The sequence below is a fragment of the Coffea eugenioides genome, chromosome 3 (genome assembly GCF_003713205.1).
Source record: "Coffea eugenioides isolate CCC68of chromosome 3, Ceug_1.0, whole genome shotgun sequence".
In the NCBI taxonomy this organism is placed as follows: domain Eukaryota; kingdom Viridiplantae; phylum Streptophyta; class Magnoliopsida; order Gentianales; family Rubiaceae; genus Coffea; species Coffea eugenioides.
In genome coordinates, this window is record NC_040037.1 from 17,062,238 (window position 1) to 17,128,983 (window position 66,746).

The 66,746-nt window shown below is 35.3% G+C and overlaps 4 protein-coding genes across 6 annotated transcripts; 1 reads left to right on the forward strand and 3 right to left on the reverse strand.

Annotated features, from left to right (window-relative positions):
- Nucleotides 1-20,292: 20,292 nt before the first annotated feature.
- Nucleotides 20,293-23,357, reverse strand: LOC113764550 (MDIS1-interacting receptor like kinase 2-like). Of its 2 annotated transcripts, none has more exons than XM_027308476.1 (3): nucleotides 20,998-23,357; nucleotides 20,592-20,892; nucleotides 20,293-20,496 (listed from the first exon to the last, which is right to left on the reverse strand). In XM_027308476.1, the coding sequence occupies exons 1-2, from the start codon at nucleotides 23,279-23,281 to the stop codon at nucleotides 20,600-20,602; spliced, it is 2,577 nt and encodes an 858-aa protein (XP_027164277.1). In that variant the 5' UTR covers nucleotides 23,282-23,357; the 3' UTR covers nucleotides 20,293-20,496; nucleotides 20,592-20,599. The 2 variants fall into 2 exon arrangements, with proteins under 2 accessions (XP_027164277.1, XP_027164276.1); XM_027308475.1 differs by having other exon boundaries at nucleotides 20,619-20,892; nucleotides 20,998-23,356.
- Nucleotides 23,358-24,872: 1,515 nt separating this feature from the next.
- Nucleotides 24,873-28,315, forward strand: LOC113766208 (receptor-like protein 2). The gene is made up of 3 exons (XM_027310419.1): nucleotides 24,873-24,901; nucleotides 26,465-27,053; nucleotides 27,689-28,315. Exons 1-3 carry the CDS (start codon nucleotides 24,873-24,875, stop codon nucleotides 28,313-28,315), a joined length of 1,245 nt encoding a protein of 414 aa, XP_027166220.1.
- A 675-nt stretch (nucleotides 28,316-28,990) lies between these two features.
- On the reverse strand, nucleotides 28,991-36,399 carry LOC113767110 (cellulose synthase-like protein G3). 2 transcript variants are annotated; one of them, XM_027311287.1, is made up of 7 exons: nucleotides 35,800-36,399; nucleotides 34,981-35,007; nucleotides 33,705-33,851; nucleotides 32,292-32,417; nucleotides 31,261-31,710; nucleotides 30,249-30,596; nucleotides 28,991-29,624 (listed from the first exon to the last, which is right to left on the reverse strand). In XM_027311287.1, the coding sequence occupies exons 1-7, from the start codon at nucleotides 36,355-36,357 to the stop codon at nucleotides 29,076-29,078; spliced, it is 2,205 nt and encodes a 734-aa protein (XP_027167088.1). In that variant the 5' UTR covers nucleotides 36,358-36,399; the 3' UTR covers nucleotides 28,991-29,075. The 2 variants fall into 2 exon arrangements, with proteins under 2 accessions (XP_027167088.1, XP_027167087.1); XM_027311286.1 differs by lacking the exons at nucleotides 34,981-35,007; nucleotides 35,800-36,399 and adding an exon at nucleotides 35,766-35,793.
- Nucleotides 36,400-40,422: 4,023 nt separating this feature from the next.
- Nucleotides 40,423-49,766, reverse strand: LOC113765040 (cellulose synthase-like protein G3). The gene is made up of 7 exons (XM_027309091.1): nucleotides 49,069-49,766; nucleotides 44,517-44,663; nucleotides 43,298-43,423; nucleotides 42,573-42,940; nucleotides 42,360-42,435; nucleotides 41,546-41,890; nucleotides 40,423-41,252 (listed from the first exon to the last, which is right to left on the reverse strand). The coding sequence occupies exons 1-7, from the start codon at nucleotides 49,657-49,659 to the stop codon at nucleotides 40,704-40,706; spliced, it is 2,202 nt and encodes a 733-aa protein (XP_027164892.1). The 5' UTR covers nucleotides 49,660-49,766; the 3' UTR covers nucleotides 40,423-40,703.
- Between the last annotated feature and the right edge of the window lie 16,980 nt (nucleotides 49,767-66,746).

Here is a 66,746-nt window from a genome sequence, read left to right on the forward strand (position 1 = left end):
CGTGAAATTGTTTTTGGGTTCAGCTTTGTGGGGAAAAAAGCTGTCTTTTCCAACAAAGCACCACCAAATAAATGGCTTTCCCCAGTTACAACAGCAGTGTAACGATCTTAGTATAAAAAAAAAACCAAGTAGTTTTTCGCCTGCACAAACCTATTTTGGAATTACATTATAAGAACTTGGTGTTTTCCAACACAGCAGGAATGAGGGTATGCCTTTCCCCCAATTACCTCACAACTGTACGCTTTGTTTTGGAACAGATCAACAAAATATTTCCCCCTGCATTAATGTTTACCGTTTTCCCCCATAAACCACCCGGTTTTTATGGCTTTCCTCCATTTGTGAAAGTTAAAAAATGGCTTTCCTCAATTTTATGGCTTTCCAAAAACCCCCAAAACCCTCAATTAAAAACGTTAATGGGAAAATAAGTACTGTCTTCAAATAAGGGAGGAAAGGATTAAATAGCTGGTGTTGTAAAGCAGTTCGGAATTTTTTTTTTGTTTTGCCAGTCATTTAAAAACTGTTTGGGAATGTGCGAACTGCGTTGTTGTAATGGCGGTAAGCCATAAACAGCTGGTCTTTTACGGGACAAATTGACTTTTCTGAAAGTCCGAACCACATGGTTTACGAAATTATCCGAAAAACAATTTTGCTTTATCCCTTTGTTTTATAACAATTGGAATTATAACGGGTAAATGACTTAAATAACAACGTTTTTCGGGAAAACGGTAATTCAGTTCTTGTAATGGAGAAAAGGCATAAAAATCTGGTGTTTTATTGGCAAATATGACTTTTGTGAAAGTCACCGCGATTCGGTTTATGCAATGATCCCAAACACAATTTGGCTTTATGCCTTTGTTTATAACAATTGTTATATCACGGGTAAATGGCTTAAAAGAAAAACGTTTTTGGGAAAACCGCAACTATGTTGTTGAAATGGAGGCAAAACCATAAAAAGCTGCTGTTTTATGCGAAAATATGAGTTTTGCGGAAGTGACCGCGATTTGGTTTATGAAATTTTCCCAAAAAGAAATTGGCTTTATCCCTTTGTTTTATAACAATTGTTGTATGACGGGTAAATGCATATTCATTAAAAACTGTAATGGGAAAACGCCAACTCTGATCTTGTCATGGAGGAAACCCATAAAGAGCTGGTGTTTGACGGGAAAATATGACTTTTGTCACAGTCACCGCGATTTGGTTTATGAAAAACTCCAACAAATAACTTCTTGTTATCCCTTTGTTTTATAACAATTGTTATATCACGGGTACATGTGAAATTTAATTTAATTTTATTCCCAAAATTTTATATAACCAAGCATCAGCAACTGCAATGCCGTCGTTTCGGAGGTGTGAACCAAGCTAGCTTTTGGAATGAAAAGTTTGATTCCAAAAGCAGAGTCTGTGATTCGATTTCGATTTACGTTTAGAAACAATGAAACTATGACCCCGTCAATTATATTTTGTATCAACAAACATGTATCACTATTCGAGTTACGGATAGTACGAATTGCATTACCTACGTTAACATACATTACACAGCTAAGTGTAATTAATAAAAATATTATAAATGCTGTGTATGTGGGTAAATTTGATATTGCAGTGCAATGTATATATACAAAAGTTATAAAACAAATGAAAAAAAAAATTTTGTAGTTGTACAATGAAAAGGCGCCACTAGTGTAGCGAACCGTTTGACCAAACGGTTCGTGACACTAGTCAATGGCTATACAAACCCACGCGACGCAGTAGTCCAGGAGTCAGGGAGCCAAATCGCACACTATTGAATGGGCATGCAATACGACGACAGGCAGTAATTGAGCAGTCAGGGAGGCAAATCGCAACCAACCCTTAAGTGTCAGCGTCACCTTCATCAGATAGTTTCTCGCCTCCTAAAGTCACGGTACTGCATATGCAAATCGTTTGCCGATCGCCACCAGGTACCCGCTCATGCTCCTAAGTTATTCATTTGTGGCATGGTTTGCTTGTTTGTCGACGTTTTACATATAACTCGTCTTCACAACTGTGGTCTGTTTGCCTATCGCTCAACGGTTTCGTTAGATTTTTTTATTTGCCCATGCCACACTTACATTCATGTGTTGTTCGAAAGCGTTTCGGATGAATGGTTTACCATTTGCGTTTTGTATTTGGTGTTGACCCCAAATCATCATTTTCGCATTCGCGCAGGTTCAGTTTCCTCCGCCGACTGGGTCCCCACAACTGCGGTGCAACAGTGTGTACGGTGGGAGAAAAACAATATGGTTTTTGTCAAAATTTGCCCTGCAGTTCAACTATTGCAGTTGTGCTTTCCCCACTCCCCCGCATCATGCAATGCGTTTGACTATTATATTTTTTCTGTCTTAATTTTGGTTAACTTATGCGCATAACAGAAACATAATTGTTTCATATGGTAATCCAAAGTATTGAGGTTCTTCCGGTTTGGAAACCATTGTACTAAATAGTGAAGGCTAGAAAATGAGTACGACGCTGTATAACTTGCACAATATTTCCTAACTTTACGTCATGCAAGCCAAGAAACTAGCCTGTTATACACATGCATGCGCAAATTTTGATATTACACCTCACCGGTCATCATTTGGTTTGATAAGAAAGCAGCGGGTGGTAAATGTTCACAAGCGGTGAATGACATTTGGGGGATTGTCTGCAGGCAGCAAAAGGAGGCAACCACACATGGCCAACGCCCAGAATTTGCAGACGACAACCTCCTTCTCCTCCCTTCCCAGAGAGCTGGTATCCGAGGTTCTTGCACGCGTCGCAGCTTCTTCATCAACTGATCTTTTCCGGGCAAAGCTATGGTACATTCAGCTATTCATCATACAAACTTGCGGCATTTAGTATTTTGTACATGTCATTATGTTTTGCGTTTGTTCTTTCCTGATTTTTATGTTTTAGTTGCAAGAGGTTTGCGGATGTTGCGGAAGACAACCGTGTTTACCAACGTGTGTCGCTGGCAAAGTTTGACATCGTTCCATGGCGTAAAAATCCTAAAGTTTCAATGTTCGTGAAGAAGTGTAGACGATGCAAAAATCCTGACGCATTGTATCGAAAAGGGGTGGTAAGCATCTGGTTTCCTGCACATTTTGAACGCCCTGCTTTTTCTATTCACGCTACCAATGCAGAATTTAGTGTGGGACTTAAGAATTGGAGGTCACCATTAGGACAACTTTAGTGTGTTTGCAGCGTAATAACTAGAAACAAAATAGTTGGTTGACTGATTGTCAGCAGAGAAAAGAAATAGTGTATGCAAACACACTGAAGGCGGAAACGGAGCAGACGGTGTACATTCGGTAAATTGGGTATATGAATTCGGTCATTTCAAAATCCAATTGGAGGTATCCGAAATCATTGAATTCTGAATTTGAATTCGAAAATGATAATGTATTCGGGTTACCCGAATTCATTTAATTTGAAAAATTTTGGTGAATCCTTAAATTGCAGTTTCCAGCGTAATTAAATTAATAAGTAGTATAGTTATACTAAATATCTCCAATTGTATTATACCTATAATTATTAATTATTATGTATTTGTACTCATGTGTTTTATAATATGTATTATAAAATGTTATGTATTTTTCTAAATTTGTGTATTATTATACTCATGTAACAATTAACAAATATGAAAATAATATATTGTACATTATTATATATTATTATTATCATAAGTACATCATAATACCCATATACTAACTATTATTAATACCATTTATGTATATAATATAAGAATATATTAGTAATATATAGTAATAGTAAACCAATTGTTTAAAAACGAATTTGAAATCAGTTATTAACAAATTCTTAATTTCATTACATATTTCATACCATATAAAAATTCGGTAAATTCGGTAAATACCGTTTTGGTACGAAATGACCACAAACCCGGTTTTAAATTACCAAATTTAAATTTTTTTCTGCTATGAATTCGGTATGAACCAAATTTTGGTCACCCGTAAACGTCGTACCGAAGGAAAATACAAAGAACCAACCGTGCACGAACACTACCACTGCCCTTTTGTTGCTAAAAACCCTTAGTCGTATGCCATAATTGGTAACCGTGGGAATTCAGGTTCGGTTGTGCTGAACAGTTTTCTTAACCATATGTGCTGTATAATGTTCCCCATGCAGTTATTAATTGTCATTGTCTGCTACATATTTTAATCAGTTTGACGTAACAGTGTACTTTCAACCTTGAACTCCATAGGTTAATTATTTTAGAGGTAAGAATGTGGAATCAGCATTGCAACGCGTCGAAGAAGCTGTAAAAGCAGGCCATGACGAAGCTGCCTATGCGTTGGCAGTTATTTTCGTCTTTGGTGGGGAGGAATTGAAGCAGAAGGGTATGGCTATGCTTAGCGGCATGAAGAAATCAGCAGCTCAGAGACGGAGAGTTAAAGAATGGCGCGACAATTTGCGAAGGATTCTGAAGATGATTTGGGTTCAAAATTCTTTGGTTCTAGGCAAAAGGCCCATTTGTTGTGGCAGCCAACATAAGAGGAAAAGAGGTTGGGGTCCGGATGAACTTGACGCAGTGGAGAGTACATATGAAGGCTGCGCTTGCGATGAAGAAATTGGACCAATTTGTGATGCCTTACCTCAAATTGCTGTGTAAGTGTGAATGTGTGGACATGCAATGTAGACACATTTGTTTAGCGAACAACATGTTAGTATCTTTGCAATAATTAATTAACCGTTTCGTTTTAGTGTTCGTATATAAATGCTGACAATGTAATTAGGTACTTTAGCCCGTATGTAACGTGTTGGAATATAAATGCTGACTTATGCGTAAACGACGAGCTTTTCATTGCCTTCGTCCATCATAACCTTTTGTGCCTCTGAACCTTTTAGACTTTCGTCTAAAATATCTCCATTTCTTCGTCAACGATTTTCTTGGAAATTTCTTGTATGTTTTGGTAAAGCTTTTAAACTTCTTCAATCTTCTGAATCCTTTCTTTCTTCTGGATGGAGTACAAGCGTGACATTTGCCTTTCATTATCAATTCTGGCTGTTTGCAAGCTTGGTCTAGACAAACATCTCCTTTACATATTCTCGAATAACCTTTCGTTTATGACAAAGGTCATCAAGAGATAGGAATACTGCTTGTTTCATTTGACGTATAGTGACACTCAATATTCATCCATATTTATTGTGCATATACATTTCTGCACCATCTGCAAGTGGCTTTGCAAGAGACCCTTCTGCGTAAATGGAAATTTACTTTTGCGATTTACAAATAATTTACCCGTCGTTCATTTATAGGTCACCAGTTCTGTATGGTTTGCCTCCATTACAGGCACATAGTACCCTATGTGCCTGCGAAACAGATGTATTGATAGGATAAAATGCAAATAAAGCCGGTGGGCATAAAAAGCCAGCTATTTATGCCTTTTGTCCATTAAGCAGTACATTTGCCTCCAATGTAAAGCTAATTACCGGATCAATTGTAGTTGAATCCGTTGCTGAATAAAGGAGCCGCAGGTTAGGGCTTGTCATTATACAGTCACGAGTAGCCGATTGTGCCTTAAATAATCATTTTATTCATCGGATAACATCAAAATTAACCCGTTATGAACAAAATAACCCCTCTTTTCAGAGCTTTCGTCTGTGACAACAACATACGACCATGTCTCCTTCAATATTAATTTCTGGAATGTAAAACTTATTGTGCTAAACCGGTTTTGCAATAAAAATAAACGACGTCTGTGGGTGTGCTACGTCATCACAACAGTGTACCGGAAATTCCGTACCGAAGTAAGTCAATTACCGTACAGAAATTGGAACTAAAAATTCAACTTGTTATTTTCCACAATTGAGAACGAAAGGGTGGCCATTTTTTAGCGAAGTACATATGCGCATATGAACGACGTTCGAAAAAAAGGGAGTTTTACGAATAAATCACCAGCTCTATACATCCTTCATCCTGCACAATAGGTTTCAGGGTGCGTTGTTTTGAAAAAAACAACACAGCGGTGGAAGCAGAACAAAAATCGGTGTTTTCCAATAAAGCACCGGCAAATTTATAGCTTTGTTTCCACTGCCAAAAAATTGTGCAGATTTTTTTGACAAATGCATATTCACTTCTCCGAAATAATGTTTATCAAAAAATTCTTTTCTCCAATAAAACACCAGCTGCTTATGACTAGCCTGCATTATAAGAAACCGGCGAACTGAATATCGAGGCCACAAAGCACCATAATTTGTTTCAAAATCGGACAAAGCACCATTTTTGGTTGGACAGAAAAATGGAAGCAGCACCGCATTTAAGGCATTCCCCCACACTTGCAACAGTTTTTCATATTGACTGGCCATTACAACTAAACACTGCCAATTACCAGCTTTGCTGCACGAACTCGACCATTTACCATAACATACCTTACCTGATTTTTATGCCACTCATGCAACATATTGCACAAACCACCCGCTCCTTAGCGGTGATTTACTTGTGCATATTTAGCTGCCGCTACCTGTATAAACCACCCACTTACCTTTCATGAATATCGGATACGCACGCCGAACAGTTAAAAAAATGTCACACATAAGAAGATATACAATGACACATAAGGTGACATTTACATAGTAATGCAATTCCAATTCAAAATATAGAAATGTTTTGCCAACATTATAATCACCAATACTACGGCGAACACATTCAAGCCTGCCGCTTAAGGTCAGGCATTTGCGCTGAAACCAGACGCAGAACTACCACTTTTACACATTGCCTCCAAATACATTGACCACACAGTGGCTGTAAGATATAAGCACCACAAAACTACTAGACCCCCTACATACATTCCCAGGTAAACCAAAATGCGGCCATTCATATTGGTAGGTCGGGAAGTGCAACGCGAAGAAGATGATCGAACCCCGGGACGCCGCGCAGCACCACCTCCCTCATTGCTGCGTTGCATTCTGACAGAAACATGTTGACGGCTATCTTCAACCGCTCCTGGCTGGACATGAACTGCGTTGACAACAATACTGCGTTACCGCTTACAAAAGGCAGCCTATGAGACATTTGTATAAGGCGCAGTTATTGTTGGGTCAAACCTGAAGATCCAATCCCGGGCGAAGCTCATAAATGTGCTCCATGAACTTCATCACGTATAGTCCGCAGTCAAACTTGAAACAGAGTAAGGAATGGGTTAGGGATGATGTTGGACTGAGAAAGGATATGAAGTATAAGGATGGAGCCGTAACGTGTTGGTTTGCCGAGGGCACCACGATGCACTTTCAAGGGGAAACTGGCATATGTTGTGCTTGTACCGTGGTCCAAAACCAAACAACAGAGCCTCATGAATTCTGTGCACCTACATGGAGTCAAACCAACAAAAAGGGATTACCATCTTATCTGCTGCCTTATAAACAAACATGTATACAGATTACATTAGTTGGACAAACAGTGGACTTATGTTGTCAGACAAAAGTAGGCCCGTATAAGTTTCCATGACACTGAAGAGGTACACGTAAATGTGAAACAATACTACTTTGTGATGGGTGAGTGGATGACTGCTGACAAACTAACCACTACTCTTGTAATCGCCTCACGCCCAGCAGTTTGTTGTTCATCCGGCAAACTGTCGTATATAAACAGTTTCGAGGCGGTCATGTCTATGATGCACAGGAACCAATGCTCACAACGATGGTTCATTGGGACACAAATCTGCAAGGCACCAACGCAACAAACAAAACATGTCCTGATTACAGCATGCACACAAATTGCATGCGGAAAAGTCTCAAGTCTGCTGTAACTCAACAACCATCCAACAAACACAACAAATGGCATACGCATACCTTGCTGCAGGCATACATAGGTCCGCCAAACGACGCGTCCGTCAGGTAGTCGGTGTACACTGTCTCGGCAGCCACATTGGTCGACAAAACCAGGTGCTATTCAGCGCAACAAATTCTAAGTAAATGATACGCACACATGCATAATACGCACACTTGAAGGCTCACTTCGTCCAACCGTACGTGGACAACAATTGAGTGCGCAAATGAATGTGTTGGGGAAGGATTACTTGGGTGTGACGGAAGTTGAAGACGAACTTGAACTTCGTGGTAAAGTAAACCGAAAACTTTTTAATGCATGTATTCAAGACCTGCGGTCCGTATAACCAAACTTATGGTAACACAGCCCAAAGACCCGCATATGCGTACCTGGACAACCGCAGGGAGAAACCATGTTGCTGCCGTGGCAAATGGGTTGAGTCGCCGAAATCGACAAGTTAGCCAAGCAGCATAACAGTTGATGACCTGAAGCACAGCAGTAGTGATATAATTTAGATCTTTAGTAAAATGCAGACGTAGTGGGTGCAATTTATTCGAAGCACCGAAGTGCTTGTAATGACCGTGATACCTCCGAACTTATCCAAATTTCGGGAGAAAGACTCATTAGATGCTCTCAACATGCAATCTGACCCAACATGAGGAGCAGCGTTTCACTGCATCTTACAATGCGAACCCGTGAGCATGTGTAGGTATGAAAACAACGGTATACCAAAAAAACAATAGTACCTTTGCATATGCCGGTTGTGGAAGATGAAGTCAACAACCTGGGCAAATGTGTGAAGTGGTAAGTATCCGCAGTCCACTCCATTGTTGTCCTACCATTGGATCGCCACATGACAGCGTTGGAGACGAGAACAAGTAAGACAGGGGTTACTGTGAAGCATTTAGTCGACAAACAAATGTACACATACAAATACCCATCACTCACTCCTGCGTTGAATATTTGGTTAAGCGCTGAAGTGTCTGGTTGCGAGGGTGGACTCACGCCACGAAACTTACCCTACACATTATGAAGCTGTTAGGAAAATGAACGTCATCTGTCACACAGACAACTGCTTGCACATCATACTTATGCTTTACACCGAAGGGGATAAGGAATTTGGGAACATGTCAAGGACACTAACGTAAGCACGCACGGGACACTATACAATACCCACCTTTTGTCGACGCCGCGCTGATGTCTGTAGCTTGCCTTTCAGCTTGCAGCTTGCTGACCTTTTCAAACCTTTACACTTCTTCGTTACACCGGGCCCAAGTTTTTTTGATGCTGTGGACGACATTTGAGAGTTCTCCCTCGACGCAATAGGAACCAGGGGAATTGCATCAGTTGGTGCAGCTGATGAGGGCCACAGTGCTTTCATGCACCGAGGTTTCTTACCTCTGCTCACCTTCACATTAGTATCCTTTATCGGGGAGGTTACATCATTTGATTGGCCACTGTCGGAATCCCGAATGTGTAAAGGGTTCAGCCTATGTCCAGAGTCCTGCACATCTGCATACCGAGGCTGGTATCCGCCACCGGACGACGACACCTGAACAACCGAATTCGCCTTCATTTTGGCCAGATTCGCGTCACGGTTGGCACGCCCGCGGCTGGTGTCGGCACCCTTTGGTGGGAGGAGGTGCGCATCACCTCTGCGTCGGCCCATAACTGTAGTGTGGTCATCTGCTACACAAGTCCTTTCGTCCCCTCTCACTAATGCTTCCCTCACCAAATCCAACGACCGCCCCATGCTGCTCATCGTTTCCCTCACAGCTATTAGGTGCGCTTTCAACTCGTCGTTGCTTTTCTCAAGAAGACTGAGTCTACGGTCAACCGACGAAGGAGGTTCAACCGGGCGTGAACATTCTCCACGTTCACGATGTGTCTTCACGGTCACATTTACCTGCCACAAATCAAATTCATCCCTCGCCACACGGTGGATTAACATAACAGTTGCATGACTGTAACCCAGTACCCCCAAACTTATTAACCCACAAAAAACAAACATAGCGTCTGCTTACCGGGTAATTCGTCTGCCCGTGAATGTAGCCCGCAGACTTCAACCTTGACATGCCGGCATCAATGTCAGCCTGCCGCCACCGCCTAATCCATGGGATTCCACCATCGTCATTGCACTGTAAACGATCATCTCCCAAATCAAACCGGCCAAAGTACGTTATCTACAAACATGGACGCATCAGTTTTAATCATTACTTTCCCAATTTATTTAAATTTGTTAGTACTACTTCTTTTGGGAAGTGCTTCAGCAATTCCCATGGTGGAATATAGTTCATGACGCCGACAAAAGTCGTACCACTCACCACAAGAAACGTCACACATCCGGACACCTCGCGGACTGCTAAAGCTTGTGCTGTCCTCGCCCCAAACACGACCTTATCAAATACAAATGCGCTCCAGTCATACTCTGCCAATTCGCCAGCACGCGCAACAAACAGCGCAAACTCCCTATAGAAAGTGTCACTTTCCGCAGGGCACAGCAGGTAGTACATCAAAAGTACAAAGAATTTAACCCTAAATTCTGTGCCGCACGTTTCCAGATTCTGAAGGCTTCGATGCACTTCAGAATACACAATGCATCCTTCTGTAACTGGGATGTGGAGCTGCTCTTCAACTGCTGCACTAATGCCTGTGGTACGTAGACCATTGCATATGTCCCTGCTGCCTTGCGGGAGCCCAAAACATGCCGCAACATCTGATGCGGTGACTGGCACAATGTGGCCCTCAACACTCAGACAACCAATTTCGGTGTTGAAATTGTTAATAATCCAGGACAACATTTGTGGATCCAGCGTTAACGGCATAAGTTCAAGAATGCCTGTGAAACCACAGCCACATACAACTTCTCTCTGCTCCCTTGTCAGCCAATCAATCATTTCCTTCACATTCAGCATGTTTGTTGGACTAGTCAACGTACATCCCTGCAACAATCCAAGACTCACGAAATTAGTAAATGCAAACTGGCGACATATGCTTCTTTTCTAAACTTATGCATAAACTGCAAACAGTGGGGCCTTTTTTGAACCTTCACTCACCTTCAGTGCCAGCCCTGCACTACGTTGGCCCTGTGACGAACGAGTACTGCGGTTGCTTGAAATTCCCCCCATCGGACTACACCTCAACAAGTAGGCAAGATCCGTTGACAAAGCAGCGTCACCTGCGACAGTAGCTGCGCAATTTTCCCCCTTTGTGCAAGGTATTGGAGTTGTGGATGAACTGGAGTAAAGTGACAGGAGCACCTTCCAGTCCATAGTTCCATCTTCGTCGTCCCTGCGTTTTACGGTTGCACCGCCGGACAACATCCATGAGATGCAAGCCGCAATTGGGAAAATATGCTCTAACGAACACAACGCCTCCACATCCACAAACATTTTGCTTCCCCTACACAGCAAACCCCAGAAGAACGACCGTACCAAACAATATATGCAGGGGTCTGGTTTATGGGTTGCCTGCTAAGTTAGTCATGTGGCTTGAAAACAGTTTTGCTGCTCTAACTGTTGCTTTCGAACCCATATATTATATGCACATACATATATATATTACGTGTGTCTATGGCTTTATATATACATTTATATGTCCTACTTTTGTCGTCGCCTGTGCACAATCCAAAATTTTGTTGTTCAATACCTATCCGGACCAATAAACAACTAACAAAGTTTTCGTGGCCCGCGACTGGCCCTGTGCTACCAACAAACGATAAAGTAGTTGCCGCATGGTACTGTTAACCATTTCCAACTTTAGCGTGTCCGTTTCTCACACACAAAACTTTAGGCATGAAAGAAGGCGCGGTTTACCTACATGATTACTGCATGTCTTTATTGTGGTTAAGCCGGACAACTGTGGTGGCTGTAAATTCCCCCTCATTTATGGTGATCACCATTGATTTGTGTATCAGCATTTACTACAACTATTTACAGCGCTTATGGTAAGCATGTGCAAATGCGTGAAAAGTGAAAATCAAAATATGCAAGCAACTATTCTAAAAACTTCAAATACTTACATGCTTACTGGGCTTCCAACAAAGCAAACAACGGTGCACAACAAGAGGACCTCTGCAACAACAATTGCACTGTTTTGTGTCCGGTTGGAGGGATGAAGTCAAAGACGGTGTAATTGGACTGCACACTCCTTACGTCAATACTTGTTTTAGAAGAAACCTGACCCCCACCACGCGTTTTTTGACAGCAGGGTGTGGGACCGTGCCAGCTGTCATCGCTTTTCCCGCCAGTTGCATACCGTCTTTTAATTTTCCCTCCATTTACTGTAAAGGTTTCCCGCCTGTTTCCCGTCCGGGTCTTTCCTTTGTTCCAATTATATGGTACCCGGTTCTTGGCGATGGCGTCCGCAGTTCGCTTCAAATATGGCATTGCATTATTCAATTCCGGCTTCCAATAACGACCGGGTATTCAGATGACAAAGTGTTACATTTACTTTTAAATTACATATGCATGTCATTCTTTTTACTGCTTCCACCTTACATTCCTGCCACTATCTGCCCACCAACACAACATTTCACGCTATAGTAAATTTGTTATACCAAATGTGTTATTCATATTATTGTACTAGTTGTCACAGCACTTGTCTCATTTTTTTAACGTATACATTAATGCAACTTGAAATCTTATTACGTGTCCTTTACCAGAAAATAGATTTCATCGTATTCACGTTGATACTAAATTGAAAATAAATAAATTGTTCAACAAAATACTACCTCTTTATGACTTTCCTCCATTACAACAACACAGTACCAGATTTTGCATACATTATTTTTTCCCCACAAAATAAACATAAACCAATTTCAACACCAATAAAACAGTAGCTCTTAAAAGGCTTTCCAGCATCGATACAATAGAGTACCCATTTGTCAAAAACAAATATATTTATTGGCTAAAACTATTCCATTATTCAATAAACCACCAGCTAATTGTGCCTTCCCTTCATAATTTATCTATTTTCATAACTTATTTTATTAGTAGGACAAAATGACAATAACATTAGGTTTAACAGCATATTACCGTTTACGCCGAAATTGACGTACACGAATGTAACCTATAACAAGAATTTACTCTGAAAACCAATGAACATTTTTAATTCGAAACCACAACTGTGAAGATGATCGGTCTAAAAGGGAAAACAATACCATATATGTACAGTACTCGCATCGCACGTTCCAAATGCTACAGTGCTACTTTTGCAAAGCGCCCTCAAAAACATATAATTCAAACGGATCCAATCATTTTCATTTAAAGCAAAAATCGTTCAAAATGTTCATCGCATTGTGGAGGATGAATTTTTTCGTCCGCCAGTTCGCTTGCGTGTATTTTTCCCTCGCTTACAAATTTACACTAACCAACACTTCAATTACTTTCGTTGTGATTCTGTTAAAATTTGAAAGTGCCCATCACTCATTTGTTTTTGTCACGCTTTGCTTTTGTTTACTTTTTCTAACCAAATTTAATTCGATATAAACACTCGCTAATATTTTGGATTCAAAATCTTCTTTATATTCAAATTTTTAGTCAAACAAAAGGAATATAAGTGAAAAAGTATCAATTTTTTTTAACTGATGTATACGTCTATTTCATTTCACTCTCACAATACGAACACTGTGTGCTATATGTGTATTTCATTTGACATGGTATTCCACTATTGAAGTGAAATTAAATTCATATATACACTGATTTAAAAAATAAAACTAATGACACACATGATCAATAAATTTTAAGAAATGTCAGCAATTATGAATCCAATTATATCAAATTTACTTTGACCAATTTTATATAAAACATGACCACGTGCGTTGCGCGGGTTCAATTCCGATCAAAAAACTACTCCGAAAATTTAGTACGTACCAAATTTGACCGATGTAATTTTGTAAGCGATTTAAAATAACATTTTTAAGAGCGAGGGACGAAAAAAGTTAATTTGCAAAATATGACTAACGTTTTCCACGTTTTTCCTTTATTTAAAATACCATATCTATGAATGTGTTGTAACTGTTATCCATCGATATCATACAGTATCATTTTTCCATCAAATACCAGCTCTTTAACAACCATTTCTTCATAACAAAATTATCTTTATCGGATACAAACAAAATTATACCCCTTTTCCAATAAATAGCTATTTCAAATAAATAATTGCCGTTGTATTCAAAAATGGGTTAATTTTGTTTCTTCCAATAAATACATTTACTTATGCAAATATGGGTACTATGTTGTTATAATACATAAAACCCATAAACAGCTGTCGTTTTAGGGGAAAATGGGTACTCTGTTTTTGTAATAGAGGAAACCCATAAAGAGCTCCTGTTTTAATGGACAACGGATTTATTTTTTTTATCCGATTCATTTATTTATTTATGGAAAATAGCTGTTCAAAAGCTACTATTTCATGAAATTTGAAATTTTACGATACCAATGGATAACAATTACAATATATTCCCAAATTTCGTATTTTAAATAATCAATAATATGATTAAACATACCAAATCTGTGAATGTGTTTTAACTGTTATCCATCGGTATCGTAAAGTATCATTTTTCCATCAAATACAAGCTATTTAACAACCATTTCTTCATACATAAATTATCTTTATCGCATACAAACAAAATTATATCCGATATCCAATAAATAGGTATTTCAAATAAATAACTGCTGTTTTATTCCAAAATGGGTTTTTTTTTTCATCCATTAAATAACTTTTTTTATGTAAAAAAAAAGTACTCTGTTGTTGTAATACATAAAAGCCTTAAAAAGCTGCTGTTTTATGGAAAAATGGGTACTCTGTTCTTGTAATAGATAAAACCCATAAAAAGCTGCTGTTTTATGGGAAAATGGGTACTCTGTTCATCTAATAGATAAAAGCCATAAAGAGCTGGTATTTTATTGCATGACGGATTTTTTTATTCCGATAAATTATTTTGTTTGTGGCAAAAGACCTGTTCAACAACTGCTGTTTCACCAAAAATATTATTTTACGAAACCATTAGATACCAGTTCAAATACTTTCCCAAATTTGGTATTTTAAATAATGAATACTATGATTTCAAATACCAAGTCTGTGAATGTGTTTCAACTGTTATTCATTGATATCGTAAAGTATCATTTTTTCATCAAATTTCATCTCTTCAAAACCCCTTATTCCGAATACAACTTCTTTAACCCGATTAAATTTTAATGTACTTGTTTTCGAATACAACCCCACCTCTTTATGGCTTTATGTATTACAACAACATACTATCCATTTTCCCATAAAAAAATTTATTTATTGGATAAAATAGAAATAAAACCGTTTTCCAATAATACACTGGGTATTTCTTTGAAATACCCATTTATTGGAAAATGGGTATACTTTTATTTTATGTCATCAATAAATTTCTTTATGGAAAAAATGGGTGTTAAGGTGCTGGTATTTCGTGGGATGACGATGCTTTAGCATATCAATGGATATCAGTTAAAACACATTCGCATATTAGGTAATTTAAATAATCAAAATTGGTTCCATTTTAATTACATGTTTTTTACGGTGTTTTTCACAAACATCAATTTGGTATTTTGAACGTGAAAAACAGGTACATTACATATCTCATATTCTTTCCCCTAACACACCAATCAAATTGACTTTTGTGGTTTGTCTTACAAAATGGGTTTTTTTTATTTCATCCATTAAATAACTTTTTTTTCAAAAAAAAAAGTACTCTGTTCTTCTAATACATAAAAGCCATAAAAAGCTGCTGTTTTATGGGAAAATGGGTACTCTGTTCTTGTAATACATAAAAGCCATAAAGAGCTGCTGTTTTATTGGATGACGGATTTTTTTATTCCGATAAATTATTTTGTTTGTGGCAAAACACCTGTTCAACAACTGCTATTTCACCAAAAATATTATTTTACGAAACCATTGCATACCAGTTCAAATACTTTCCCAAATTCGGTATTTTAAATAATGAATACTGTGATTTCAAATACCAAGTCTGTGAATGTGTTTCAACTGTTATTCATTGATATCGTAAACTATCATTTTTTCATCAAATTTCATCTCTTCAAAACCCCTTATTCCGAATACAACTTCTTTAACCCGATTAAATTTTAATGTACTTGTTTTCAAATACAACCCCACCTCTTTATGGCTTTATGTATTACAACAACATACTATCCATTTTCCCATAAACAAATTTATTTATTAGATAAAATAGAAATAAAACCGTTTTCCAATAATACACTGGGTATTTCAAAGAAATACCCATTTATTGGAAAATGGGTATAGTTTTATTTTATGTCATCAATAAATTTGTTTATGGAAAAAATGGGTGTTAAGGTGCTGGTATTTCGTGGGATGCCGATGCTTTAGCATATGAATGGATATCATTTAAAACACATTCACATATTAGGTATTTTAAATAATCAAAATTGGTTCCATTTTAATTACATGTTTTTTACGGTGTTTTTCACAAACATCACTGTAGTATTTTGCACGTGAAATACAGCTACATTACATATCTGCTATTCTTTCCCCTAACACACCAATCAAATTGACTTTTGTGCTTTGTCTTACACATTTTTCATTTCTTTTTTGTCGAAATTCAAAAAGAATTTTAAAACTTATATAAACCGAATAAATTACCACATTAATTATTGCCACTTTCCTCATATATCGGACGCCTGATAACAAAGCGGTGAAGAGCTGGCATTTTTATTAATGAAAACTTTGCCTTCAAATTTATGACTTTGCTTCATTATATGATTAAAGTACCCTGCTTTTTGGTATTGCCCACCAATTCATGTTTTGTGACGGTGAATTCAAAATTTTTTAACATCGTATTTTCATTAATCAGTCTTTTTTCCGTACTGTCTTCAAATTTAATGAAAAATTTAGTTCCACGGTGTTTGGGAGCAAATTCTAAACTACATGTGCATAATCATAAATATTTTTGTAATTGCTTAGTATATTTATGTCATGGGTATTTGTTGTTGGTATGTTATTATTAATTTTATTACAAAACTATAGTTTCACAATTTTTAAAAATGTATTAAAGCAGTGGGGAAACACTGCACATTAAACGCAGCAATTGGAGGGGAAAAAGGCCTGCATCCGCATACGTCTTGTTTTGTTTATCTGCACGGGTGTTCCCACTGCAAGATAACAGACCGTCAACTCCTCATTTTACAAATACACCTGTTACGGGTCTGCCTACGTTACGATTGCTCAAAGGTTTCCTACCATAAAGGTAGTGTTTGGAGCCGTTGTCTCGAAACTACACCCTCCGTCCCACATTTACTGTTCAAATTTGTTTTTCGCACGGTCTAAGAAAAAGCAGTTAATTTTGTTCGAACAATCAATTTAAGTAATTTTTTTCCTAAAATACCATCACATTAATTACATTACAACTTTATGAAAACTTCAATTAATGTTAAAAAAATAATCAACTCTCATTATATAAAGTGGGTATATAGTAACAACAACTTACATTTAATAAGGCTATTTTACGAAAATTTAAATACAACTACAATTTTCAATTCAATTGAAAAATGTACTAGAATTTGGGACAGACGCAAGAGCAAAATTGGACTATCAAAGTACGATGGAGGGAGTAGTACGGATACCTCTCCTCTGCTTTTCCTTCTTCCAAGTTATTATCCCGCTCGCATGCGCGGTTTACATTTATTATTTGTTCAAACTTCGGTTCGTTCTTTACGCATAATTTTTTTCCCAGGGCCTTGGCAGCATTTTCCCCTTGCTAACGGGTAGATTTGCAAATGTATACATGAGCAGTGGTTCTGAGTTGCAATTACACTGCCCCGGCCCACCAAACTGCGTTGGAAAACGCAAACGGCTGTACGAACCTCTGCTGTTAACTTGCAGCAGCGGACAACATGTTAGCGTTGCATCTCCACGCGCGATGCCATGGCTAAACGTCTCCGTCTGCAATCCATCCACCTGCAACATATGTCGGCCTCTGGAGGCCTTCCTACCATATGCACGGTCAACCCGTTCCCACCATAAAGGTATCCGAAAAAAAGGTCAGCCACGGCGATTGATTCAATTGCTTTCTCATTGTCCCGGTCATATGAGAAGAAAACCACTAAGGAACGGAAGAACCGAAAAAGTCCAAGTGAAAAGCTAAGAGAGAAAAGTCAAAAGCTAAAAACAAAGTAGTGCTCAGTGTCTACAATATATCAATTGCTCCTATTCTAATGGCTACTGTGCGGCGTCCGCCGCCCAGCCCAGAGAGGAAAAAGAGGAGACTTCGGCCTCCTCTTTTTAATGCGCTGTCTTCGGGCCAATTACCAAGAAGGGTCGCGATTTGATATTTCAAAAATGTCCCTAGATGCTTGCTACTTGAACTCTTTTTTGATAATTATCAAATTGGTCTTGATTGTGATATTTTTGTTCTACTCCTTGAAATAAATATAAATTACGAAAAGTGAGTAGTATCTAATAATTAATTATATCAGGTCAGATAATAGGAAAAATTAATAATAAAATAAATGATAAAATTGCAACATATCAACTCACTAGACAGTGAAGTGTAAATTCTAGCAGTATTTAGTGTAAATTTCAAAGTAAAAGTTTAGGCACTCGTTAAAATACAAGTAACTTATCAAAGTAAAAGTAACTCACTCGTTAAAACTATGAGGAACCTGTGAAATCAAAGGCTTAGAGCTTTTAAAATTTCTTATCGTAATTAAACAATTTCAATTAAATATAGAACATTAAAATGACATTAGCATTTGGGAGCTGCTGGGTGATATCAAATTAACAATGCATAAAGCCTTTTTTCAATTCCATGGTCCATCACCAGCTTGGCTTTTTTGGCTCTAATTCCCAATCGTTAGAACTTGGCAGCTACTGGGTGATACTAAGTTATTAATTAATGCATAAAGCCTTTTTCAATAATATACATTTTATTTCTTAAAAGTTCAGTAACTGTAAAAAAAAATAAATAAATAAAAAAAAGCCACATAACATACATCATATGGATTTTGATACAGTTAATAATCATGGGATCCTAATCATTTGTTTACCCAAACGACAAAATATTATTTAAAAAAAATATGCAACGTACTTCATAGGTACAATTATTGGAGTTCTAGCCTCACGATCAGGAACATTCTTGCTATGCAACATTGATAGGCATGAATTGCTGTCATTTACTTCACAAAAATTCGCAGTTGAAGTTGTTAATTAGCTAAGTTTTTTGGAATTTATTGAAAAAGGTGGAGTGACAGAGAGGATTCACTTTCCAGCTACCATCAAAATCGTTGATCTCTCAAGCAAGCATGGAATTTGATGAGTTTCAATGTCAGCAACAGCAGCTTCAATTACTGTCATAAGCAACTTCTCCTACTCATCAATTACTGTTCTTGACTTTTCGTTCAATTATTCTAATAGCTCTGCTGCTGATGGTTATGGAAGATGCTCGAAGCTGAAGATACCACGTGCAGGTTTCAATTCAATCACAGGATCTCTTCCTGATGATATACATCAGGTGTCAACTCTGCAAGAGTTTTTCCTACAATATCACTGAGGCTTTGGATGTTCTAAGCAGATGCAAGACAGATACTTCTTGCAATATAATCAGATTTCAAGATTGCAATCTGCTATATATCTGAACGGAAATAACCTCACTGGAAACGTTCCTGTCAGTATTGGTGATTTGAAGTTTATTCACGTCCTCGAGCACAGTCACAGCAATTTTCACAGGCAGCATTCCTGACACAGTATCTCAACTAATTATTAACTTGGAAAAGCCGAACTTTTCTGACAACTCTCTTTTGTGGTGAAATTCCTTCATCACTGAACAAACGACACTTCTTATCTTTTTTTCAGCGTGGCTAACAATAATGTACAAGGCTCAATACCCACTGGAGGTCAATTTGACACATTCTCAGAACAAAGTTTTGAAGGAAATCCAAATTTATGTGGTCCAGTTCTTCAGCGGTCTTGCTCTGAATTCTTATCCACCAAATGTAAGCGTACAGATGCAATTCTTCAGAACATACATAAATTTCAGAAATCATAACCATATTTTGGCTCATTTTTGGTATCTCTTTTGGTATTAGTTTCACTGTTAGTTTTATAATTTGAGGCATATTATCAAGAAAGCATCCCCCAGGATCCGGCTGCAGATACATTTTTTTCCACCCCTAGTTTTCAACCACTAACTCAGGTGCTAAATGGGGCATCCAAGACCAGCCTGGCTTTACATATTAATGGCTGTAAGACTCTTTGTTCTAGGGTTGATGTGTGCTTACTATATAGAGAAAAGATGTGGTAATGAATCTTACTGTAAGAAATGAGACGAGGTGGTAACAGTTCTGATCACCACTTCAGGATGAGTAATTTCTTAGTGATTTTTCGTCAAGGGCATTGACATTTTATTCAATAATTTGATCATAAATGACATATGTATTATTGCACAATATGGTTGTATCATATGATATACAATATGGTTGTACAATACTGGTCCTTTTAAACCTTTATGCTGATGATATAAGAATTCTAACTTTCAGGATAAGATTACCATACATTTCCAAACTCGATTGGATAGGCAGATTTTATTTTTACACAGGATACATACTCTGCATCATATCATCTTCTGCTGATGCATGATAGTGCTATGTAGGAAGGGGGGAGGGGGGGGAAGGTATTGATGGGGCACCGCAGTCTGCATTTAATAGGAGGCAAGATACCTGCAAAAATAAAAAACATCATCCAAGTTCAACATATCCGGTTCACCTATTAATTTAACAAGAAAAGAAATGGACAAGAAGTTCACATGGCCTACATTGAGTATCAACATGTAGATATCAACCTGGAAATAATGAGCATTGTTGGCCTGCATTGAGGATCAACATGTAGACATTCTCTTGCTAGTTTGAGAATGGATAGAAGACTCTCTTCAATTTGTCGATTGGGATACAAAAGTCTTTTGTCTAGCAAGACTTTTAATTCTATCTCTTCCAGCTTTGAAGACATTAGATTAGCAATCAAGTCGCCAGGATGCTTTCCTTTGATTACTTCCATTGTCAGGACCCCAAAGCTATAAACGTCACACTTTTCGTTAACTTTCATTGTGTAGGCAAATTCTGCAAAAGAGAGTTGGAAAATGATTTTTCATGATATGTGATCATACTTGAATTTACTAGTTAACAAATTAGTGACAGGAAAAGGAAAAAAAATAACTTTTTTACCTGGTGCAACATATCCATATGTGCCTGCAAGAGAACTCCAGTTAGATGAGTCTCTTCTGAGAAACTTGGCAGTGCCAAAATCTGAAACATGAGCCTCGCATTCTGGATCAAGCAAAATGTTGTTGCTTGATATGTCTCGGTGTACAATTGGTGGTGAACAATCATGATGCATGTAAGATAAAGCATGAGCGACGCCTTTGATGATATTCAACCTCTCTTGCCAGTCTAGTTCCTTAGCTTCTTCTTCTATGCTCAAGATTTTGGCCAAGCTTCCCCTTTCGAGGTACTCATAAACCAAAATTGAATGCTGAGCATTTGAGCAGAAGCCAAAGAGTTTCACAATGTTTCGATGCTTGATTTCTGTCAAGGCCCTGATCTCATTCAAGAAACTTCTATCCTTTGCCACGTTAGGTATGTTGTGAAGTCTTTTTACAGCTACTACCTCGCCTGATGGAAGCTGTGCTTTGTAAACACTTCCACAACCTCCTTTCCCAATGCAATACGTTTGACTGAACTCTTCTGTAGACCTCACGATTTCTTTATACAATGCTTTGCCTTCATAAGCACATATGGCAAATAAACCGCCCTTATTCACCTCCGTATCCTGCACTCCTGAATTTTGTTTTCTCCGACCACTCAATTGGAGAACACCGAAGAATGCACCAAGAAGTATGAATGATCCCAGAAGAGGTAATGCAGTTATGAGAACAAATTCCTTCCTTTTATCCTTGACATGCTTTTTAATCAACTGGGAACTTTCACAAGCTCGTAACCCTGTAATAGTGCCACACAAACCTTTATTTCCCTTTACTTCTTCTAAGGTTAGATTCACAAAAGCTCTACCACTCGGAATTGGGCCGTCCAAATTATTAAAAGAAAGATTAATGTGCAATAAACCAGGCAATTCTGCCAAAACCTTTGGGATCAAACCAGAGAGGTTATTCTGGGAGAGATCCAATGTCCCCAAACTCTGCAAATTTTGAAACTCAGATGGTATCTCTCCTGTGAATAGATTTTGACTCAAATCCAGTTCAGAAAGTTGGGTTAACTTCCCAATCTGCAATGGAATCTTTTGACTTAAAACATTATTGCTCAAGTTCATGTGAAACAAGTGTTTCAAATCTCCCAGAAGTTCGGGTAAAGTTCCATTCAAGGAGTTTGTGGACAGGTCTAGAAATTCCATTAACATTCCCAATTCTTGGGGTATACCCCCAGTAAGCTGGTTGCCATGCAAATCTAGTTTAATCATGGAAGCTAACTTCCCAACTCCCCTCGGTATCTCCCCTGATAAATAATTCAAAGAAAGATCAAGTTTGTGTAGTTGAGTCAAATTTCCAATTTCTGGCGGTATACCACCCATGATGTTATTCTTTGCAACTATAAGGGCTTTCAGCATTTTACATTTACCCCAGTTGCTAGAGAGTTTCCCATAGAATTTGTTATTGCTGAGATCTATGAAATCCAGGACTGGATAGATTCCAAACATTTCTGATAAGTTTCCTTGGAAATGGTTACCGTTGAAACGGGCCCTAACTAAGCTTGAGCAGTTCTGCAAGCTTTTAGGGATTGGACCGGTAAGCATGTTCTCGCCTACAGTAATGTTTTGGAGAATTCCACTTTGACATAATAGTTCTGGCAATGGACCGGAGAACTGATTACCGGTGAGATCCAGTTCAATCAATATGGTCAAATTACCTAGTGACTTTGGGATTGCACCAATGAGATTATTTTGATATAAGTAAAGAAACTGAAGTGAGCTCAAATTCCCTATCACCGGAGGAATGGGACCTGAAAGTTGATTACTTGGAAAACCTAAATGATTCAAGTTTCTCAAGTTGCAAATTTCAGGCGGGATTTTGCCTGACAGCTCATTAGCCCCGAAATCAAGAGAAATGAGTTTCGACATGTTACCTATTTGTTTTGGTATACGGCCAAAGATCTGGTTAAAGCTGAGATCAAGATCTTCAAGATTTGGGAGGGATGAGAACGGGAAATCATAGAGGCTACCTTTAATACTCCAATCTGAGAGGTTCAACCTGTTGACACTTCCATCAATGCAGGAAATACCAGCCCAAGTGCAAGGAAGTGTAGAAGAATTCTTGGCATCGCCTGATTGAAGGTTCCATGAGGTTAGATAGCTATTGTTCTGGCTCAAAAAACTGGCTTTCCATTTCAAAAGAGCAGCAGCCTCTTCAGCAGAAGCTGAAGCTCCACATCTGGGGTGAAAAGATGGGACAAGTAGGACGACAAGAACGAATATGGAGATTATTTTGAAGGAACCCATGATTGCTTTCAAGTTCAACTCAAGTTGGCAGACGTTGTTATTCTGCACCACAAATAAAGCTAGTATTTATCCTAATGCACATTCAAGACTTCAGAGGTCTTCTTGCTCTGTCCCCGCCTTCTTTGTATAAAGATGCGTTGCCCCGACTCTTTCCCGTCACAATGCACCAACGTAGGACCAAAAGGAATATGGAGAGTGCTTTTGCAATGCATGTTTGAGCACACTGGCTAAATGAAAGAACACTTGCAAAACTTGACCGAGTCAGCTATTTGGCCTGTCAATTAGCATCTTGACCTAGGTAGATAGATTATGTTAAATAGAGAGTCTTTGCCACTATCTTCACACCTTTTTTTCAAAGGTTTTTACACAGTAATTTTTCCCTTGAACAATAAAATTGAAACATTTGTCAATTCATCTAATAATCTTTTCTCATAAAAAACAAATTTTTACTTGTTTTTCAACAATGAGTTTCAAAAACTATTTTTATTTAAAAAATATTAAAAACAGCCATAGAAAATGGATTAAAATTCGTTTACAGTCACATCATTTTATTTTTTTAATTCTAATTCTTGGTGAATATAGTAGATTGCATCTACTACACTCATTAAGCATTGAAGCATATAAAATAGTCAGCAGAAGAATCCAAAGAATCATTGAAAGGTACAACCAAATGATAAAAAAAGAAAAATCAGAAATATCCGTTTTGAAGTTGCACTCGAAAGAGCACGATTACAAAGCATAATTCCAATCACTGATCGACTATATATGAACAAAATTGACTAAAAATAGGACTCAAATCTTCGAACAAAAAGAAACTAATCGAAACGAAAAAGGAAAAAGCTAATTGGAAACTGGCAATTGACTAAAAAAGCGGAAAAATATGAAAAATGAGTGCTGTTGCTGTTGGCAAAGATCCAAAAACTTATACTCAAAGATCCTGTTAATTTTTGGTGATGCAAAAACAAAAAAAAGAGAGAATCACAATTTTCCGAAATGAAATACGGTGTCACATCCGGTGTGCAAAATTGGAGTTCATTCTTTAATGCGACGGGAATGGCAGCTTTACTTTGGTCTAGTGCGCCATGTCCAAATTCCAATATGCATTCACGTCTCCAGTGCGATAGAAAAACGCATCATTATTCATTGCACGTAGGACTCCCTCCTCTTCTTAGTTCTTACATCACACATCTCCGCAAAGTGCTTTCTTGATTTGACCTCTTCATCACGAGTTGTTCCCCCAAATTCTCTACGCCCGAGTTCCTATTGCAGCGCCACCATCTGCCCCTTTGTCACGCCCCGAACGTGCCCGTCACATGACATCCACCGTACTCCCAAATCCCACTCAAAAATACAATGTTATATTAACTAATTAAACTTCGCAACACTAAATAATTTAAACAATTAAAGTGCGGTTCGAATTACATATAAAAAGAAGTCTACGAATATTCAAGGCGTTCGTACATTTATTCTCCAATTGAAACAACGGAAACAAAAGTAAATAAGATAATACTAGAAGTAGCTAGCCTGCCAACTTCCGGCTTATCCCAGTCCTTAGCATAAGGATGTATTGCCTTGTCTCTTTCTTATCACGATGGACCAACGTGGGGAACAGGATGGCAGGTGGGGTCACCAACCATATGTTTTTTAAATTTTTATTTTTGATATTGGAACTAGGAGAGCAAACTAATCTAATTAAACTGAATATTTTAAAGTTCAAAATTTTATTAAAATTAAAATTGTGCTCAACATTAGCTTGTTTATTTACAGAGCCAAAATTAGACGGGTTTTTATTTAACCAAAATCAAATCGAGGTCGAGGAGATTAAACTTTTTTTACATATAAATTCCACTTTTATGGTAATAGAGAGTCAAGTTCGAATCGTGTTTGACAATTTACCGAACACAAAATGTTATTTAAATTTGGTTTGAATAGTTGGCGAAACGAAGTTCAAACGAACTCTTACCAAGCTAAACTTAATTCAAATATCAAATCATTTATTTCATTTTTTAGCCTTTATTGGACTATTATTTCTTTTCAAGTAAATTCTTACCGAACTAAACTCGATTTGAATATCAAGTAATTTAGTAGTTTTTATCACCTGATAATATAATTATTGGAGGTTGTCAACGAAGTACGTTGGAATTTATGGAAGAAGGTGAAGCAGCAGAGGGGATTGAAACATGAAAGAATAAACTTGAAGCAACAAACCTAACTAAATTAGTGTAGAAATCTTACATTCCAAGCACTTTCTTTATGTGGATAGGAAATTTAAGGAAAACAAAAATTTCCTTAGTTGAAAATTTCGAAGTTAAAGAGTCTGATATTCAAATTTTAGAAAAAAAATTATTAGAATGTGGCATTTTATGAGTAGACATTCACATAGGAAGTGACACACCGATGATAAATAACCAGTGATTTATATCATTACTATTATGTAAGTATAATATGTAACCTCTTTCAAAATTTTAAAGTAAGGAAAAAAGTTGAGAACTTCTAGAGATTTAGGATTGGGGCTAGGTATAGGTCTTAAACTTGTAAATATTTTTTCGCTGACCAAAAATTAATTTTCCTAAGAACTTGTACCAAGAATCTCTATTCAATTTCTTGAAAATTTGTTCAAAATAGTATTTTTATTCCCAAAGTGGGCACCCCCAATCAGACTGCAGGCTTTTTAACTTCCACGAAATTACACTAATACATACAATCATAGCAAATTGTACATTTAATAGTACAAAGATTGTTGACAAAAAACCAGAATTTTCATTAGAATAACACGTTCCACAATTTGATCCATGAATAATTCCAAACAGACTAAGTAAGCCCAAAAGATGCTTGAAAACCAGATCAGATGAGGTTTGAAATTAAAGTTCTAAGCATATTTAATCTTTCAAACAATGACCCTGGTTGCATTCTTCTTTTGTTCTCAAATTGGTAATCGTATCACAGCAAGAGCAGTTGTAGAAGTTTGTTCTTGGATCATAAAGCTGCAATATTCTCAATTTGTCACTTTTCATTTCTGTTGCTGCTGAGTACATGCAACTTGCTTAGTATTTCACGCTACGGAAACACGAGTAGTAATGTTTCTTGCAATCAACTCGATAGTAACTCCTCGTTGTCAATAACAAAGAACATCACTAGTTCAATTCCTTTAAACTGGAATGTTTCAGCTGATTCCTGTTTCAGGGAGGGTGTTGGCTGTGATCGTAATGGTCAAGTGAATTGCATATGGTTGCCTTCAAGAAACCTTGAAGGAACAATCTCTACTTCAATTAAAAGCCTCAGCCATCTAAAAGAACTCAACTTTGCACATAATAAGTTATCTGTTCGTCTCCCTGATGGATTGTTTTTGTCACTGAATAGACTGGAAATTCTGGACTTCAGCTATAACCGGCTATCTGAAGAATTTCAGCCATTTGATCACTTTCCAGTTTCCATCAAAATGGTTGATCTCTCAAGCAACGGATTCAGCGGGGTACTTCATTGTTCATTCCTCCTGCAAGTATGGAGTTTGATTGGTTTTAATGTCAGCAACAACAGCTTCTATGGCCCTCTACCTACTGTCATCTACAACTTCCTCTACTCTTCAATTACTATTGTTAATTTTTCATTCAATTATTTTAATAGCTCTATTCCTAATGGTTATGGGAGATGCTCGAAATTGAAGATACCATGTGCAGGTTTCAATTCAATCACAGGATCTCTTCCTGATGATATATATCAGGTGTCAACTTTGCAAGAGTTATCCCTTCCAGGAAATGGAATATCAGATCAGGTAAGTGAAGCCATTGGCAATCTTTCCAACCTCAAAATTGTTTTAACTTTATGTCAATAATTGGACAGGTGCACTTCCTCGAGAGATTGGGAGACTTTCCAAATTGGAACAGTTGTTTCTTCACGTAAACAAACTGAATGGCACTATTCCCTCAACACTGATGAATTGCACAAGACTCATAAAGCTGGATATAAGGGTGAACGTTTTAACTTGAGAACTCTCTGCTCTCAATTTCTCCAAATTGTTATCAGCTTCCCAGCAACTCTCACATTGTGTCGAGCTTTGTAACCCATATGCTTAACTAACCAGCTAACAGGAGGGATTCATCCTAACATAGAATTCCTGAAATCTTTGTCCTTCATCTCACTTTCAACTAATAGTTTAACCTATATAACCAGGCGATGAATATTCTAAGCAGGTGAAAGAATCTCAGCTCATTACTGCTCACGAAAAACTTCTACAATGAATCCTTACCCTATGATGGAAGCATAGTTGGTCCTGATGGATTTAAAAAGTTCTTGCCTTTGGTGGCTGCCAAATAAATGGCCAAATCCCAATTTGGCTGGCCAAATCCCAATTTGGCTGGCCAAATTGGGGAAATTAGAGGTCCATGGTCTTTATGAGATTCATATTAGAGGTCCAATGCTCAATTGGATAGGGACTTTGCCAAACCTATTTTACTTAGATTTCTGAACTTTCTCTCGGGTCCCCTACCAAGATCAGTTGCAAGATTGTCAAGACTAGCATCTGAGCTGATTGCTAATCGACTAGTCCGTGCATCCAATGAGTTGCCTGTGCTCCTTGTTCAGCCCATGAGCAGACACTTATATCTACATAATCAGCTTTCTAGATTGCCGCTGGGTATATATCTGAATGGACATAATCTCACTGGAACCATTCTTGTCAGTATTGGCGAATTGCACGTACTTAATCTCAGTCACAACAATTTCACAGGCAGCATTCCTGAAACAGTATCTCACCTGATTAGCTTGGAAAAGCTGAGCTTTTCTGATAACTCACTTTTTGGTGAAATTCCTTCGTCACTCAAGAAACTGCACTTCTTTCAGCGTGGCAAACAACGATCTACGGCTCAATACCCACTGGAGGTCAGCTTGATACATTCTCAAAGGAAAGTTTTGGAAGGGAATCCACATTTATGTGGTTCAGATTTTCAGCGCCCTTGCTCTGATCCACCAAATGCACCTGTACAAATGCAATCTTCAGAACATACGGAAAATTCAGAAATCAGAGTCACATTTTAGCTATTTTTTGTATTTCTTTTGATATTAGTTTCACTGTTAGTTTTATAACTTCTTGTACATTATCAAGAAAGTATCCCCCACTTTCCAACCACTATCTCAGGTCCTCAAAGCTGCATCCAAAACCACCCCGGCTGTAACTCTATACATATTTGTTTTAAGGTTAATCTGTGGCTGTAACTTGTAAGACTCTCTGTTCTTCGGGTTGATATATGCTTGTTACACAGAATTGCAGTTTACCAGTACAATTCTTTGAGCTTGTAGATAATCGCTCATCCACTGCAGGTCTGCATGTTTTTTTTTTCCCCGCTCTTATCCAAGCCACGCCTTACTACTCCCACTGACTTTTTATCCTGGAGTCACTGCCCAGCCGAACCATCGGCTCTGATACCACTTGTTGGGCTCTGAGAGAGCCAAACTCGGGAAAAATTTAACCATGAACTAGAATGGGAACCACAACCATGGGCTTGACACCACATCCTACCCAAAACCTTAAGGCATTGAGTCTATGGATCATTCTCACTTATATGTTCCTCATTCTACTCATCTCTTTCCGATGTGGGATATTAATTCACACTTGATATCCCAACAATGGCTTCATTTAACTTCACAAATTTCTTTGATATAGAAACAGCCTAATGTTGGTAATAAAATGTATAGATTCTTTCTGCAGAAAGATAGTCACCAATCAACTGTAATTACTCATGAAAGAAAGTACTGGGTTTCTGCATGACACAAAAGAACAGTACCACTTGAACTAAAGTCAAATCTTCAGTATGAAAGAAGCTACTATATAAAGGCACAATGCTGAAATGATTGAAATGAGTGTAGTCTTGATTGGCATCCTTCCTTTATCAGTTCTCAGAACCATGGCTTCAAAAACTGGCAAGCAATTTACCATACCAAAACCAGAAATAAACAGCTGCACAAAAGATTCATCAAAGTTTCCTCCCTTCAAAATTTGCATGGTACCATGAAGCAGAGCAGCTAAATTGATGATTGCAGCTGTTGCCAAAGGCAAAAAAATAGGTGAGGCAACACCAAACTCAAAAATCCCTCGATCATATCTTTTGCTTTGTTCATCATCTACTAGTTTGCTTGTGACATGGAATCCCTGTGTGGTGAAGCCCATGATTTTGATTAGGTATTCAAGGCTTCCAAACAATTCATTTGTGAGTCCTCTAATAAGCCAAATCCTCTGTTCACTCCACCACCTTGTTAGTGTGCCTTGGGCTAATATAAATTCTAGGCAATCTTGTCCATATGCACCAAGAAATAGGAAAGCATACAAGATAAACCATGGATCGGAGACCTGCAATAATTTTGGAAGAATGAATTTGAGTTGAAAGAAAAGAATAGGCCATAACATGATGCTCAAAGTCCCTGGACTTCTTGAACATGTTTTTTCTGTCCCCATTTTTCTAAAATACCCAATTTTCTCAAGGATTTGTTACTCTAAATCGTAATAAATGACCATGTAATAGTTGAAATCTCAGCCATAAAATTTCCCAATTAGGACACAGGCCATTTATTGGATTGAATATACGTATTCGATCTAGACAATTATCCGTCTATTGTGCAATATGTTTACTCCTTTAAGCTGATCATCTTGATTTTTTTTTTTGGGTATCATCTTGATGTTATTGCAAGCTACTCAATTAAATAAAACTCATAACTGTAGACTGACTACATTTAAAGCCTCAAACTAGTGTTTTAGGGATAAATATTTGAGCTTTGCAGTTAAAAAAAATTTAGTTTTTTCAAATATTTTTATTTAGAAACTTGCCATGGTTTAGTGTTGATAGGAGTTCCATGGATACAAGTATTCTTGTACAAAATGAAGAGTCTGATAAAAAAGTATAATAAAGCAAAGTGAAGATTCAGAGTAATATAGATCTATGCACCGAGAAATTCCAACTAGTTTTGTGGTACATACCTTAGGAAATATATAGATTTTGTTGAGAAGAATGAGCTGAGGAAGAAAGGAATATGTGGTGATCGGAATTGACCAAATGGAATTAAAAGCATAATTTGCATAACAAAGACTCATCAAGGGCCCCAAAGCTTGCATGCCAAAAGTTAATGGACTGTATCTGGAGAATGCAACCTCAAGGAGGCCAACACCCCACCGGATTTGTTGGTTTATTACATCGAGTAGGGTAATTGGTATATCTCCCAAAAATGCTGGCCTCTTTGGCTGGCAAAATATTGATATCCATCCTTGAGAATGAAGATGATAACCAGTGTAATAGTCTTCCACCAAAGAACCATATCTAAATCCAATCTGCACATTTAGTATCCAAAGGAGGGGTAAAAAAACAAAAACAAAAAAAAAACAAAAAAGAACCAACTGGATCAACAATAGTTGTTAAAGGTGGAAAATGAAAAGGGAAAAGTTCAGCAAGAAAGTTCTACCGGTAAAGTTTACTGTATTTGGAAAACATTGGAGAAAATTAGACGTTTTTTAACTTTTTCTAAAAATCTGTAAGCTGGTAGAACACACTAATTTTTGCATTTCATGATTTGCCTTCTTTTCAATTAAGTTCAAGCCAGTTTCTACAAAAGATGCATACAATTGTTGTAACCATGATTATCTGAAGAATAAGAGATTTTTCGGAGAAATCGTTTTCTACAGTCGACATAGAACACCCATGATTAATTGTAAACTCTAGAGCTTACTTAACAAACAACAAGATGAAACTAAGAGAAATGTGTATTGGGTGATTATTGATTCTATGAATAAACCTTTACAACAGACAAAATTGAAATTTAACCAATTATTCACTATCTGCTAACATATAATCTAAAATTGGAGATAAAAAGACATTTTTTGATAGTTCAAGCAACTTTTGACACCAGTTTAATTCATTTTTCTTAATTACCAATAGTAAGTATGCTAGTATGGAATGCAAATAATTATCTGACTACAATAAACTATTGAAGATTACCTTAGAACCCCAATTAGTCCCTTTCTCATAATTGCAACCTGCCAAACGATCAGCCAGCTCCAAAATATGCTTAGACTTAATAGAACTATTGACTTCATGATCAGGGCTCAGCTGGGGCAATTCTGGCTGTACAAATAATGACATTGATGGACCACCAAAGAAAGCTCTTCTCGTGAAAAAGCATCCAGGCCCCATATTATCAGGGCCTAATAATCCATCCATCCCCATTGGGTTGATGTGAAACCAACGTTTCATCTCGGATGAATAGATGTCATTCTTGTTTAGGCCTTTGAAACATTGAGGAAATTGAACATAGGCCAATTTTGGCCTAATTGAAGCATCCATGAAGTAGCATAGGACATTATATGGAGTTCTGGGGTCATTTGAGATCATGTCGCAGTCTTGGATTAGAATTATAGGACCATTTGTCATAACAGCTGATACACGAAGCTAAAGAACAGATCAAGAGGGAAAAAAACAAAAAAAAAAAGAGAATTTAAATTTGAAGAGGTTAAAATGAAGATTTGAAGTCACACAATCCGTAAAGTCAAAACAAGTACACCATGGTAAAAAAATTAAAAATTATAAGTAGCTTACCAATGATTCACACAATATTTACTAGTATGATTGAACCATTCAAACCTAGCTTATGAATTTGAGGTCTTAAGTTCGAGTCTCACATGAGTTTAGTCTAACTTTTTCAATCTCATGTTCAAGTTTCACGTGAGTTTAGTCTAGCTTTATGTTACCATTGGCCTAAAAAGAAAACTTTATGTTACTATTTCTCCTGTTATCTTTTGGGTTGATAAAATACTATTGCATGAGTTCAGTCTAACTTTATCCTACTATTTGTGAATTGTATAAACATTAATGAGTCAATTTAGTCTAATTTATATTAGTATTTATCCCACTAGTTTAGGGTAAGTAAAAATGTTTTGAGTTTAATCTGTTTACATTAATTTCACCATTCTATATGAATTGCAATCTTATGGAAGAAAAGAAAAGGTAAATTTTTCAATTACTTAGCTTACCAGCGTATTAAGGGCTCCAGCTTTAAATTGATGTGGAGAAGTCCTGCTTTTCTCTCTAGACACATATATGAGATTTGGCATTGGGAAGCCTGTTACATCTTTATCCTTGCAGCTTTCAAGCAAAACCTGCTCAAATTCATGCAAATCTAAAAATGAAATAACATAACTGTTACTTTTAAAATATCATCAATTCATCATAGTCATGTGAAGTATTGATCATGGCATCCTTTTTGTTTTTTAGGCTTTACACTGTAAGAATAAAAAAATGAAAGTTAAAAAATTTCTTGCATGACCTCAAAATTTTGTTTGTGACTTTGTATTTTGTAAAAATGCATATTGCAGTTTTTTTGGCCCGATAGTCTGGACCAGTATTAGATTCTTATATTTCGACTCTGGCATGCTTGGGGGAGTTCTTCTACATGCTTGTAGTGCAATTTGTACCTCTAATACTAGTTCTAGTTTTAATCATATGAATCTAGCCATGTCTCCATTTGCTCCAGCATATATATATATATATATATATATATATATATATAAAGGTGCATTACATGATATACATCTGATCTCTTATATTTGTAATATCATACCATTCGAAGAAATTTGCCCACATATTGAACAGGTATATCCAGTAAACCTAGGGGACTAATGTGCCAAAGTTCACTAAATCCACATTGCCCTTAAATTTATAGTACTTTGCACTGTAAACTTCAATTTTGGACACTTTACATCATAAACTTTTGATTTTAGATATTTTGCACCATAAATTATCGAATTTATCACATTTAAGTCCAATAAATAACAATGTACCAAAATTAGAGGCATAGAGGACTCAAAAAATCAATGATAATGTGTTGCAATTAGTCACAAGGAGCCAAGGTATCACAGTTAGAACAAAACAATACATTGTTATTAATTTGCACCATTCTTTATCTCATTAATGTTGCTAATAATATTAATCATTGGAACCATCATTATATATTGAAAATGGTCAAAAGGAGCCAAGAGATTAGAGATAGAATAAAATGATACACTGTCATTAATTTACACAATCCTTTATCTCAATACAATGTATTGTCATTAATTTAAACCATTCTTTATCTTGTTAATTTTGCTAATCTTGTCATCAATTGAACTTAATAAATAGAACAAACTTCAGCGTTTAGTCTGCAAAGTGTCTAAAATTAAAAATTTAGGGCATAAAATGTCCAGAATTAAAGTTTAAGGTGTAGAGTGAAAAAGTGGTATAAGTTTTTAGTTAGTCCAAAAAACAAAACTGACACTCTTGATAAATATATTGCGACATGAAGATTAGAAAGGATCGTAAATGCAGTTCTACCTAAGAAAAATAAATGTTGATGACGTGAAATTTTTCTACTTAGTTCATGATAAAAATTAGCAGGAAGAATTGCAAACCTGAATCACTGCAGGATGATCCTGACGAGTGAATTCTTTATTCCATTTGATAAAAGCTTCATGCTCTTCCTCGCTTGTAATGTATTCAGAAACCTTTCCACTCTCGACCACATTTTCTATTCTTTTCTTCATCTGCTCGTACATTATCTAGAAGATAATGGGGATCAGATTTATAAAAAAAAAAAAAAGTCGGTTCGTTTAATATCATCACTAACTGAAATTAATCCTTAAATATCATACAACTTTGTACATCAAACTCTAACTCATAATAATATTTTTAACCCAATATTCGAGAAAATGTTTTAACTACCTTTCAACAAAATCATATACGCATACCCCTTAAAAAAAATGTAGTCTTACCCTAGATTGAAAATAACCATTCTGTTTCAAGTCTTTTGGCCTGCCAAATTGAGTCTTGTGGTGACTTTTTCTTGTCCTCCTTATATTTTCCTGTTGTTGGTTAGCCCGTTTACAAGGGAGGTGGCCAGAAAATAATGTCCAAGAGAACAGAACAGAAATATCTATTTCAAAAAGAAATTGAAAATACACTGCTGATTAATCAGAATAAAACATTTGATCAGTTACGTCAGTGAGATAAAGTGGTTGGTAAATCACAATCCTTTTTGTTGACCAACAAAGCGAAATCAAATTGGAATTGTGGAACTATGACTATCATCTTTTGGCATCTTCATATGGGTCCAAATGAATCATTATCACATCTTGCAGTAATAATCATAGCTGCAAGTCCTTTTCAAGCTAGGCCACTTTGTTTAGACCACTGGCACAACAGATAGTTTGTCTCATCAAGAGCAGGGTTCTTCTTCTTTTTTTTTTTTTTAAAGAATTTGAAACATAACAGATAGACTTCATCAAGAATAGGTTTAGAATAAATTGGGACTACCCCCTAGGAATTAGTACATCTTATATATTAAGTAAATCGGTTTATTTATTTATTCTATTAGACTAACAATTGAAAAATGATTAAATAGTTAGTGTTTTAGGTGCCAACTGAGGATGGTCACTTAACATAGAGAGTAAGGAGGAAGAAAGATTTCTAGAAATACAGATGAAACGTTGACTCCTATTCACCAGATTGTGATACACTTATTTCTAGTTTCTTCTCACTCAAAAACAAACATTATTACTACTCTTTTTTTGTTTTTTATTTATTTGGGCCTAGGCTACACTGAAAGACTATATAAGTCCAATTAAGGACTCGGGGCAGGGACGGTTGCAGGTGCAATCGTCCCTGACAAATTTTCTCTTCATCAACAGCGCGTAACTTCTTTTGTTCACCGTGTAACTTTTTTTCCACAGGTTGTATTTTCACAACAGATAGTGGTGGGTCCCACACTTGGCGCGGAAATCGAGTTACCACTTGTTATCTGAGCCGCACATTTTTTTGAGGTTCAATCTGGACCATGAACCGTGCAGCCCTGCCCCAAATCCGTCCAATTAATACCTCACAAAAGTGGATGGCTACTGAGCTATTGAGTCAATGACCATCTATGTGTACCTTTTTCCTTTTTGGTGGGGACAATGGCTTTCTATCTTGATCCCTACCACCTGATCAGTCTCTGATAAAAGAGGCATGGAGGGCATTTTTTTCCTTTGGGTTCTTATTCCAATACTAAAACTCAATAACAAAATAAAAGAAACAACTATATATGTATACATATAGAATTTAGAATTTCTTACTGGCAATTCCTCTCACTCAACTCAACTCAACCCAAGCTTCCCCCAAACAACAGTACATCTATATCATCTTGTTCGTGTAGATATAGGGTTATCAATAAAAGATACAAAACTGACTAGCACACCCTTGAAACCAACTTTCTTTTCATTTTTTGGTTGTTAATTCTTATGGCCAAATTAACAGTTTCAATTAAGTCAAAAGAACTAAGGGGCGTACTTTATAGGTATCCAAACCACCGGGGCTTTGCTAAAAATAAAAATAAAAAGGAAAGGAAAAATCTTTTAAAATAGTAAAATGACAAAAAATTTAAGGCCAAAAAAAAATGATACTATTAGAAATTAGAAAGTCAAGTTGCAAAAGTTTACCTTAATTTTGTCAGTTTCAGAGTTGAGGGTATACAGTTTCAGAGTTGGGGGTATACTTTGATCTAAAATATGCCTCCGGACACCTGTCCAGGACCTCGTTCTCCCTGCAAAAAGGTAACCAATGGGTTCCAAATTTAGCAGCTTCCATGAAAGCAAAGAGAGTTAGCTCTGAGCCTCCATCATCAGAAACATAAACCGAAAGCTTCTCTGTCGGATAATCATAAGCCAAAACTGACAAAGCTGTGTTAACAACATTAACAGGTGGTTCTTTATAAGGATCAGCAGTGCATATAAAGATGTCTAAATCCGGAAAATCCTTCTTGTCTACAGTTTTTTCAAGGTTTTCTGGGAATACTTCGCGAGTAACGGGACATATTCGAAATCCCTGACCCGTGGGCCACATGAAAGCCAGAAGAAGATCAGAGATGAACATGGAAATGGATATGAAGAAAGAGAGTATGGAAGTGGAGGAGAAGAGATTGAGGGCATGATGAAATAGTAGTAACAGAAGAGCAATAGAGTAAATAACAGCAAAGATACGGTTAAATATGGTGCGATGCATGGATCTAATGGAGTGAAGGGGAGGCTCCATGGATTTGCTGATATATTTTGTGAGTTTGACTTGGATTATACTTGTTTGAGGCTGTGGAAGTCTGGAAGATGAAAATGCAGTCCACAAGAAGATGTAACCCAAGTCAAACGGGAAAAATATAACCCAACTCAAGCTACGTATCTTATTTTGTCCTTTTTATAAATGACATATCATGAAAGACTTTTAGGCAATTTTGACAAAAGAATAAATAACTAGGATAATTACACATTCATACATACATGCATATATATATATAGGTTCAATTCTTTCAATGAAATGGTCTTTTGATCTTTTTGTTATACATTAAGTGCATTTCATGAACTGAGTACAACTTCCTTGTTTGGATGATTGGGATTTCTTGCTAACTGACTTTTAAAAAATCTCTTAAGGAGTCCTCCACCATGCACCTTTGCGTCTTCGAAACGCACTTATTTTAGTAAGTGCTACACTAACCTCCTTTTTTTTTTTTGTAAAAAAACACGTTTAAAATACAAATTTCAAGGTGGACAGTTTAAGATTGGCTTTTGTATTTGGGAAAAACGTATTAGCAAATTTTCAAGTCCTTAGAGAGTATAGTGGAAGGGTGAAAACGGAATTTGGTAAAATTTAGCTCAAAGAGAAGCTTGCTCGTAAGTTATTTTAATAATAAATTTTTGATCCCTCATATATTTCGTGTAACAATTTGTCCCTTGAACATTAAAAGCATTAAAATCAAATACTTTTGTTCATTCATTACTATTGTTAGAGCAGACAGAATGAACAATATTTTTGTCCGCTAGAAATCAAAGAATCAAGACTAACAAAATAAATGAAGATATAACCCAATCAAACTCACAAAATACAAGACAAGTCAAGCTAGGTATCCTTTTTTGCAAATGCCATATCACTAAGGCAAAATGACCAATTTCATCCTTAAACTTTGTTGCTAGTGCCAATTTTGTCCCTAACTTTTATTTCTAGTCAATTTGATAAATTGCAGTTTCAATTGAAGACTTCTGTGGTGGCCCCACTACCAAAAACCTATCTAACTCCTAATTGACCAATTAAATAATGGTATTATGGGAATGTCATTCATAGGACCGTAATAAAACAAGTAAACCGTGTAAAAACTCACCAGATAAAACGTTTAAATTATGTTAAAAAAATCACCAAATAAAATTTTTTTAAAGTTTAATCTTATTTTTTTACACGATTTACTTGATTTATAATAGTCTAATGAGTGGCGTTCTCAAAATACCCTTGTTTAATTGGTTAATTAGAAGTCAGATCAATTTTAGGTGGTGGCACCACCATGGAAGTCCTTAATTGAAACCGCAAAATAAGGTCACAAATTATCTAAGAATAAAAGTTAGGGGCTAATTAGTACGAGTGAAAAAGCTTATGGACGAAATTGGCTATTTTCCCTATCAAGAAAGACTTTGAGGGAATTTTAACACAATAATAAATAACTAGGATAACTGCACATAGGCCTGTCAATTAGGCCATCTGAATCGGCCTTTAACAAGATTAGATTCAACTCATATAGTTAGTACCACTTTCAAGTTTTCGACCATGACTTTTGAGTTGATAAATGTGAATTTCTTATTTGACTCACAAAATATTTGGGTTGTGAATCTAATTCAAGTTTAGCTCAAACTCATTTATTGCTTCTTAAGTTCCTTAATATAAGTACTATAACTATTAAGTTTTAAAGCTAATTTAACATCCATGGGATCACAACATTAAAACTATATGCGAACCAATAACAGTTCATTAAAAAGTATATAAACCAAGAATTTTTCAATAACAATATATCCAATTAATTCAAAGTATATGAAAAATAGTAATGAAACATGGTCAACAGTCAATACATTTTCAAAGGTCCTCAATTTGCTCATCCTAGGATTTGTCCTTCTGAATCTTTTGTTATAATTTTGTGTATTTAATATTTTATTTCTATATGAATATATTTTGATACATAACTCATAAATATAAAGTATTAGTATTACATATTTAGATATATAATTATATATATATATATATCAAAATATGAATATATTATATATAATTATATATATAGATGCAGATTAAAAGGCCGGACTTTTATCGTGTTTAAGCCTAATAAAGCCTAAAGTTGGCTTACATTTAATTCGACTCTCATATTTAAGCCCAAACTCAGCCCAATTCAATGACAGATTAGACTCGTTGAGCATTTTTTGGGACCAAACAAGCCAAGCTCGAATTGGCCCAACTCCATTAAGAGTCCTAATTGCACGCACATATGTTTGTCCTCTGTATATATGATGATCTCTCGACCTAGGTTCAGTGTTTTCAACGAAATGCTTTTTTGCTCTTTTCGTTATATATTAAGTGCATTTCATGAACTTAGTACAACTTCCTTGTTTGGATGATTGGGATTTCTTGCTAACTCATTTTGAAAACATCTCTTTAGGAGTCCTCCACCATGCTCCTTTATATCTTAGAAACACCACACTTATTTAGAAAGTGCTACACTAACCTTTTTTTTTTTTCAAAAACACGTTTAAAATACTTTCGAGATGGAATTTGACAAAATTTAGCTCAAGATGAAGTTTGCTCTAAACTATTTTAATAGTAAACTTTTGACCCCTCATCTATTTCGTATATCAATTTGGCCCTTGAACATTAAAAGCATCAAATTCAAATACTTTTGTTTATTTATTGCTATTGTTAGAGCAAATGGAGTTAACGATATTTTTTTCCATATAGAAATCAAATAATCAAGACTTAATAAGAGTAGTAGTAGATCATCATCTTCCTCAGATTCCTCTCAAATTAGGACTTCTTTTGGCTCTTGATTTCCAGTGAAGAAGATGGATCAAAAGCGAAACAATTCCAGGAGAGAACCTAACACCTCTTGTCTACCAATGTAGGTTGAGAAGCATTATAGGGACTTCAAGGACTAGTGGGAACCCTAGCTGGAAACCTGCAATATGTCCTTTGCTTGGGGTATGATTCGTGAAAATCGTTGAATTTGAATTAAAAATTTGACATTCATGGCAATGTACTCTTTTCTAGGGCCAAGGATGCAAATTTTTGTAGTGGTTGAATGAAGAAATTTGTCATTGTTCAGTTGAAATCATACCTGGAGTATTTCAACGACTTGACAATAGAAAATCAAGTACAATTTGCTGAAGATTATGCAAATAGATGAGAGCGCAGAGCACGAATGGAGGCAAAAGTTCATTGTATGGAAGTTGATGTCAGAGAGTCTGCTTCAAAGGGAAAGAAACTCATCGTGGCTCTTTGAATCACATGTAGTTCCATTCTATTGGTCATTGGTCTTTATTGCAGTTAAAGGGAAGTGAAACGTAGTTGTAATGCTGGCACCTCGTTAATGTAATGGATAGCTATTAAATCCGATCTAGGCATCAACGCAGCAAGGAGACGATTCTACAAGCAGTGATTTAGCTGTGAATCAACTCGTCGAACCGGTGGGACTATAATATAATATTATAATAATATAATGTTTTTTAAGTTGTTAAAGACAATGGAATTTTTGACCTTCTGATTGAACCGGACCAATTTTTTATTTTGACCGGTAAAACTACCAATCAAGATCTGGTTAAGTGGCTTGCTCACCGAGTCAACCGGTCGAACCACTGAGGTGCCCTGTTTAATAACTGTAGTGTGATGTGCAATTTCGTGTTGCATGGAAAGACCGTTTATCATTGGAAATTGTCCTGTGCAATTTTTTGGCTTTTTTTTTTCCTTGCCCTGTTTTGGGTATTAAGATGAAAACAAGATGGATATGTTTAATTGACACTTCAGTCTAGGAGTGCAATCAAGTCGAATTGAGCTCGAGTAGTACACTCAAAATCAACTCGAGTTAAAAAATTTAGAGTTATGCTCAAGCTTGAGTTCACCAAGATCGATTTTATTTTGACTTATTAGAGTTCGTGCAAACTAAGTCCAATCAAGTTCAATCGAGTCTAATCGAGTTTAACAAATGTAAATTTACATTTTATATAATTTTAAACAATTGACAAAATAGTCATTTCATACTAATAAATTAAAAAAATTAATAAATACACACACAGACACACATATATGAAGCTCGATTGAGAACTCAAACTCGAACTCAGTCAACGCGAGTTCGAGCGAGTTCAAGCTCAAAATTTGATCAAGCAAACTCGCAAATTATTAGTTTTCGATTGAGTTCGACTCATTTGCACCCCTAACTTAACCACAATCTCACGGTACAACTAAGACGTATAACCTTTTTCAGTTTTTGTCGAATTGCTTATCTCATGTAGACTACACACAACAATAACTTTTATTTCCAACGAAGGAATAGGTTTACAAGAGACAAAATAAAGCATACTATATTATATCTGTAGCATGAGAAAAGCTGCTAAATAAAGACCGCATGCAATAATAATTGAAGTGATGGTAGTCTTGGTAGGCATCTTTCCTTTATCAGTTCTGATAATCATGGCTTCGTAGATTGGCAAGCAATTTAACACGCCAAAACCAGCTATAAACAGCTGAACAAAAACATCTTCAGTGTTTCCTCCCTTGAGAACTAGCATTGTTCCATAAAGGAAGGCAGCAAAATTTATGATTGCTGCGGTTGCTAATGGCAAGAAAATTGGTGAGGGAACCCCAAATTCAAAGAGCCCTTGATGGTATCTTTTGCTTTGTTCATCATCTACTGCTTTGCTTGTCACATTGAATCCATGTGTAGCAATGCCCAATATTTGCATGAGGTACTCAAGAGTTCCAAAAAGATAACATGTCAGTCCTCTAATGAGCCATATCCTCTGTTCACTCCACCACCTTCTTAGGGTTGCTTGGCTGAATAGGAATTCTAAACAGTCTTGTGCATATGCCCCAAGGAATAGGAAAGCATACAAGAAAAACCATGGACTGGTTACCTGCAGCATATCATGTAATAAAATGTATTTGAGATTATCAGTGATTAATATGTCAGAACTCCTTCAACCTTTCATGTTCTTTGGTCTGTGAACATTTATAAGTACTTTCGCCGTGTTCAAAGGACATTTACTCAGTTTGGTTGAAATCTTGATTAGGTACCGTTTAAAACTTGGTTCAACATTTTTATACCAAATTGATTGATGAATACCAAAAGGGTAGATAACAAAACAAGCTTTCTCAAAATTTTCAGTCAATCATGGAATGCAGATATTTGGACTGTTGTCATACATACCTTCGGGAAGATATAGATACCATTTAGGAGAGTTAGCTGAGGAAGAAATGTATATATAGTGATGGAAACTGACCAAAGAGGTAAGAAACCATACTGTATATAATCAAGACTCATCCCCCCCATAGCTTGTATACCAAAGGTTAATGGACTGTATTTGGAGAATGAAAACTCAAGGAAGCCGACTGTCCATCGCTTAACCTGGTTCAGTGCATCCAGGAGAGAAATCGGTATGTTACCCAAAAATGCTGCCCTTTGGGGTTGGCAGAAGATAGACTTCCATCCTTGGCAATGAAGACGGTAACCAGTGTAGAGATCTTCCACTAAAGAGCCATATCTGAAGCCAATCTGATATTTTTTCCAAATTAAACAAATTATTTCGGTCAAATTTACCTATAAAAAAGTGCATAGCTATGCTGACTTGGTACAGCGAGGACAATCTACTATTGACTTTTCTTTGAATCCTCAAGGTAGTGATTGTTTGCAACGAGAATTGTAGGAGAGTGAAGGAAAGTTTTTTTTTTCATGCGTGTTTGATTAGTAGAGAAGTCAATCATATTCTTGCATTGTGTATCTTGCAAAATTTGTAGGATTTTGAAGGAAAATGATTAGAGGAAAAAATTTTAGTAATTACCTCTAACTTCCCATCTTCCTTCAAAACTTTTCTTGATAACAAAACTTAAACTGGAAAAAGATTTTCATTTTTCTTTACCTTACTTTTCCGCACTTCACTTTCCCACCCAATTTTCCCTCGATTCAAATAAAGCCCAAGTGTTCAATTAAATTCAGTGGTCGTATCATTTAGAAAGGCGCATACCTGTTCACCCCAATTGGTTTGGAACTCATAATTGCAACCTGCCACAATCTTAGCCAGCTCTAAAATATGCTGAGACCTAAGTGACACCGAAACGCAACATAATTGGTAATACGTTCCATTCCAAGTTGATCAAGTTCCAGTCATCGAAAGTGTAGTCCACTGTTAATCCTGTTAAAAAGAAGGGAAAAAAGAATGAAAGAAAATTCCTGAGACCTGATGGGGTTGCTAACAACATGGTCAGGGCTCAACTGGGGCATTTCTGGCTGCAGCATCGCCGATGGACCACCAAAGAGAGCTCTACGCATGAAAAAGCTTCCAGTGCCCATGCAATGAGGGCCTGTTAGTCCATCCATCCCCTTTGGATTGATTTGAAACCAACGTTGCATCTCAGATGAATAGATGTCATTCTTGTTTAGGCCATAGAAACATTGAGGAAATTGGATATAGGCCAATTTAGGCCTAATTGAATTATCGAAGAAGTAACAGAGCACATTGTATGGTGTCCTGGGATTGTTGGAGAACATGTCACAGTCTAGGGTAAGAATTATAGGCGCGTTTGTCATAAGGGCTGATACTCGAAGCTATATAGACAAGAAAGAAATAGAAATTAAACGGTTAGAGCCAGTAAAATGGTTTGAGTAAATCAAATTCACCAAATTGGTGAAAGCTAAATTATTAAAGTATGAATACAACACCTAGTTACAATGAATAATAACTACATCTCACTTTATCGAGACTTTTCCTTTAAATTTTATTTTTCTTTTTTTTGTTTAGAAGATTTGGAAAATGACGATTTATGTATTTGAGGTAAAAAAATAATTGAAAAACATACTTATAGAAAACATAAATATTTTTTTTCTTAGAAAACTGCAATCTAAACAATACCTTACATTAACTGCAAGATTTGGAACATCTTCAACTTTGTTGGGGAATCTTACCAGGGCATTCAAGGCTCCAGCTTTAAAATGATGTGGACTAGTGCTGCTTTTCTCTCTTGAAACATAAACGAGATTCGGCATAGAATGGCCTGACACATCTATATCCTTGCCGCTTTCAAGCAAAACCTGCTCAAATTCTTGTAAATCAAATAAGAAAGAGCACTCTTGTTGCTCTGAGAATACCATTATTAAATGATGATGATAGTGTCATGTGAAATACTTGTAACGCATGGATTTTTTCTTCATGGTTTAAGCTATAAAATGGGAATAAATAAAGGAATTTAGAATGTGGATTTCAGGTAGAGTAGTGGTTATCGGAATTGGCATTTTTGTTATCGGAATTGGCATTTTTGTTAATCTCTCACCACAGAGCTATTTAGTTCTTTATATTCGTTGTTACCAGATTTGAATTTACATAGTTTCTTTTTTTGTCAAATATTTGAACATTATAACTGTGCTGCATTAATCATACTAACCTGTAGATTCACTCCTAGTTTAATAACTGATCCCTTTTTCTTTTCTGATAATTGTCGATGTAGAAAACCCCGTATAGAGTGAGTCAATAAGAGGTGACAAAAGGTGGGATTAAACTTCAAGTCCCTTATTCCTGGAATTTCAACCCTCGTCCTTAATTCATTTTAGTACAACTATTAGGGTAAGGGTTCGCAAAATAGTCTGAGTTTAGTCACTTAACTTTGATGTTTATGAAGGAGAAATAGCAATATAATAAAAAATGGGACAGAGAGTGATACAAGATATGAGATAGAAGATCCGTTGCGCTTAAATTTCTTTGCAATTGAAAAATCTATTGCTTGAGACATTTGGTCATGACATGACAAAATGTGTATATCTTGTGTATCTAGTGAAAACATGGTCATATTGGAATTAGAGGCCAAGCTATAGTAACATCCAACTGCCCCCAAAAAAAAAAAAAACCGTCAACGCAGGAAAAATTGATGATCTAATAGATTAATAATGAGCAAAAATAAATAAATTAGATCAGTAAATCAAGAACTGGATTTTGTGGTTTGGATTTAAATTTAAACGCATTTTCCACTTGCAGTGTTTGGACCGACCTAAAAATGTAATAATATTTTATGCATTCCATATGAGTATATATGTACAATAGTTGCATGTGTGTGCATACCATGGATATGTACATGGTTTGGGTCAAATTCATATTGTTACGCTTCTAAGAAATAATTCAAGGGCAATAAACCTGAATCACTGTTGGATGATCTCGACGAGTGAATGTTTTGGTCCATGGGCTAAAGGCCTCATGCTCTTGCTGATTGGTGATATATTGAGCGACCTTTCCATTTTCAACCACGTTTTCTATTCTTCTCTTCATATCCTCATACATTATCTGTAATATGATCAAGATCATTTTCAGGAAATGCATGAATGTAATCATATTTTTTCTTGACAACAAAATGACAAAATGCAATTGTACCATTAACAATCACTTATGATGATAATATTTTGTATTTAAAAACTTTAATGCATGATAATTTATCTTACCATCTTAGTATTTTGAAACTCGGCTTGGACTAGTCGACTCAATCTGTTGAATAAGGAATCAGCTAGTTGTCTAGTCCAAATTAATTGGTGAAATCGGATGGCAATTGACCTGGTCAAATAACGCGAAAAAAAAAATCGTGATAAATTGAAAAAAAAGTTTCTTTATTTTTTTTGGGTTTTCTTATGATTCTTTTTTACTTTTTAATTTTCCTTAAGTTTTCTTGACGTGAGCTTGATAGTCAAAGCTTATGTAGGCAATTATTTTTTATATTTGGATGACGAGGACAATCATAAATATTTTTTTTACATTTTTTAATTTCAATTACAATCTTAATTTCTATATTTAGCCAAATATGTCTTATGAGCTTAGTTATAAACTTAAAATTTGAAAACACAATTGGAGATAATTCATAGGTTTTTTTATTTTAATAGACATTTTAAAAATAAACCCAATATATTTATGACTTCATCCGGTTTTTTGATTTTTTGACTTGGTCCAACCGGCTGAAATAATTGAACTCTAACCCTTGAGTTTGGTCAAGTTGTTGTCCAATTCGAGTTTCAAAACGTCTTCACATCAACCCAAAATATTTGACTTACTTTGGACAAAGTGATTTGACTAGAAAAACTTGAAGTTAGAACAAATCTAATTAAGATTCAAATATTACAATATTTTGTAATTCACAAGGTCTCTTAGATTCTTTTTTAATATTAATCAGGTCTCATAGGTTTATGTAATCCATTTTGAAGTTGGCAAGACCAGAGCCAAAAAAAATCTTAAGGGTCGATTTAACAAACAATAGAGTTTGACGAGCAATACTATAAGGAGGCCATTGGATAGAAGGCTAAATCCTTAAGAGTATGGCCGTTTGGAAAAACAAAACCTCGTGACAAGGTTAAGGACAAGGATTAGGCCAAGAAACTCGCGAGGTGTTGATATTAGGAGTGCAAACAGGTTGAACTTAATCGAGTAACTCGCGAGATTGCTCAGTCAAAACTTGAGATCGAACTCGCATTGACCGAGTTTAAACTTGAGTTTGAGCAATTCGACCTATTTAACGAGTCGAGCTCAAATTTAATATGTGAAGGTCGAAAGCTCATCGAGCTTAATCGAACTCAATCAAGCTCCACATAGATATGTTTTTAAAATTTTTATTTATTAGTATAAAATATCTATTTTGTCCCTTATTTAAAATTATATAAAATATAAATTTATATTTCTTAAGTTCGATTAGGCTTGATTATGCTTGATAAGCATGAGTTCGAATTCGAACTTGAGCTATGCAAAATAAAATCGAGATCGAACTCAATCTTAACTTTCAAGAGCTCGAGGTACTTGAGTTCAAGTTCGAGTCCAAGTTTTTTAACTCGAGTCGAGCTTTAGTGCACTACTCGAATTCTGTTCGACTCAATTATATCCCTAATTGATATTGTCTTGTCTTTTACAATGTTTTAATTCTCATCCATTCAATGTACTCTTTCATTATTTGACATTTAATTTACTATTCTACTATTTCTGTTTAATCTAATCATTTTAAAGTTGAATAACGTTAAATATTTTAAAATACAAAAGTACAAGTTATTTGATGAAACCTTACAATTGGATAAAAGAGTCTATTTAATGAAAAGAAGTATAAGTAAATCTATAACCGCTTTAATTGGTTTAATCATTTAGCATAAGTATCGTATACCAATAATGACCTATGAGAGTACCCTCAATGTGTGTGTATTTTAGAAACAATTATTAATTTTTATGAATATATTTTAAATTTTTTACACAATTGCATTTTATATTAATTCTTAAATACAAAAATCGCAATTCATGTAGTAATTTTTTATCTTTGATGCAATTATGGTTGATTTAGTAAGTAAGTAAGTTATAGATGACTATACTAACAAATTTAACAAACCATTTATTAACTAAAACAGTCACACTACCCAAAATCTTGATTAATAAATTTAACCAACCCTTAACCCTTTAATAATAAACCTTAAAAGACCCTAAAACTTAATAAACCCAAAACTCTTAACAAAACAACATTTTATAAATGGTGCGACGTGCTTTTTTTTTCGCAACGATAGGATTCCTATAACCTAATTTAGAGGGGAAGGGAATGGGACTTGATGTGAGTAGAAATTCTATCGAAAATAGCCAATAAAAACCGTCATATATTGTAATAATTTTTGGTGAAAAACAAGAGTCGAACCCTTGACCTCCCGCACACCATCGAGCCATTAACCACTGGACCAAAGGCCCAGTGGCCAGACGGGCCTTAAAGAAGTGGCCTTTTGAAAAAAAAAATCTGTCAGGCCAGGGCTTAAAAAACTTTTTAGCTTTTTGGGCGCGCAATAGCCTTTCTTATAAAACAAAAAAAAAAAAAAAAGAATTGTCAGTCGTTGCTCCTACATTGCATGACGACCCTTTGGGTATTTTAAAAAAAGTTCTCCTTGACCCATCATGCCATATGGGCATGACAGCTATAGATTAAGACACCCACTCCAAAACATCAATATTTGATTTTTTTTTTTTTCAAATGGCCATATTCTAAGGAATTCACCTGGATAGAGGACAAATTGAAATAGTCATTTCCTCTCTTATGGCTTTTCCTTTTTACTTCTTTTTTTTCTCTTAAAAAGAAAGCAGTAGAAATGAAAATCAAAACTTGTCATCATGTACATCAAGCTCCGTATGAATTAGATGTTTTTTATAGTATTTCTAAAATATTTATTAAAAAATTTGGCCTTGATCTCGTAGTGGTTGCAACCAAACCTAGGGGAAAAGAGGGAGGGGAGGATAGGGAAGAGAGAAAATGAAAGAGGGGGAGGGAAGGGAAAAGAGAGGAGGCGAAAGAGGGGATGGGCGGTGAAGATGGAGAAGGAGAGAGGTGGTGATAGTGGTGGGTGAAAGAAGAAAATGTTTTAGGATTTGCTAATTTTTTGTTATTCTATTATTTTTTACTTTTGTAAGTTGTATTTGGAGTTGTGTGTGTTTTTTAAGTTGTTATTATAGACTTCAAAACAGTTTTTTGGAAAAAAAAAATGCTAATCCATGAAATTTAAAAAGAAATAATCCTACAAGTAGGTGTGACAACCACAGAGCTCCACTACTTCTCTTGGTGGGGTGGGAGATCAGGGTTCAACCCTTGTCTCTTACCAAATTGCCACTTTAGGTGGCAGCCTTAGTTGGATTTTTTCGATGAAATCTCTACTCATATCGAGTCCCCCTTCCTTTTCCCATAAATTAAGATGATTAGATTATAGGACTTCTACCGTTGCGACAAAAAAAAAAAAATACAAGTGGGTGTGACAGGGTGTCTAATTAAATGCTCTCATTGTCCTTTTGTGTGCATAAAGCAACTACAAGTAAATATCAGTATCATCTTTTTGGCCTTTTTAATTTTGTTTCCAATTGGTGACCAATCAGTGTCTTGGTCTTCTAGCAATTGTTTGATGGTACAAGTCTTTTCCATCATTGAGCGTCTGGTGGGCAAAATGATACATGCACTAGACAACCATTTCTTAGACCAATTAAATACCACATTCTTTTTTTTCTGTTTCAGGCACAACTTGTACACTCTATTCACATGAATTATCCAGTCAACGAAAGCCGTATTATCAAGATTAATTAGAAATGAACTCAAAAATTAAAAAGAATAAAAATACCATTCAAGAAATTCCACAAGATTAGTACTAGGGCAAAATGTTTCGGTGGCTTTCAAACTATTATAAAATTTAATTTTTGACTATTTAATTATTAAATAGGCACTTTTAACATTTTAACTAATTAAAAAATATACTCATAACCCTTTCGTCAACATGAATCGCTATATTCAACAAAACAGTGGAGGTGATTCTTGACACTTTTGATAATATTTTATTTAGACGTAACGACTCAAGATCACAAAAGGGATTATGAGGAGATATTTTTATTAATTAAAGGACTAAAATTGCTCATTTAATAGTTGAAGGGCTAAAGGTTATAGTAATTTGTAATAGTTTGAGAGGCAGTGGAATATTTTGTCCTTAGTACTAAGAATTAGTGCAAGCATGAAAATCCATCCTCCATCAAACACTTTAAATTGGCAACTATTTTTGCTATGAAGACAAGTGAAAAAGATTTGAACTAAAAAAAACAGACTAAAACTTAAAATATATATATATATATATATAAGTGTAACAAAAACAAGAATATATATAAGTGTAACAAAAACAAGTTTTCATTACTAGTTTATTTGAAGTTAAAAATCTACCTTAATTTTCTCAGTCTTAGAGTTCTCTGTCTCCTGTAATCTGAAAAATTCGGCTGGGCTCCTGTCCAAGACCTTATTCTCCCTGCAAAAAGCTAACCAATGGGCTCCAAATTTAGCAGCTTCCATGATAGCAAAGAGAGTGAGCTCTGAGCCTCCATCATCAGAAACATAAATCGAAAGCTTCTCTGCCGGATAATCATATGCCATAACTGATAAAGCTGTGTTAACAATATCAATTGGTGGTTCTTTATACGGATCTGAAGTGCATATAAAGATGTCTATATCTGGAAAATCTTTCTTGTCTATCATTTCTTCCAGGTTTTCTGGGAATACTTCACGAGTAACGGGACGTATTCGAAATCCCTGGGCTGTAAACCAGAAGAAAGCTAGAAGAAGATCAGAGATGAACATGGAAATGGATATGAAGAAGGATGGAAAGGTGGTGGTGGAGGAGAAGAGTTTGAATGCATGGTGATAGAGTAGGAAAAGAAGAGCAATTGTGTAAACTACAGCAAACAAATGGTTGAAAACCGTTCTAGGCATAGACCTAATGGAGTGGAGAGGAGCCTTGAGCATGGTGGATGGCTCCATTAATTCTCTGCTGATTTTTATGAAATTCAGAGATTCACTTATGGTCAAGCCTTTGGGGTATTAGTTAGAAGAAATATGGCCATATTCTTGAGTGTGAATTTTGTACTACAGGATTTTAGCTCAACTTGTTGCTTGTCTAGAAAACAGCCACCACTCATTTCAGGGAACGACTTATGTTAAAGTCTTTGAGGTATTGGAAGATGAAAATATGGCCTACAGGTCACAAAAAGAAGGTAAACGTAGTATTAGTATAAAGACACTGTCAAACACGGACCCTAGAGTTGGACCTGAATTTAGTGGGAAGAATTATTGTGTTTGGATAGGAGATTATTTGAAATATTTATATGAAATAATTATTGTAATATTATTTGTGATGTGATATAATGTATGTGAGATAAAAAAGTAATTAAAAAGATAAAATATATATTGAAAATTGTGTTTATGATGTGAGCAAATAATTGAAACCAAATCATGGTTATCCAAACACACTCAATTCGAGAATAAATAAACTGTCAAAACTTGACTAGATTCAAGAAGCTGCATCCATCAAACTGAAGAAACTTGTGCATTCAAAATAGGCAAGATGGTTACAAATTGAAATTTATGTAGGTTATTTTTTGAGTTGGCTATAACTAAAATATAGAAGAGTCAAAAAAGTGTTGTAAGTTTTAAAAACTAGTAAAATCTTCCAATTCGAATAAAAACCGTTGACCCACCCTGACATCATCTGACAGGCGACAATATTTGTCGCCAATATTTGTGTAATATTAGTTTTGTGTCATATGATCTTTTAAAAATTGCAGTTTAACTCTAAATTGTTTAAAATTTTCAAAATTTCTTATCACATTTCATACCTTCTATCAACTAGACTATTTTAAAAATTAAACTATCCATATTGCAGCTTACTTTTATATAACTTTTCATTTGTTATTCATAAATTCATGAGTAATTTTATTTTTGTATCATTAAAATTTCATGATTTATCAAAGTTAGTTTTTAAAATTTTTTTTTGTTTTAGTATGTATGTTTGTTACTATCTAGTTTTCTCCTGTGTTCTTGGATTTTTGTGATTGCAAAAATATATTTAGTTAGTCAATATTGTATTACTGTTTCAACTTTTAAGCTATTATCATCAATAATGAACAAAATATGGACCTTTTTTGGAAAGGGATTTTCTACCAAAAAATTTCTACATTTTCCGTGAGTACATTTCTCAATTACTTTTTTATATCACATATATCAAATCGCTCAGTGCATTTTCTACAAAAACTCTAGAAAATTGTAATCCAAACACAACCCATCTGACCTATTGATTAACTAAGTATGGATTTACAAGATTCATTTGATTAGTCAACATGATAATACAAATAACATATTAATTATTATGACATCACAATCAATAGCACTTAAAAAATGACTAGCCAAATGATTGAACCAATAATCCTTAACCTAATAAGATTCTCGATTTAATGAAAGAGTTGGGTTTTAAAACCTTGATTTAATTCTATATTAACTCTTCACACATGTTAACAAGTGATATGTAGTTAATTTTTTTTGTTTTTTTGAAAATAACTGACATATCCGTTCATACAGAGTTAATATTACTTGGTCCTGGTGGAAACAGCCAAGTCATGTGCTCTACCCTATGTTTTCACAACCGGACCACGTATCGACTCGGTCAAACTCAGGGGTCAGGGATCAATGAGTTCAACCGAATTCGATAGGGGTTGAACAGGATGACGTCAAAAATAAAAATTATTTAAAAATTAAAATATTATATATAAAATACCTAATAACAAGTTAATATTAATAAAGGTATATTCATATATATTTGAAGTTTCAAATATATTTAACAAGAAAATACAAAGAAATTAGAACAATCAAGTAGCAATTTATATTATTTAATGAGCATTAACAAGTTTAGAATTAAAATTATGGACTTAATTGAAAAATAACACCAAACTTTAAGAAAATATTGATAAAGTATGAAACATTTGAGGTATATTAATAATTTTTAATAATCTAGGGGTCAAAACATAATATTGAAAAAGTTTGAGTTTTTTTTCTTAAATGCTCATTGAACCGGAAAATTCGGTTTTTTTGGTCAAACCTAGTCAAACCTGGTTTTGACCGGGTTTTTACTTACCCGATTTTTTAGCATAACTCGGGCCGGACACTTGGCCGATTCCCGGTTCGACCGGCCGATCCGGTTTGAGTTTTAAAACACAGGCTCTACCTACAAATATTCTATCGACTTTAACTATATAAAGCTTATAAAGGAAAGAAGATAACATGATGATGTCCTTCAAAATAGAGACAACAGCCAAAGGAGTGGCTGGAATATTAGCTAAGTACTACAGAAGTAGAAGACAATCTGTAGCAATGGTGACAACTGATGATGCATAATTGAACCATGCAAAGGATCATAGCCAGCTAAGTGGGCTGAGACGTGCTTGAGCCTCTATCTGCAATATAAATTGACTGAGTATGTGAATGCAACACGTAGCCTTGTATGTCGTAAACGATCCACACAATGGCGACTTTAGTAAGAATAGGTTTAGGATCAAAGGCTTCATCAATGAGAACCATAAGATGAGAGCCATCAGGTATTTTATTACCAAGCTGGAAAAAGAGATGTTTGTTTTTATTACTTCCAAAAATTCATGGCACCTTGGAGATATTTACTCCAAAAGTGTTTCAGTCTTCGTCCAAGAACTATAAGACTAGGCCATATGAGATGACGAATGTAAAATTGCATTACCATCTCATTGATATGACGCATTTATGATGAGCACATTGACATGGATTTACAATATTCATTTTATTAGTCAACACGATGATACAAATAACATATTAATTATTTATGACATCATGGGTCAATAGCACTTCAAAACGATTAGCCAAACAATTAAACCAATAATCTTTGACCTAATAAGATTTTTGATTTAATGAACGGATTGGGTTTTAAAACCATAGTTTAATTCTACATTAACACTTCACGTATGTAAACACGTGATATGTTGTTAATGTATGAAGATCAATAGACATGCTTGCCAACATTGCCCTTCCACTTGGTAAGGGGCCACTGAGTAATTAAGACCAACATTGCCATTTCTTTCAAAGAGTATCACCCTCTTACTTGTCTATAAATACCTCTATAACTAATAATCATCCATTAGCATATATAACACTCTTTTTAATCTACCTACTTTATTTTTGTGGACTTAAGCATTGAAGTGACCCAGGATATACTACTCCATTTTGCACTCTCCTAGCTTTTTGTCCTGTTGTTCTATTTGAGAAGGGCCTGTTCCAATCAAACCTCATCAATAGGAATGGACGGAAAAGAGTTTGGAAGGAAACTGAAATTCAAACACACTAAAAGTTTCCACATTTTGGAACATAGTGCCAAGTTAAAAAAAAAGTAAAAGAATCTATATCATTTACTGTAGTTGTTTTTGGATTTGAATTGCCATGTGATTCACTAAAAGAAAATAGTTGCATTAATGGATAGCTTTTCAAAATGGAGAAGAATTTCCTTTAGAATTCAAAGTAACAAAGTATGTTGAAAAAACACTTTAACACTTTTTGTGATATGATGTATGTGAAACAAAAGGGTAGTTAGAAAGATAAAAAAAAATGGTTGAAAAGTGTGGTATGAAAAGATAATTTAAGTTACAAAACTAGAATCATGAAAAGATATAAAATCCTACCCAAAAAAAAAAAGAAAGGATAATATGACTGTATCTAGCTCTATGTCCTTAAACTTGTGTGTAGACAAGATTTTGGGCAACTTTGTGAGTATTTTAGCAATATCCCGGAGGAGACAAATTTGGAAGCTTTCCTCCATTATTAAGGCTAAAATTTCCAAGGACAACCAATGACTAAGCTTTGTCAAAAATTTCAAGTTTGTTCTATGAAGTTCTTAAATTTCACATTCCGTACACATGCTAGTTATTTAGGAAAGAATTAGAGTTCTTATTAGGGATTCTCTAACATACATTCCACCAACAATTCCATTTGAATAGCAAATTTTGAACATAGTTTGTTCAAATAATTTCTAAAAATAATTTTTAAAAAACCTTTTTCATTCTTTCAATTACCTTTTAACGGATCTTCATTAGTGTGGTATAGCAGTTTTTACCACGAAAATGGTATTACACTACTAAACCAGTACGTTATGTATTGATTGGTCACATCAATTTGATCCGCATTGAGGTTGCTGAAGGAGCCCGGGGGGTTGCAAATTCGAGGTCAGTTAGTGTAATAAACTTGTATTAAGAAGACCCACATTGTGCATGATTAGTTGAGTGGGACTTATTAGCATAAAATAAGCAAGGTATGTAGGGAATAATAAAGAAAGTTGGCCTTAAAATAAATATGGTAAAAATATTAGATTCATCAGTTTCAATAATATATTTGCCTTCATTATTCTGCAATATTATCATTTTCTTCACTGTCAATAATGTTTCGAATTTTCAACTTGATAAAAATTAGCTAATTGCTTAATCTATATTGAACTGGTTCTGCTCTTTATCATGACATATTGATTTCTCTTATTTTAGGAAAAAGATGAATGAATTAGTATATTTTCTTTCTACAATGTTGCTAAATGCAAAATATAAAGAATTTTTATGTACATATGTACATATGCAACTCTAAATCTTAACGGATTATGCTTTGATTCAAACAACAAATTTGGAATTCCATATGTACCATGCATTTGTAAACCTAACGAATTCCAATTAGATTGTAGGTTACAATTTAGTATGTTTTCTGAATTAGCCAATTTCACTGTTTATTCTTTGATTCCTAATGGTTATGAAAGATGCTCGAAATTGAAGATACCATGTGCAGGTATCAATTCAATCACAGGATCTCTTCTTGATGATATATTTCAGGTGTCAACTTTGCAAGAGTTATCCTTTCTAGGAAATGGAATATCAGGTCAGGTAAGTGAAGCCATTGGCAATCTTTCCAACCTCAAAATCGTTAAACTTTATGGCAATAATTTGGCAGGTCCAATTCCTCGAGAGATTGGGAGACTTTCCAATTTGGAACAGTTGTTTCTTCATGTAAACAAACTGAATGGCACTATTCCCTCAACACTGATGAATTGCACAAGACTCATAAAGCTGAATCTAAGGGTCAACCTTTAACTTGAGAACTTTCTACTCTCAATTTCTCCAAATTGTTGCACAAGACTCATAAAGCTGAATCTAAGGGTCAACCTTTTAACTTGAGAACTTTCTACTCTCAATTTCTCCAAATTGTTGCAGCTTAGAAAAATTGATCAATTTCTCAGCAACTCACACTTTGTGTCGAACTTTGTCCATGACGCGGTAGCCTTTTTAAGGAATTGTTTCACGAACGATTCCCAAAAAAAAAAAAAAACTAAGGACAAGATGCTATGATCTTAATTCGGAAAGTCACAAGAACCAAAAAAAACTTCAGAGAAATTGGTAAATACCAAGAAAAATTGATAATAATTGATGAATGTCTGAATAACAAGGCCTTACTATATCTATATTTATAGTATAAGAATCCTAAAACAAACCAGAAATGAAATAACATGAAAATCCTAAATCCTAAGTGAATTAGGAAACAAAATAATATCAGCAAAGGAAACAACAATAATATATATTGCCAAAAGTCAACTATGTATGAAATGGTTCTTGAGTTTCTTGGCACGTTGTTACTTGTCCCAAGAGAATTGCTCAATTTGTTCCATATCAGTCCATCCCGCTTGAGAAGAACTCAACTCGAGTGATCTTGCAAATCAGGATACTTAGGAACATTGGAAAATGGATGAAACAAAGACAAATCTGCCACATTAAAAGTCTTAGAAATACCCCAAAATTAGGCAAATCCACCACATAGGCATTTAGATTTATCTTTTGCAAAAGCTTATAAGGCCCATACTTCTTTCGTTTCAATTTATGGTACTTGTCAATCGAAAACCTCTCTTTACGCAAGAAAACCATCATCTCATCACCAACCTCAAATTTCAATGCACGGTGATGCTTGTCCACTGGGACCTTAAACTTTGCATTAGTTTCTTCCAATTTCGCCTTCACCTCTTCTTGAATAACCTTCATGTCTTTTGCCATTTTTTCCGCTGCTGTACTATAACCCAAAATATTTGGTAATTTCACCAAGTCCAACGCATGTCTAGCAGATTGGACATACATAATAGAGAAAGGTGATTTACCAGTAGAACTATGAACTGTGCTATTGAAGGCAAACTCTATTTGAGGTAGTGCATGATCCCAACCTTTTGGATGTTCACCACAAATACATCACACCAAATCCCCTAAGGTATGATTGACAACTTTTGTTTGGCCATCCCTTTAAGGATGAGCAGTACTACTAAAATTCAAGGAAGTGTCAAACATTTTCCACAAAGTCAACCAAAAATGGCTCAAGAACTTGGTATCATGATCAGAAGTAATAGACTTGGGCATCCCATGTAAACGCACCACTTCACGAAAGAACAGTCAGGCAATATGAGAAGCATCCGAAGTCTTTCGACATGGAATGAAGTGTACCATTTTTGAAAATCGATCCACCACTGCAAAAACTGAGTCCACCTCTCTTTGTGCACATGGCAATCCAAGGACAAAATCCATGGATAAATCTTTCCAAATACCCTTAGGTACTGGCAGAAGTGTATACAATCCAGTATTTTGAGATTGACCCTTCGCAACCTGACAAGTATAGCACTTGCATACAAACCATGCATATCTCATTTTAGTTGGGGCCAATAATAACTTGAGGTAGTCTTGCTCACTCAAGACTTGAGGTAGTCTTGCTCACTCCCAAACCATCTTAAATATGGCAGTGTTTTTGACTTACACATAGTCCAAGTCTACTTAAAATCATCATCTTCTGCATAAAGATCCTTAAGCACTTCAAACCCCGCGACTTCTTGACTCATAGTCATTGGCAAAGTCGCTTGCCTGTTTAAAGCATTAGCGACCTTATTTTGTTGTCTAACCTTATGCTTCAAGATGAAAGGGAAATGTTGTAGGTACACAATCCAATACGCATGCATCTTGATAATTTGCTTTTGACTATTGATGTATTTTAAGGCTTGATGATTCATGTAAAGTGTGAATTGATTTGGGATCAAATAATACTTCCAATGCCTCAAAGTATGCACAACAACATAGAACTCTTGCTCGTACATCGACTACTTCTGACAAGCATCACTTAGTTTCTCGGTAAGAAAGCCATGGGCTAATCTTCTTGTGATAATACTGCTCTAATGCCGATGATAAGTGAATAATTTACATTGATTTCATTTGATAAAATGCAAGTTTTGTTGTGTTTTTAGGGGTTGATAGCCATGTTTAAGCCCTTTTAGTGCAAAATTTCTTCAAGTGTTACTTCATAAACTAAATGTTCAAAATGAGTGGATCAATGCATAAACATATGGTATTTCATTGGTAATTGGTGCATGAAACACTCTCTCTACTTGAAGCAGATGCAATGCACTTCATGGAGACTAACTTGTAAGTGGAACAAGAAGAGGAAGTTGTGCAAAAAAGAAAGAGGATTAAAGACGAAAATAGAGAAGATGGATCCGAGCTCAGATCCATTCTCAAAGGCCACATATCCAAACCCTCGTCTATGATTCTGGAGAAGTTGATCCGAGAGCAGAGGATCCGAGATCGGATCCATATGGAATAGGCCTCGGACCTTGCTGCAAGAAAAGTGAAAAAAAATGGAGAAGTTGATCCGAGCTCAGATCTATGTGGAAGCCCTCGGATCTTAGGCCTCAGATCTTTCTCTTTCCTCTGCAATTTGCAGAACAACTTGTGTACATTTCACATGTACTTTTTGACTCTTGTTTCACAACAATTTTCGGCTGAAAGCTGGCAAAGCATCTTGTATACTTGAAGAAGGAATATTGGAGATTCCAATGAAGGGCATTTTTGGAACAAGAAGTAAAGAAACAAGTAGAAAAACACATTATTGAAGAAAAATGAGGTGTGAAAAAAAAGATAGAGAAGACAAAATAAAGAACTTTTCTTCCTTTTCTCTCTAGCTTAGCATAGATATAATGTTAGATCTAGTTTTCATTGCTATTGAAGAACTTGAAGAACTCTTGATGTATTAAAGGATTTTTGATGGAAATGAGGATGATGGAGCTTGACGATCATGTTTCTTTATTTGAATGAGTATTTCTTCCTCTTTAGTCTTTTTATTTGTCTTACTAATGTTTTGTTACATTAGAGATATGAGTTTTGTTGTTAAATCTACCATGTCTAGCTAAATTTTTTTGTTCTAGGGATAGATGAAACTATTTGTGCCTTGATTATCGTTGAATGGAGTTGATTATTGCTACATCTTGTACTTGCTATTTCATTTATTCATGATTTAACACTTGTGAATGTTTGATCATCATTTACAAGCCATTTTAGTTGTTGTTAATTTATGAAAATAGTTGACAATAATGAAAAATGAATAAATGGAACCTAAGAAGTAGACACACGAAAGTAGTGGTGCACTTAGGTGGATGTTTATTACATTTTTAGTGCTAGATCTGGTTTATACTTGAGATTTTATCATGAAAGTAGGGAAACCCTAGTGTAGAATATGTTTGGTTCATTAGCGAAAACAAGTTCCGATGGCTTGAGTGAAATGTACCCTTACCAAGACAAGAGTATGTGTGATAATTAGCTAATTCATCCATGATTAGGTACTTTTAGTGGATTCTATACCCTAGAACATTAGTGTTTAGTTGAGTTACTTCGAGTTATTAACTTGTATTGTATTACATTAGCATTTAGCTAATTAAACTAGTTAAAATTCTTGATAAGTTTAAATAATAGAGTGAGCAAAAAGTCTTAGTAATTCATAGCTGATTTTCCTGTGGGATCGATCCTAATTTCCTTATATACTACAATTCACGACCCATGCACTTACAGTTAACGAGGGATTAGGTTAAAATTTAGAGCACAGGTATAGTCCTCGTCAAGTTTTTGGTGTCATAGCTAGAGAATGATGGTAATATTAAGGCTAAGTGAGCTTTATCAATCTAAACATTGTGTTATATTGTGAATATCTTTTATTTAGTAGATAGAGTAGTTATTTATTTTGCTTCACTTTGTTTGTTTTGTTGTGATAAAATTTTTTGTATTTTGATCTTTGTGGTGCTTGCACCACGCTCTACGCTCAACAATTCCATTGGATCCAGAAATTGAAAGGGCTCTAAGGCGACAACAAAGGCAAGCAATACCAAAAACTGTGGAAATTCAAGGAGAAGGAGAAGTAACAATTGAACTCCCACCAATTGAACCTATGACTGAAGAAATGGATAGAAGAGCATTACGGACTTCGCGTTACCAGGAGGTGATGGTTTGCAAACAAACATAGTGAGACCTACAGTAAATGTTAATAATTTTGAGATTAAACCATCTCTTATACAAATGGTGCAATAATCTCACTATGGAGGTAATGCTACCGAAGATCTAAATTCTCATTTGTCCATATTCTTAGAAATTTGTGATACAATAAAGTTTAACGGTGTTAATGATGATGCAATTAAGTTTAGATTGTTTCCATTCTCACTAAAGGACAAAACCAAGGTTTCGTTACAATCTCATTTTCCAAATACTTTTACCACTTGGGCGGAGTTATCTAAAACTTTTCTTAATAAGTTCTTTCCACTTGACAAAACTGCTAAATTTCGTATGGATATAACTAGTTTCTCTCAACAGGAAGGAGAGATATTGTACGAAACTTGGGAGCGTTATCGGGAATTACAATGAAGACATCCCCATCATGGTCACCCCGATTGACTCATAGTCCAAACATTTTACAATGGACTCACTTATCTAACGAAGACACATGTAGATGCAGCAGCGAGAGGAGTTTTGATGGGTAAGTTGACCGAGAAAACTCAACAATTAATTGAAGAAATAGTTGCCAATAATTACCAATGGTTCGATGAACGAGATAATACAAAGAGACCCGCAAGTATGCTTGAAGTAGTTACATTGAATATGTTAAGTGCAAAAATGGATAATGTGGTTAAGATACTTAATAAGCAAATTGGTTTTAGTTCTAACTAAGGAGTAATTGTTGCGTGTTGTACTATCTGTGGAGGAGATCATAATGATTCTGTATGTGCGAGCATTGACAGGTTTAATATCTCAACAATTATAACCGTCCACTCCAAAACAATCCATACTCCAATACTTATAATTTGGGGTGGTGAAATAATCCAAACTTTGGATGGAAGGATCAACTGAACCAACCAAGACCAACGAATCCACCGAACTTTTAACCAAAATAACCACTTATGAAATCTAAACTGGCTTGGGAGTTGGCAATTGAGAAGCTAGCAAATGCATCCAATAGTAAAATTGAAAAGTTAGCTAGCGCCACTACTTAACGGTTTGAAAGAATTGATGGTAGGATTGACCAACTCACAAATATGTATAGGAATATTGAAGTTCAATTAGGCCAAATAGCCAATGCTATCAACAATAGGAACCAAGGGGAGTTACCTAGTAAAATTCAGATGAATCTAAGGGAGCATATGAAGGGTATAACCCTCTGTAGTGGTAAGGAATTGAGTGAGCCACCTGTTGTTGAGAGAATGAGAGAAGATGAGAGTAAAAAAAAACAAGTAGGGGAGTGAGCTATTTGAAGAGAGAAAGAAAAGTAAATGGAAAGATAAAATGGAAGTGATCGAGCCATCGAGGGCTGAGATGATGTCAATTTCTCCACCAGTTCCATTTCCATATAGATTGAAGCCATCAAGAGTTGACAAAGAATTTGAGAAATTTGTCAACATTTTTAAACAATTACATATTAACATTCCATTTGTTGATGCTATTTTGCATACTCCTTCGTACGTAAAGTTTTTCAAGAAGATAATGACAAAGAAGAGGAAATTAGAGGATACCGAGACTATTGTATTAATAGAGAAATGTAGTGCATCATACAAAACAAATTGCCATCAAAGTTGAAAGATCCGAGGAGTTTCACGATTTCTTGCACTATTGGTAATGTAGAGTTCTCTAAAGCACTATGTGATCTTGATACTAGTGTTTCATTGATTCCTTTAACTGTAGTTAGACAATTGGGGTTGAAAGAATTAAAATGTACTAACATCTCTTTACAGTTGGCTGACAGGTCTATTAGACATCCCTTGAATACATTGAAAAATGTGCTTATTAAAGTATAAAAATTTATCATTCTCATTATTTTTGTTGTTTTAGATATGAAGGAGGATGTTAATATATCCATTATCTTTGATAGACCATTTCTAACCACTGCAGGTACTATAATAGATATTAAACGTGGTAAATTCAACTTCCAAATCAATGAAGAGGAGGTAGAGTTTGATTTCAGTAAAGTAGAGAAGTATCCCTCTTTTACCGATCATGTTTATTCCATTGGCATATGTGCTGAATTGACACTAGAGATGAGTCGAGTTAATCTTGACTATGACTCTCTTGAACTTTGTCTCAATGCTGTAGGATTATAAGATGAAAAAGTAGAAGAAATAACTCATTATTTGTAGGCACATGTCTCTTATAAAAGGAAAAATGCATACAAAGATTTCGGGATGACCAAAGGGCTTCCTCCACCATCTTATGAGCAAACTCCATGGCTTGAGTTTAAGCCGCTTCCCAATCACCTCAAGTATGTATTTCTTGAAAAAAAAAGAGACATTACCGATGATTGTCAATGCCACCCTTGATGAGGAGCAACTTGACAAACTTTTACGAGTTTTAAGGAAGCATCCAAAGGTTTTAGGATGGACATTTTCGACATCAAGGGCATTAGTCCAATCATTTATATGCATCGGATTTTATTGGAAGAAGATGCTAAGCCAGTGGTTGAAATCAATAAAAGTTAAATCCCAATATAAAAGAAGTGGTAAGGGTAGAAATCCTTAAATGACTTGATGCAGGTATAATTTTTCAATCTCTGATAGTGTTTGAATTGTTCCTATTCATGTTGTGCCTCAAAATGGAGGAATAACTATAGTATGTGCTAAAAATAATGAAATGATTCCTTCTAGACTTCTAGTTGGATGGAGAGTTTGTATTGATTATAGAAAATTCAATGCGGCTACTAGAAAAGATCATTTTTTTTCTTCCTTTTGTTGATTAAATTATAAAAAGATTGGCGAAATATGACTTTTATTATTTTTTGGATAGTTTTTCAGGATATAATCAAATAGTCATTGCACTAGAGGATTAAGAGAAAACTACATTTATTTGTCCCTACGGCACCTTTGCATTTCAAAGAATGCCTTTTGGATCGTGCAATGCATCTGCTACTTTCCAATGATGCATGATGGTAATTTTTTTCAATTGTAATGAGAAAATCATGAAAATTTTTATGGATGACTTCTCTGTAGTTGGATCTACTTATAATCATTGCCTTAACAATTTGGATCTAATTTTGTAGAGATGTGAAGAGACAAATCTTGTACTCAATTGGAAAAAATGTCACTTGATGATTTGTAAGAGTATCGTTCTAGGCCATAAGATTTCTTCAAAAGATATTGAGGTGGATCAAGCAAAAGTGGAAGTGATTGAGAGAATGCCTCCACCAACCAATGTGAAAGGTATTTGAAACTTTCTTGAACATGCGGGGTTCTATCAGGGATTTATAAGGGGTTTTCCAAAATTACTAAGCCTCTATGTGATTTACTTGCCAAAGATGGTCCTTTTCACTTTAATGATGAGTGTTTATTTGCTTTTAATAGGTTGAAAAAGGAATTTATTTTCGCACCCATAATAACATCACCAGATTGAAGTTTACCGTTTTAATTGATGTGTGATACTAGTGATTTTACGGTGGGAGCTGTTCTTGGACAAAAGTATGATAAGAGATTTTATGTCATTTACTATGCAAGTAAAATGCTCAATGAGATTCAAATCAATTATGCGGCAACAAAAAAAGAGTTGCTTGCAGTGATATTTGCATTAGATAAGTTTAGATCTTATCTAGTGGGATCTAAAGTCATTGTCTACACCGATCATGCGATTCTTAAATATCTTTTAAATAAGAAAGATGCAAAGTCTCGACTAATTCGATGGATTTTATTATTGCAGAAATTTGATTTGGAAATCAAAAATAAAAAGGGATCTGAGAATCTAGTTGTAGATTATCTTTCTAGACTGAAGAACACCCTACAAGAAGACCAAATTCCTATTAAAGAAGAGTTTCCAGATGAGTTCTTATTGGCTGTTCAAAAGTCACCATAGTATGCCGATTTAATCAATTTTGTGGTTAGTGAAGTGCTATCAAGTGATTTGAATAGCATTTCAGCTTCAAATACATGTTATTATCGAATACATATTAATCTACGTCATTATTACAGGGTACCCTTGACTGCAAAGCAATAGAGGAAAGCATTAACAGCTCCATGATTGTTTGCTTCGTCAAAAAACCAAACAATCATATGCAATGACGGAGCCAGAGGGGCTTATGGGGGCCATAGCTCCCCAAGTTTTGAAATTTGTAATTTATAGTGTGTAAATATATATGTGTAAAACAAAGTTGACCAGTCCTAATTTTTTACAATTTTAGTTTATATTATGAGAGTTTATATATATGTGTGTGTGTGTGTGTGTGTGTGAATTAGCTACCTTTGAATTAATTTTTCTCTAAAAAATTTATTTATTTTTTATATGTCTTTATAATTAAAGTTAATATTTGATGTTTTTAAATGTCATATATTTAAATGGATGGAAATTATTTTGAACATAGTATATTAAAAAAATTTTGTTAGAAAAATTTTGGCTCCCCTAGAAAAAAAAATCCTAGCTCCGTCGCTACCATATCCATCATCCTTACTGAAAAGTATACAGCCATTATAGCGCACAAGCTGAACTTGGGAGAAATTGAAGCCAAAGGACTACCACAAATATATTCTGATGCTAAGAGTTCAAGAGCAGCAGAAACAGCAACAATGCATGCTAAGTCGACAACAGTACCAACTGAAAACACTACAACTTCATCTGGAGGTCATGACAACAAACTTGAGACAGAACTCCTCACTACACTGAAAATAACAAAAACCCCTACCAAGAAACAAAAGACCACTGCTGAAAAAGTGAAGGAAAAAGACGACATGGCCAAACAGAATTAATAGCCACTAATTCCTTCACCTTTTTGCCAGCCAGCACACTTTTGCAGATTCAATGATCTAAACTCCAGCTCTTAAGCCATAGTTTTTGCAATGTATATTTTGGAGATTCACTGATGTCCACTGAGGTTCTTAACTGCCAACTTTTGACATCTATAAACAATAGATGTAAAACACTTTTGCTATCATAACAATGCCATCCTATTAACCAACACTCAAATGTTGTTACCATCCCAAATTCACTCATCTCAACTACAACTCTTCTAACAATATGAATTTCCTCATTCTTATTAAATGTTTCCTGATTCATATTAAATATAATCCAAAACTTTCCTCCTCAATTTCTTAACAAAATCAACCTTTACATATATGCACAGGCACCACCGTCCGCGCATCGCGCGGATACCACCCCAAGAGTATAGATATGATGATCCCTTGACCTAGGTTCAATTCTTTCAATGAACTGAGTACAACTTCCTTGTTTGGATGATTGGGATTTCTTGCTAAATGATTTTGAAAAAATCTCTTAAGCAGTCCTCCACCATGCACCTTTGTGTCTAAGAAACGCACTTATTTAGTAAGTGCTACAATAACATTCAAAAAACACGTTTAAAATAGAAATTTCAAGGTGGATAGTTTAAGATCGGATTTTGTATTAGGGAAAAACGTATTAGAAATTTTCAAGTCCGTAGGGTACAGTTGGAGGGGAAGAAAGGAATTTGGCAAAGTTTAGCTCAAAGAGAAGCTTGCTCGTAAACTATTTGAATAATAAACTTTTGATCCCTCATCTATATCATGTATCAATTTGTCCCTTGAACATTAAAAGGCACCAAAGTCAAATACTTTGGTTCATTCATTACTATTGTTATAGCAGACAGAATGAACAATATTTTGTCCACTAGAAATGAAGACATAATCCAGTCAAACTCACAAAATATAACCCAAGTCAAGCTAGGTATTTTTTTTGCAAATATCATATCAATAAGGCAAAATGGCCAATTTCATCCTTAAACTTTGTTGTGAGTGCCAATTTAGCCCCTAAGTTTTATTTCTAATCAATTTGATACCTGAACTTATTTTGCAGTTTCAATTAAGGACTTCTGCGGTGGCACCACTACCAAAAACCAATCTGGCTCCTAATTGACTAATTAACTAATGGTATTATAGGAATGTCATTCACGAGACCGTAACAAAACAAATAAATTGTATAAAAATCATCAGATAAAAGTTTTAAATTGTGTAAAAAATCGCAAGATAAAACTTTTTTAAAGTTTAATCTTGTTATTTTTTACACGATTTACTTGATTTATAATATTCTAATGAGTGATGTTCTCAAAGTACCCTTATTTAGTTGGTCAATTAGGAGTTAGATCGGTTTTAGGTGATGGCACCACCACGAAAGTCCTTAATTGGAACCGCAACGTAAGTTCACAAATCAATTCATCTAAGAATAAAAGTTAGGGGTTGAATCAATACTAGGGAAAAGGTTTATGGACGAATTGGCTATTTTCCCTATCAAGATAGACTTTTTGGGAATTTTGACAAAATAATAAATAACTAGGATAATTGCACATAGGTCTGTCAATTAGGCCATCTGAATCGAACTTTTAGGGAATTTTGACAAAATAATAAATAACTAAGATAACTGCACATAGGTCTATCAATTAGGCCATCTGAATCGGACTTTAACAAGATTAGATTTGATTCATACAGTTAGTACCACTTTTGAGTTTTCGATTATAAGTTTCGAGTTGATAAATGTGAATCTCATATTTGACTTATAAAATATTCAAGCTGTGAGTCTAATTCCAGTTTAGTTCAAACTCACTTATTGCTCCTTAATTTCTTGAATATAAGTACTATAACTATTAAGTTCTAAAGCTAATTTAACATCCACAAGACCACAACATTAAAACTATGCACGAACCAGTAACAGTTCATTAAAAAATATATAAACCAAGAATTTTTCAACAATAATATAGCCAGTTAGTTCAAAGTATATGGAAAATAGTAATAAAAACATGGTCAACAGTCAATACATCTTCAAAGGTCCTCAATTTGCTTATCCCAAGATTTGTCCTTCTAAATCTTTTGATATAATTTTGTATATTTAATATTTCATATATATATTAATATATTTTGACGCATAACTCATAAGTATAAAGTATTATTATTATATATTTAGATATATAATTATATATCAAAATATGAATATATTGTATATAATTATATATATAGATGCAAATTAAAGAGTCGGACCTATATTATGTTTGAGTCTAATAAGACCTAAACTTGACTCACATTTAATTCGAACCTAATATTTAGGTCCAAAGTAAGCCTAATTCAATGAAAGATTATGCTCATCGAACTTTTTTTGGGGCCAAACAAGTCGAGATCGAATTGGCCTAACCCCATTAAAAGTCCTAACTGCAGATATATATATGTTTGTCCTCTATATATATATATGATGATCTCTCGACCTAGGTTCAATTTTTTCAATGAAATGCTTTTTTGCTCTTTTCATTATATATTAAGTGCATTTCATGAACTTAGTACAACTTCCTTGTTTGGATGATTGGGATTTCTTGCTAACTCATTTTGAAAACATCTCTTAAGAGTCCTCCACCATGCTCCTTTATATCTTAGAAACACACTTATTAGAAAGTGCTACACTAACTCTTTTTTTTTAAAAAAAAAAATGCTTAAAATACTTTCAAGATGGATAGTCTAAGATTGGCTTTTGTACTAGGAACAATGTACTAGAAAATTTTCTAGTCCTTAGAGTACAATGGAAGGCGAATAAAGGAATTTGACAAAATTTAGCTCAAGAAGAAGTTTGCCCTAAACTCTTTTAATAGTAAACTTTTGACCCCTCATCTATTTCATATATCAATTTGGCCCTTGAACATTAAAAAGCATCAAATTCAAATATGTTTGTTCATTTATTGCTATTGTTAGAGCAAAT

Bases quoted from the DNA above. Each gene is read 5' to 3' on its own strand.
- LOC113764550 (XM_027308476.1), bottom strand. From the start codon at position 23,281: ATGGGTTCCTTCAAAATAATCTCCATATTCGTTCTTGTCGTCCTACTT. The intron at 20,893-20,997 runs GTAAAAAAGTTA...TCTCTTTTGCAG, and splicing joins ATATGGATATGTTGCACCAG to AATTTGCCTACACAATGAAA.
- LOC113765040 (XM_027309091.1), bottom strand. From the start codon at position 49,659: ATGGAGCCATCCACCATGCTCAAGGCTCCTCTCCACTCCATTAGGTCT. The intron at 42,941-43,297 runs GTAAGATTCCCC...TTGTCTATATAG, and splicing joins CTGGAGCCTTGAATGCCCTG to CTTCGAGTATCAGCCCTTAT. The intron at 41,253-41,545 runs GTATGTATGACA...GATATGCTGCAG, and splicing joins GTATCTATATCTTCCCGAAG to GTAACCAGTCCATGGTTTTT.
- LOC113767110 (XM_027311287.1), bottom strand. From the start codon at position 36,357: ATGGAGCCTCCCCTTCACTCCATTAGATCCATGCATCGCACCATATTT. The intron at 33,852-34,980 runs GCTGTTGATGAA...ATTATCTTCTAG, and splicing joins GTGAACAAAAGAAGTTACGC to ATAATGTACGAGCAGATGAA. The intron at 29,625-30,248 runs GTATGTACCACA...AAATTATTGCAG, and splicing joins AAATCTATATATTTCCTAAG to GTCTCCGATCCATGGTTTAT.
- LOC113766208 (XM_027310419.1), top strand. From the start codon at position 24,873: ATGGACCAACGTGGGGAACAGGATGGCAG. The intron at 24,902-26,464 runs GTGGGGTCACCA...TTCCTGTTTCAG, and splicing joins CGTGGGGAACAGGATGGCAG to GGAGGGTGTTGGCTGTGATC. The intron at 27,054-27,688 runs GTAAGTGAAGCC...GATTCATATTAG, and splicing joins GAAATGGAATATCAGATCAG to AGGTCCAATGCTCAATTGGA.